The sequence below is a fragment of the Anopheles funestus genome, chromosome 3RL, assembly GCF_943734845.2.
Source record: "Anopheles funestus chromosome 3RL, idAnoFuneDA-416_04, whole genome shotgun sequence".
Lineage (NCBI taxonomy): Eukaryota > Metazoa > Arthropoda > Insecta > Diptera > Culicidae > Anopheles > Anopheles funestus.
Window position 1 is genome coordinate 40206321 of NC_064599.1, and position 71365 is coordinate 40277685.

The 71365-nt window shown below is 40.5% G+C and overlaps 4 protein-coding genes and 3 non-coding genes across 23 annotated transcripts; 4 read left to right on the forward strand and 3 right to left on the reverse strand.

The window, feature by feature from the left end:
• Positions 1-6013: 6013 nt before the first annotated feature.
• LOC125768883 (guanine nucleotide-binding protein G(q) subunit alpha) lies at positions 6014-28715 on the forward strand. 12 transcript variants are annotated; one of them, XM_049437172.1, is made up of 10 exons: positions 6014-6762; positions 10744-10833; positions 11397-12496; positions 15968-16152; positions 16331-16485; positions 17850-17978; positions 18691-18820; positions 18926-19079; positions 19200-19307; positions 20132-20525. In XM_049437172.1, the coding sequence occupies exons 3-10, from the start codon at positions 12379-12381 to the stop codon at positions 20212-20214; spliced, it is 1062 nt and encodes a 353-aa protein (XP_049293129.1). In that variant the 5' UTR covers positions 6014-6762; positions 10744-10833; positions 11397-12378; the 3' UTR covers positions 20215-20525. The 12 variants fall into 12 exon arrangements, with proteins under 12 accessions (XP_049293129.1, XP_049293127.1, XP_049293135.1 ...); XM_049437178.1 differs by lacking the exons at positions 6014-6762; positions 10744-10833; positions 19200-19307; positions 20132-20525 and adding exons at positions 10376-10502; positions 16966-17094; positions 19663-19770; positions 20652-28715; XM_049437171.1 differs by lacking the exon at positions 6014-6762 and adding an exon at positions 10385-10502.
• A 316-nt stretch (positions 28716-29031) lies between these two features.
• On the reverse strand, positions 29032-30114 carry LOC125768911 (ribulose-phosphate 3-epimerase). The gene is made up of 2 exons (XM_049437232.1): positions 29662-30114; positions 29032-29597 (listed from the first exon to the last, which is right to left on the reverse strand). Exons 1-2 carry the CDS (start codon positions 29848-29850, stop codon positions 29100-29102), a joined length of 687 nt encoding a protein of 228 aa, XP_049293189.1. The 5' UTR covers positions 29851-30114; the 3' UTR covers positions 29032-29099.
• Positions 30115-30448: 334 nt separating this feature from the next.
• LOC125768918 (LDLR chaperone boca) lies at positions 30449-31259 on the forward strand. The gene is made up of 2 exons (XM_049437249.1): positions 30449-30688; positions 30765-31259. Exons 1-2 carry the CDS (start codon positions 30533-30535, stop codon positions 31152-31154), a joined length of 546 nt encoding a protein of 181 aa, XP_049293206.1. The 5' UTR covers positions 30449-30532; the 3' UTR covers positions 31155-31259.
• A 234-nt stretch (positions 31260-31493) lies between these two features.
• LOC125768806 (intermembrane lipid transfer protein Vps13) lies at positions 31494-49048 on the forward strand. Of its 6 annotated transcripts, none has more exons than XM_049436927.1 (23): positions 31494-32415; positions 33831-35075; positions 35154-35412; positions 35483-35734; positions 35870-36642; positions 36721-37094; positions 37164-37482; positions 38247-38332; positions 38419-39192; positions 39272-39392; positions 39778-39831; positions 40067-40246; positions 40323-42466; positions 42550-42882; positions 42951-43078; positions 43139-43226; positions 44024-44074; positions 44720-44785; positions 45383-46924; positions 47001-47533; positions 47602-48024; positions 48144-48282; positions 48375-49048. In XM_049436927.1, the coding sequence occupies exons 1-23, from the start codon at positions 32316-32318 to the stop codon at positions 48594-48596; spliced, it is 10206 nt and encodes a 3401-aa protein (XP_049292884.1). In that variant the 5' UTR covers positions 31494-32315; the 3' UTR covers positions 48597-49048. The 6 variants fall into 6 exon arrangements, with proteins under 6 accessions (XP_049292884.1, XP_049292883.1, XP_049292886.1 ...); XM_049436926.1 differs by having other exon boundaries at positions 31495-32415; positions 38220-38332; XM_049436929.1 differs by lacking the exon at positions 39778-39831 and having other exon boundaries at positions 31495-32415; positions 38220-38332.
• Positions 49049-49908: 860 nt separating this feature from the next.
• On the forward strand, positions 49909-49982 carry Trnan-guu (transfer RNA asparagine (anticodon GUU)). The gene has a single exon. It is a non-coding gene; the product is annotated as a tRNA-Asn (tRNA).
• A 901-nt stretch (positions 49983-50883) lies between these two features.
• Positions 50884-50957, reverse strand: Trnan-guu (transfer RNA asparagine (anticodon GUU)). Its single transcript has one exon. It is a non-coding gene; the product is annotated as a tRNA-Asn (tRNA).
• A 1351-nt stretch (positions 50958-52308) lies between these two features.
• Trnam-cau (transfer RNA methionine (anticodon CAU)) lies at positions 52309-52380 on the reverse strand. Its single transcript has one exon. It is a non-coding gene; the product is annotated as a tRNA-Met (tRNA).
• Between the last annotated feature and the right edge of the window lie 18985 nt (positions 52381-71365).

Sequence of the window (71365 nt, forward strand, 5' to 3'; positions counted from 1 at the left end):
GTGATCTAAAATAAGACTTGCAATATTCCCTGTAGAAAAAACCAAAAAAACTCGACGAGCTTACTATAAACAGCTTTTCAGGTTCAATCAAACTGACTTTAAATGCAATTAGCAGATTATGACTGATTGTTCGAGCAATATCGCTTGGACAAATAACCTTAAATATTATAAAAGAATAAATCTATACAAGCATTTTACTACCCGGTCCGTTTACAAAAACTTACGTTCAAAGCATGTGGCTGACACCAGGTGAAATCCACCATGCTGTTGAAACATAATCCTTCTGGTGCTGCGTTGCATTCAAGAAGAAAGGTGAAATCCAGTGATGGCTTCGAGGCTTCAAACACGATACACATTGACCTTTGGTTATCTTTGTATGTCGCGGAGTTTGCCTTAAATTCGGCCGGCAGCAATGCTAGAAATAATCAATTTATTCTATTATTAATTAAAATCTTTTTTTAATTCGCTATTCATCTTATTCATCCAGCTTTGAGAAATACTTACGGCTAAAGCGACCATTTTTTAAATTGCAATATTTATATTGCTCCTGATTTTTTACGCCTTCATGACGCTGTTGCCAAACGGTACGCAACATTGTTTGCTGTTGTTCCATAATATACCCTGACTATTTGCCATGCACTTGCCATTAAGCACAGCTCACACATTCTATTCCAACCACAGGTATTGAGGAAATTTATTACTGCTTGGACGTCAACCGCAGGCTTTAAATAAAAGGTCCAATGTGCGCTGTTTGTCACATTTGTACACCACGATAGCTTTGTTCGACACAGTATATCTGGAGACAGAAATCCTAGGAGAAAATAAAAGTAAATGTTATCTATTAGATAGTCATAACTATTTAGAAAAACATTCTTTTTACAGCCAGTACAACTTAGAGTAGCTCGGTAACAATAATCGAAGAATAAATAACAACAAATCGAAAAATATTATACAGAATACTGTCCTTAATGAAACTTGGTAGCGTTGTAGATCAGTGGCAGTCATCCTCGAATGCGTCCTTTTTACCACTAACTCTGTTACTGGTAAAGAAGGTTTTTTTACTTTTTTCTTCACGCACGCAGAATTACGATCAGGAAAATGCTTGTACTAGTAGAAGAAACAATCGATGTTCTCTTTCGCATGCACGCAAGGCTCACAGCAAGTGGAAACAAAATTTCCACCATGAAAGTAAACTCACTCGGGGCAGTGACAAGGAGCGCAAGGAACGCACAGTTGCGGAAAAAGACGCGTCCGGTGGCTGAATGCGGCGGAGTGTACTGGTAAATCTGAGACGCGCTCTGGTTCTTACTCACAATTCACTGTCACTTACGGTGGACCAGGCGCTCTCTGGCTCTCGCTGAAAATATCCAGAGACTATCATCGCATCGCCTACTGGGACTGGCTTTGGGTCGGTATGCGCGTTTTACATCATTGATTTATTTTATCGGGCGAGGCAGATTTTCATCTCATTCATGTTCTCCCCTGCCTGACTGGACCCGCGCGCACTCTCTTGCTTTTGCTTGCTTGACATGAAGGCACCCCTTTAGTAGTGCCATGTTTCGTGATACATAATTTTTGTCCATCAAAACTTCTCTGTTCTGCTATTATCTGCGATCTGTGTTCTCGCTTTCTGGAAATATCTTTCAACCAGTGGACGGACCTATCATATCTCGTTTTAATAGCCAACCTTTCTCGGGGATTATTTTGGACCTTTTTCGGTGCCTTATGAACAGCGATTAAAAAAAAATGTATTCTCACATTATACCGTTTCACCCAGAGTAATCAATGTTCCGGTGTTGTCATCTCATCTCACTACGCACACACCTCACCACCTAAATTCACGACACGGCGAGTCTCATGTTAGTTCCATGATGTGACTCATTTGGACATGATTCGTACTACATATTTACAGTCGATCATAGTGAAACCGTGGACAAGGTATGACCGTTCCTATTATACCGATACACAACTATTTTTGCCAGTATTTTGTCCACTGCTACTCGGAACAGTAAACGATTTTCGAGGTATATTTTTTTACTTTTCTCACGCTCACTCTCACCTCTCAGCTTCTCTTACTTCCAAAACCAAGATCCGAGGAAATGACAAGCTTATCCCATCGACCTCTATCTACTACTACTACTACACAACTGACTGCATCACCTCTTCACGACTTTTGCACGGTAAAAGACCAAAGATATGCTGCCGTATATTACACACTGCCATTTGTCAGCATGATATGTATATATAGAGAGAAATTTGTTTTTCTTACATTTTGCTACCGCCAACTTGATTGCACTTATTTCGGGCGTTTAATTTGACACCACCATCATCCGAGCAGCGCAGCCTGTAAGACGATCCCTTCTCGATACTCCCTCGATCCCTCCGCGGCCTATTCACGTTCACTTTTGCACACTTTTCATCTCACTTACGTCGCGTAACTGAGAATCATCCTCGCCTCACCACGGCGACAGACTGGAGTCGGCCTAACACAGTGCGGATTTTGCCACCCCGCCCTTGTGTGTATTTTCGCGTAGTTTTTCCTCGCACTTCGGATAAGGCGCCGTTGCACGTTTTCTTTTTCCCCCTCCGATCAGGCGCAACCGTACTGTCCCACACTACCGGATGGAACGGGGACGGGATGATGAGCAGCAGTGGACTGGGTGTACCGTTTGACCGTGGCCGTGCGTGCCTGCCGCACATACAGGGTCGTAAAAACGGATGGATAAAGATGATACCGGGAGCTCGCATTCACGTACACCACGGTAAGAGTGCTGCTGTCGACACACACGGGAATACGCGCACGGTTCTTCAATCGGCCATTAAGATGACGCGGTCGTCGTCTTGTAGGGCCTCGGCAGATCGGCGATTCTATGTTTCTGCACAGCTTCGGGGCGTGAAGGCTCCGCTAACAACCCGCACACGCGAACGCAACTGCTTCCCGGACAGCTCGACCGGATGCACTTTTCCGGCTCGATTTAGTTTGCGAAGGCAGGCCAAATTCGCCACCGTTTTCTTTTACCGTGAAAAGAAAAGACTTTTTCTTAGCTGCTTTTTCTGCGCTCTTCGAGTAGTGATGTTCAGCTCGACAAGAACGTTACAATCCCATCCAACTTCGAAAACGACCAGTATCGAAAATCTTTCCATCCGCTCCGTGTGCGTTATTATTTCCGCTCCACGCTGCCCAAGTTGTTATTTTGCCAGCAGCTCAAACGGAGGTGGAATTTTTATTTTTTTAAATAATAGATATACCCTGTTGAAAAAGGGAGTGTAAATTATTGTTAGCACAAATAAAAATTCACCACAGTTGTGGGAACGTTATAAATACGGGTGTAAATTTTTGGTATTCACACCACACGAGTGGCACAAATTCAAGTTTTCGACTCAACTCTATGGTGAATTGATGTATCAAACGAAATTTTTTCACCACACCTGTGACATCAGCAGTAGCCACAACGCTTCAAATTTAAATTTTCGATTCAAATTTCGATTCAGCCACTGCACTACACCAGTGGCACAAAACGCTTCAAATTCAATTTTTCGACTCACATTTCGACTCACTTTCGGCGGGTCGAAAATTTTGACATCCATACATGGCGAGTCGAAACTGCTGCCGGTTAGCAGTCCTGTTTCGACTCGCCTTTTTGACCGTTTTCATCATGGTGCGTTTCTACGGTCTTCGGAACCTGTACCGTGCGCCGGTAAAGCGCGCAGGATTTTCATTGTGCCTGTAATTCACGGCTCTTCCTGCGGCCAGATGAAGCTGATGATGTAGAGCTCAGTTTATCGTAGCACTTTGATATCACATTCTACAGCTAAGCTTCCTCGGATCAATCCGGATTCAATCCCATCCCGGTGTGCAGAGAGCGAGACGAACGGACCATTTTGGTCCGTTGACGTGTAGTTTCGGTAAAAGTTTAGGAAAAAGTTGATCGCTACGGTTTTTCTCTCCGAAACTTGACTATTTTGAGAGCGGATCTGTGTAAAAAGAAGGGTTCTTTGATTGTATGTGTAAGCCCAGATAACCACACTACGACCACAAAGTCTGATATGGGTCGCAGAATTTTTATTTGCTCTACAGTACGACTTTGTGGTCTTAATAGAGGATTGGTTCGAAATCACGCTATTTTATACCAAAGTGTTGTGGGTGCTCTTGGGGGAAGGGCAGGAAGAGGAGCATAAAATTTGGAATGTTTCAGGAAACTTTCATGATCGATTGAAACTTTCAACATTCGTTCATCTGTCAATGCAATACATCGAAGGCGTCTTCTTTGCTTTGTTTTAATGTACTCCATTCTTATTCATCTGCTTGATGCGGTGCGCTACAGTGTGTTTTATTTTTGATTTTGTGTACTGTTTAAGGGTAGTTTTTGTACTTTAAATGTAAATTTTACATAGAAAAGTACTCAGAGTGCATGAAAGAAGCGAAGTACTGTTAAACAACACTACCAGGCGATGGATTTTTCATTCAGAAAATGCAGCGTCCTTTGACAGCGCCGTCATCGTTTGGCGTAGCAGTGATGGTTGGTATTTTTATTATAATCAATTGATTAAAAAAACCTTTTATCTAAATAATCTATTCTTTCCATACAATAGAATCAACCCATTTTGTGCAGATATGAGGATCAATGTTCCGGATAGTGAACAGTGTCAAGGAACCAAGTCGGCGTGTGTATTTACCCGTGTGTGTGTTGACGACAGCAGTGTTTACTTCGAAGTTACAATATTTTTGTAAACATTGCACGAATGAAATAAAGAAATGAAAATGAATTTCAAAAGCTTTAGTTCCGAAATATTTTATGAAAAATTTCAAAATGACGAAAGAAAAGCTTTCCTACCACAAACGAAATATTTCATTATTATGGTGCATTTGATATAATTATGGCCCGTTTTATGTCATCCACGAAGTCTTAATATTACTGCTGTAAGTGATGCTTTAAGACCGATATCAGACCGTCTTATATAGGTCTTCGAACGGTCGGATATCGGTTTTTGGCTATCTGGGAAGCCGAAAGTGTGTAGCAAGGTGTGTAGCAAGGACTGACTATCCGGCTCCTTCCTCTAGCGTTAAACTCACATTGTGAAGGGCTCAGTGTGCTGAGCGCTAAGTCCAGGACGGACGTGATGTGGGACTTAGAAAATTTTAAATCTGTTTGTGTGTGTATGCTGCGCGGAGTATTGGAAATGTGCACGTTAGCTTTATGCAGTGCAATATTCAAACAAATGTTGCGATTTAATTAGAATTTATATGCCTTTTCAAGCCATTAACGTGTGGTGTTAGTTTTTTCCCTTCGCTCCGTGCTTGTATTCCTATGTGCAGCGAAGGGTCGTGTTTTTGTCATCCTCTTCGGCATCATTCGTACGTGGAACCGAAGTTAACTGCTTGAACCTACACGCACACAACGACAGAAATACGGAGAGCGCGCTCTGCAATGGAATGCTAGGAATGGTCCGTTTCTCTTTTTTGCCCTATGCTAGCACATAGGAAATGTTCCGGAGATGTCTTCCTTCGGACCATTTTTTACATGGCTCTTCGGACCATTTCCCCTCCATTTTTTGGTCCGTTTCTCTCGCTCTCTGCACACCGGGCGAGGTAACGTCACAGGTGTGGTGAAAAAACTTCGTTTGATACATCAATTCACCATAGAGTTGAGTCGAAAAATTGAATTTGTGCCACTCGTGTGGTGTGAATACCAAAAATTTACATCCGTATTTATAACGTTGCCACAATTGTGGTGAATTTTTATTTGTGCTAACAATAATTTACATTCCTTTTTTCAACAGGGTATATCCTTTTTTTTATTCATAAAGAACGGCCTGGCCGTTTGAGCTGCTGGCAAAATAACAACTTGGGCAGCGTGGAGCGGAAATAATAACGCACACGGAGCGGATGGAAAGATTTTCGATACTGGTCGTTTTCGAAGTTGGATGGGATTGTAACGTTCTTGTCGAGCTGAACATCACTACTCGAAGAGCGCAGAAAAAGCAGCTAAGAAAAAGTCTTTTCTTTTCACGGTAAAAGAAAACGGTGGCGAATTTGGCCTGCCTTCGCAAACTAAATCGAACCGGAAAAGTGCATCCGGTCGAGCTGTCCGGGAAGCAGTTGCGTTCGCGTGTGCGTGTTGTTAGCGGAGCCTTCACGCCCCGAAGCTGTGCAGAAACATAGAATCGCCGATCTGCCGAGGCCCTACAAGACGACGACCGCGTCATCTTAATGGCCGATTGAAGAACCGTGCGCGTATTCCCGTGTGTGTCGACAGCAGCACTCTTACCGTGGTGTACGTGAATGCGAGCTCCCGGTATCATCTTTATCCATCCGTTTTTACGACCCTGTGTGTGCGGCAGGCACGCACGGCCACGGTCAAACGGTACACCCAGTCCACTGCTGCTCATCATCCCGTCCCCGTTCCATCCGGTAGTGTGGGACAGTACGGTTGCGCCTGATCGGAGGGGGAAAAAGAAAACGTGCAACGGCGCCTTATCCGAAGTGCGAGGAAAAACTACGCGAAAATACACACAAGGGCGGGGTGGCAAAATCCGCACTGTGTTAGGCCGACTCCAGTCTGTCGCCGTGGTGAGGCGAGGATGATTCTCAGTTACGCGACGTAAGTGAGATGAAAAGTGTGCAAAAGTGAACGTGAATAGGCCGCGGAGGGAGCGAGGGAGTATCGAGAAGGGATCGTCTTACAGGCTGCGCTGCTCGGATGATGGTGGTGTCAAATTAAACGCCCGAAATAAGTGCAATCAAGTTGGCGGTAGCAAAATGTAAGAAAAACAAATTTCTCTCTATATATACATATCATGCTGACAAATGGCAGTGTGCAATATACGGCAGCATATCTTTGGTCTTTTACCGTGCAAAAGTCGTGAAGAGGTGATGCAGTCAGTTGTGTAGTAGTAGTAGTAGATAGAGGTCGATGGGATAAGCTTGTCATTTCCTCGGATCTTGGTTTTGGAAGTGAGAGAAGCTGAGAGGTGAGAGTGAGCGTGAGAAAAGTAAAAAAATGTACCTCGAAAATCGTTTACTGTTCCGAGTAGCAGTGGACAAAATACTGGCAAAAATAGTTGTGTATCGGTATAATAGGAACGGTCATACCTTGTCCACGGTTTCACTATGATCGACTGTAAATATGTAGTACGAATCATGTCCAAATGAGTCACATCATGGAACTAACATGAGACTCGCCGTGTCGTGAATTTAGGTGGTGAGGTGTGTGCGTAGTGAGATGAGATGACAACACCGGAACATTGATTACTCTGGGTGAAACGGTATAATGTGAGAATACATTTTTTTTTAATCGCTGTTCATAAGGCACCGAAAAAGGTCCAAAATGATCCCCGAGAAAGGTTGGCTATTAAAACGTGATATGATAGGTCCTTCCACTGGTTGAAAGATATTTCCAGAAAGCGAGAACACAGATCGCAGATAATAGCAGAACAGAGAAGTTTTGATGGACAAAAATTATGTATCACGAAACATGGCACTACTAAAGGGGTGCCTTCATGTCAAGCAAGCAAAAGCAAGAGAGTGCGCGCGGGTCCAGTCAGGCAGGGGAGAACATGAATGAGATGAAAATCTGCCTCGCCCGATAAAATAAATCAATGATGTAAAACGCGCATACCGACCCAAAGCCAGTCCCAGTAGGCGATGCGATGATAGTCTCTGGATATTTTCAGCGAGAGCCAGAGAGCGCCTGGTCCACCGTAAGTGACAGTGAATTGTGAGTAAGAACCAGAGCGCGTCTCAGATTTACCAGTACACTCCGCCGCATTCAGCCACCGGACGCGTCTTTTTCCGCAACTGTGCGTTCCTTGCGCTCCTTGTCACTGCCCCGAGTGAGTTTACTTTCATGGTGGAAATTTTGTTTCCACTTGCTGTGAGCCTTGCATGGATGCGAAACAGAATATCAACTATGGCAGGCGTTGGTGTACGCTTGTGTTTCGTCCTCAGATACGAATCATTTTCCTGATCGCAATTCCACCTTGATCGAGTAAAGGCTGTTGGAATGGAAACCTTCTTCGTATTTCGTCATTCAAATTTGTTTTCAGATAACAGCTGTACAGTTCATATAAAAGTGATAGAGATCTCCTGGTGGCAACCGTAGTCGTTGATAATATACGAGGGTCATCTGCTTATCTGGTGATCGTTTATACATGTTCATCTTTAACACTGTGTTTTGAAGGCTTAGTTAGTTTAAAATAATATCCATGTGATTGATAATTAAACACAGTCGTCTCAGTGTCGATAATGTTTTGCTAGCATTACGATACAGTTGAACCGCATGTTTTTTTTTATTCAAAATAGATGAATTTGCGATCGTCTATTCCAGTGATCAGCAAACTTCTCGGATATTAACAGAGTGCGTAAAACAGTTAAAAATTATTTGGTTCTTTGTAGCTTAATGTTACGAATTCATAATGCTAATGTTACTAACGAAAAATTGATTAAAAGTTACGTTTCCATTTTACCATTAATGGGGCGGCCCGGTGGTGTATGTGATAAACGGCGCCGGCCCACAGGTTTATATCCCATCCGGACCGTCTCCTTGTAGCATGGACTGACGATAACCGGAACGGTCGGAACTCCATTTAGAAGGATCCCTAGTGCTCAATGATCTCAACGAAAAATTTTAACAATGATTAGAATTCATTCGAGTATTCACATGTCCCAACAATAAGATACAAGTATTACCATTTCTGGTGAAATTTCAGTGAGGTTAACATAAGACGGATCATTTTCGACGAAGAGCTCCCAAATATGATCAATACTGTATCACTTTATTAACCATAATACATTGATCACTAGGTTACTTTTAGAACATTGAAATTATTGAATTGGATGAGATGATCAATTCACCGTACACATCGAATGGGCTGCGAATTGGATGCGCGAACTAAGGCTGATCTGCGTAATAAACGGATCGGTGTTTTTTTGGTGATGCAATCGACCTTCACGCTACAGCTACCAGATCAGTACCAAATCATATCCGGAACGTTTCCACATCCTTTGATTACTCAAATACGAGTAAACGATAAATTCAATTAGTTGGGATTGGGATTGATATTATTGGGATAGATTAAGGATGATAGAGCTAGAACTTTAGAAATGCAAAGATACACTGTTTTGCGCAATTTTCGATAAACAAGCGGCCTTTATGCCGGTTATGCCTGATACTACCGTGCCAGATGCTTTTCCTGATCATACAGGTTTAGCCGGAAAAAATAAAATAAAAGAAAAATAAAATCAGAAGTGAGATTATAAATGCTGCAACTATTCTTGATACCTGCAACAACACGGGCTGTGGGTAATAAATCACTCAGTCGTCTCCATATTATGTCAGATCAATTCGATCGATGCATTTAGAAACCATTCTAATGGATTTGTTTTCCTGCGCTTCCTATGGGAGTCGCTATCGTTCACTAGCGTGTAGGTCACTGTCCATCCACTAGAAGGTCGGCTCGACGGTTCTAACATAACAGCCATCGTGAGCAATCTCGAAGAATGGTAGTTGCGTAAGGTATGGGTAACGTCGCCACATTTAAATCAATACCTTCTAAGGAACTCTGAACGCCATATAAACGTCTAACCCAAAACACGATCATTGCAGAGTGTTTGTCGTGTTGTCAGGCAGGTTCGGTGTCGAATTGTCCACTTTTCAGTCATACGGACAGTGTCTTAATCCACTTTTGAAGGATTTTGATAGAAGGCCAGTCCAAGCTGGTCCCGGTCACGTGCAGGCGTGCCAAGAGTTGTGGAACCAACCATGCACAGGAAGTGTGCATAATTAAATTAAATCTTCTCCTACGACCCAAGCACGGTTGGGTATCCCTAGGAAGGGGCAGGAGTAACTGGCCAAGGTACGAATGGTTGCTGTAACAGGGGGGAGCCAACGTGGTGCTTCTTCTACTGTCCATTGTTAGCCCACTTTCCGGAAGAATCAACCAGGCTATTTGCAACGAAAAAGTGAAAACTCCGGGACTCACGTTTATGACACACACGAAATGAAAAGCCACCCAACGATATGGAAAGGGAGGGAGGTGTATGGTAATATTTTCTTGTGGGGTTTTTTTTTGCTCAGTAAGGGAAGACCCACGAAAGCTTCAATAACTCCCTATTCGCGTCTATATTGACCTTCCTTCGGGCGATACAATTCGTGCTATGGTCGTACCACACACCTCCTTGGGGACGGTTACGATAATGTGTGCCTATGTGAAGGAGGATTGGGAAAAGCTCAACCATAGGTGCCCGTGGTTCTTTCGGAAGACACCCCACAAGGGAAGGACAGTTCATCTAATGTCTGTGGCCGCGTGTGTCGTCAGAGCCCCACGGCACAACCCAATAATCGATGCATAATTTGTAGCAGGAAGCCTATAAAAGAGCATCGCGAATCGCGACTACTTCCAGTATGTACCTGCTTGGTGTCACCGCCGGACCGTGTTCTGTCAGCGATCTTGTTGTGTTCCCATTGTGTTTGGTTTGACGGTGCCCGACGCATTCCGTTAAGGTGTGTGCATGTGTTTGTATGCGTGAATTATGTGTCGCTCAGCATCCATCTCATTAGGTCACACGATAGCTTTTGTAACGATCTTCATCTCACCACCACACACTCTCTCTCTCTCGGCATGATTTTCGTTTGACATTTTGGAAGATTTGCTCCAAAACCAAGATCATACGCTGTATGATCTGTTCAGCGTGCAGCGTGACATTAATGGTGGATCTTTGGACGTGTTTTCCCTATTCCTTAGTTACCAGTTCCAGTGGAGGATGTAAACGTATGCCCAGTGGCAGGTCCCTGAACAGACCTGAGGTTGGATTGTTGTGCCGTGCATTGGAAAGTGAGTGATAGATGCTAGTGCAGCAGACCATTCGATCGGTGGACCCCTAGTAACGTGTGAAGAAAATTTACACACAAACACTACATATTACCTCGCAAGTGGACTTTCTTTCCTTGGTCCTCGAAATTAGCAAAAACGCCTGTTCTTTTTGCGTACAAATCGTGGCCAGTTAAGGATCGTTATCTAGCAAAGCAATTTAGTCTGCAGCAAGCCCCAGCAGCGACGGTTCCCGGGATCCAGCTAGCTCAGTTGCCGTGTCTTGATTTTGCTCGTTCTTAACTTTCGTCGGTTTGGTTTCGTTCTGTTTTCCCCGTTCCGTTAGATTTACTCTCTTTTGATATTACGATTTCATCCCAGTACGATTACGATCACCTGCAGCTCAGTGATACTTCCTTATTGCTGCTCTGTTAACGCGAGTGCCACCACACGCGATAGTTAAAGGCTTGCTTTAAGTTGTACCCAACATTTGTTCCGTTCGTTTTCCATGTTTATTGCTATTATCACGTGACTCATTATCGCCTACTTTTACTTCTTGTTACATTTATTTTCTCTATCCAATATAGTTTTCCGTTGGTTTATCGTTTCCGTTGTCGCGTGAAGCCCGTTTGATGATTCTTCCTCTACACCGGGGCTCTTCCGTTCGCTTGCTGCGGTAGCACACACACACATACAAACGAGCGTGCGCGAACGTTGCGAAGACGAAGGTGATAAAACTAAGCCGGAGCTGGGGATACATGCGATCACACACATATACCCACACAAGCTGCTGAACGGAGGATTTGACCCGACGAACTTCGCCCTTGATTGCACGCTGGCCGTGTGTTCTACATCGATCGGTGCCAAGTGAAATATGTGTGTGCATGTGCGCGATTGATTGTTGTATGTGGAGTGCCTCCAAGAAGTGTGATCGGTGGTTTTGAGCATCCTCGGCATTGTTACTATCGAAAAACCACTTACACACACACACACATACACACGCACACACACGCACCCTTCGACATCGTGTCGACATCTATCGCAATCTACATCTATCTGGTGATAACGGCGTGGATCAACTATCTCATGGGTGCTGATGGTAGTAGTAGTGCGGATAGTGGTATTTTGTGATAATTGAATTAGTGCAATAATAATACAACCGCAGGTAGAGGTGTGAAGACCGCTTATATCGATATATATAGCACGTGCTCCACATATTTAACAAGCGGCAAACAACATCGAAACGACGTGGAAATACAGTGTTAAAGGAGACAACACCACTGAAGCTGAAAGCAAATCCTTTCCAGTGCGATATAGGATCGGAAAAGAAAAGAAAAAAAACCAAGTGATCGCTATTTGTTGCACTGGTGTTGAGTGTTTGTGTGTGTGTGTGTGTACGTGCGTATTGCGTTGATCGGACGCCCGTCGACCATTGTGCAAAGTGTTCGGGAAGCGCTGAAGCACGTTGTTGCCGAGCCAAGTGTGGTGCCGGTTGCTGCAATAGATACAAATAACATACAATCGCGAATATAACGGAAGCCGCCGGAAGCGCGATCCAATCCCGCCAGCATGGAGTGCTGCCTGTCCGAGGAAGCCAAAGAGCAAAAGCGTATCAATCAGGAGATTGAGCGGCAGCTGCGACGGGACAAACGGGATGCGAGGCGGGAGCTGAAGTTGTTACTGCTGGGTAAGTTAATTGTCGCCCTCGGTAACCCTCGGTTAAAGTGCTCTATCTTTTTTCCCCTTTAATCGCAAACGAAACGATTGAAATGATCAAGACACCAGGCGTCTCCATGTGTGACCGCTGGTGCGAAGTAGTTTCATTTTTTTAAGGGTATCAATTTTTCCTTTATAATCGTTTTAGCCAGTTTTACATGATTGTGTATAGGTGCAATAAAATTTAAAATTTGTTAGTTGTATGAACGATTCATAGAAATCAATTCCTTTGCACAATTTGAACCAGTTTCATTTGTTATGTTACAATATATTAGTTTTTTTTTGCACGAACATTAATTCCTATCTACAGTGGTGTGTAGCTGGTGTGTATGTGCGAAACAATTCAATTCTCTTCCCTGACCGCGCGCGCTGTTGTAATAGCAGTGAGAGTGTTGCTGTGAGTTGAATAAACAGCGTTTCTCACCGAGCGCATTCAATTTTCTTCACCTCACTTCTCACTGGGGAAAATCATTCCAGTGTGTGTCTAGGAGAGGTGTTTGTTCAATTAAATGTTTCAAATTATCTCTTCTCAAGGAAGGATGTGCCATGAGGCACACGAATAGTAATTTATTTTTCAAAATTTGTGCTACTTTTACGCCTGCTAATAATGTTCCTTTTGCTTGTTCAAGCACTCATATGCTATGATATTCCGGGTTTTTTTCTTTCTTCTTATATCAACCATTAATTTCCTCCACAAGTTTTAGCGCCTATGAAACAGTTTCTAGGATAAGAGTGAGTGAATGAGCATTTTTGTAATGAATCTCTCATTTCACTTCCGTCCATTCATTTTGGGCATATGATATGGAGGCGCTTGCATGGAAAAGCGTACCAAACGAGACACACACGCGCACGCACGCACAAACTAAACATGAAAATGAAGCAAATAAAGTTGGAGGTGACGCGTGCGGTGTTGTTAGAAGAGCAAATCGCTCACCGGTACGATATGCGCTTGCGCGCCTGCAACGGGCTAGCATACATACATTGCAATTTGGGTTCGTTCTGATGGGTTTCTTCTGCTGTCATTGATTCAAACAGTTCTACTAAAATTTAGCTCATTCTTTCTCTTCTTGGGTGTTCGGTTCGCTCCGGGGCAGAATCGGTGTGTGTATATATTTTAACCAATTTCCACCACTTTGGTGGCTATTCTCTCGTCCCCATTCACGCCAATTGCGGGGGAAAAAAGGAAGTGAGGCGTTTCTCTTTTAATTCTGGTCAATAAGTACTTCTTTCCGGTTTTGACCAAGCCAATGGAATATGCTGATAAAACAATGTTGTAAAGCTAAAGATAAAATTAATAAATCCAACATCCCTTATGATTGTAGCCATTATTCTACTATAGCTCTTATTCACCCCAAGGCTCTTATCCGTAGGTAGAACCATTGGATTGTGGTGTCTAATTAATTCACCTGTCCGTCGTGAACACACACGCACACCCACCTTAAGGACAGCAGCGGAAGAACCTATCGCTAGCTAATTTCATTCAGTCTCCTTCCATGCTATCAATATTTGCGGGTGAATGACGGGATTTCATGAATGACTCTTCGATGGGGCCCGATGTGTGCCACGAGCATCTGACAGGTTTATTTGAGTCTGCTTGTGTGTGTGTAGAGGAAGGTGCAGCAGCTTTTATCCACCTTATTTCCATGGAGAGCATAATGAGTTTTGATTAGTATCGATGTTGCAGGGACAAAATATGACCCGTCTCCGGTATTGGCATACGGTTTTACGACGAGAACTACGTCCCCTGGTTTTTTGCTTCATTTTTCGATTGATTTTTTCAACAAATGCATAAATAAAAGACCGTACCAAACACGGCCGCTGGTAACAAAGTTGTGTCAAGTGTTCCTGAGGAAGAAGCAAAATCACCCTGACCACACTAACGAATTAGGAGAATGAGTCGGATAAGGGTGTCAAGCCTCGATGTGCCGAAGGGTAAAGCGAAAACCTTAAGGTGGTCGCCAACAATAAGAGTGTAAACAAATCATTAGCGTGTAACTAGCTAAATGCACATTACGCTAATCGTGCAGCGTACGTTTAGCGATACGAGCATCGTTGGCCGTCTCTGTTATTAAATATCTCCACACGCGCTGTCCCTTAGCCGGCTGGCCGTACGTTTTCATCGTCAACATATCGTAGCTATTGTCGTTCGTTGCACATGGGCTGCAATGGTCCTAGTCAAAAGTGACACTTCAACTCGGTAGATTTGTGTGTGTATACTGTTGTCGACCAATGTCGATATTATTGATGTGAAAATTTTAGCATTGTACTAGATCGTATCGCTTCTGAGGTGTTTAAAAGCGTTAGTTATTATTCAAGGCTAAAATAGCTTTAACGAGATGCGATACAGTGATAGTTGAAGTTACTTTGGGTATTTACCGGTCAATACATTTAGTTCAAATTATTTTAAACATTTTTGCTACATGCTTTAATCAACGATATTAAAGAAGTTGCCTTTTTCCCTTCAAAATGACAACTAAATGCTGTGCGATCTTGTCGAATAGCACAGGCGGTAACGCTTGGGATTGCAACATGCCTCTGGCATGTCTGGAGATACACGCACGTTGGTTCTTTTTTACGCTTGATGTACGTAGATTTTAAAATTTGATAATCCCATTATTTTATACCACGACATTCTAGTGAATAATGATCTATCTTGGGACTGACCATCCTGCTACGGATAAGTAAAGTACCGGAAAGCAAGAAAAAAGCAAACCAAGACCATTCTGCAGGTTGCAGTGCCATAAAAGAAAAAAGATTCGTTCGAAAAGTTGCCTGAAATGCTTCAATATAAGCAAAGTTGTATGTCAACTGTATAACTTTCGAATATAAACGATATTAACCCGGATTCTCAATAATCGCGGATTCGAGATAAGCCGTACGTATTTGCAATTATATCAACATTTTAACTAGAAGAAGATCTCAAAAGTATCACAGCATTTATAGATCATTGTTAGTGCTCTGCATACTGTACAATGCATTAGGAAAACATGTATAAATTTAGTGCAATAATTAAATTTATTCCATATAATATGGATTCTTGCTTCCTGATTACAATTGCTCAGTTTTCGCTTGAGTTTCGTTACGATATTTTTTGTGGCTAAATGCTAAGATCATCGGTACGACCGTCCCAATACCCAGTGTATTGCTTAGCGTTTGGTGTTCTGTGTTTACTTTTGTTTCACAGGGATCGGAAACCTTTTAAATCATTTGCAGCTGATAAGATGGCAGATGATGACTAGTTGCCTTATGTTTTGTTTCGTGCTTGCGATAGATTCCCAATGACACGTGCTTCATTCCGTTGAGGCCACGATCGTCTTTACGTTTCTGCCATACGATGACGTTCGGTCAAACTCTACCAGCGAACGCTTTGCTCAAGCAGCTAATCAACATACACTGCTGGACGTATTCTGATCGGTTCTATCTTTCTCTTCTTTATTCGCAGGTACTGGTGAATCGGGTAAATCAACATTCATCAAGCAGATGCGTATTATTCACGGTAGCGGCTACTCGGACGAGGACAAGCGGGGCTTCATCAAACTAGTATACCAAAACATTTTCATGGCGATGCAGTCAATGATACGAGCGATGGATCTGCTGAAGATACTTTACAGTGATCCGGCAAATATCGTAAGTACATACGGTGGTGCTACGCGGGCACGGTTGAGTGGCACAAACTTGATCATCCGCAACGCCTACCACCCCGGTATATCTTAATTCGCAAAAAAAACGGCGTAGATCCGGTTTCGTACGGTGTCTGCCTGTGATGCAATAGTAATCACTACCATTTCACTGTCTTTCATTGTAGGAGCATGCCGAGCTAATACGAAGCGTAGACTTCGAAACAGTGACCACATTCGAACCGCCATACGTTCAAGCAATCAAAGACTTATGGGCCGATGCGGGCATCCAGGAATGTTACGACCGAAGGAGAGAGTATCAGCTAACAGATTCCGCCAAATAGTATGTGACGTTGTCAATCATTGAACTTCGCTACGCCAGTGAAAAGAGTTTTAGTTCTGTTGTCCTTTTTCCGTTGACACTGTTTATTAATAATGACACAACTTTACGTAATGCAGAGACCATTCATTGTGAACAATCTGCCAAAAAAGTTATTTTTTGTTACACTTTTAAAACAGCATCTATAATTTTTGTTTTCAATAATCTTATTTAAGTTATTGATATTTATAACACGATTTGTTGTTTTCTATTGTAAAACATTTGGCAATGGAAAACATTTTTTGTGATATTTATTTCTGAATTGGGTTTCCAGTTGTTTGTGTTAGTAAAATTAGGCACACGTTTCCGTTTTGATCAATATTGATTAGAAACAATGAAAACAATACACAAAAAAACACACAAGCGATGCCATAACACTCCAATTAAAACCCTTTTTTGCCATTTTACTGATCCTCCTTTTGTCATCCTCCTTTCACCGTCCAGTTACCTTATGGAGATCGATCGTGTCGCGGCAACAAACTATCTTCCAACGGAGCAGGACATTCTGAGAGTGCGTGTACCCACGACCGGCATTATCGAGTATCCCTTCGATCTGGAAGAGATCCGGTTTAGGTAGAGTTTTGATGGATTAGAAAAAACTTTTTAATTGCAAAAAAGTTTTCATCTCTCGCAAAATTGTTACTTTCTCTGTCTATCTGTCGTTTTGCGTCTTTATATTTTTTTTCTGCAATTTTGTGTATTTTGTTAATTTTGCATGCGCAGTGAAGTTCGGTCTATTGCGGTCGGTTGGGTTATGATATTTGTTGTTGTTATTGTTTTAAATAATCACACCCCTTATTTCTTAACACTTTTTTGCAATGGCCGGTTTATACGGTTGGTTTCTGTTTGCTTCCTTAACTATGTTAAATGTTAATATTTGTGATGCGGAAAAATAGCATCAACCATACGACACTCTCCGTTGGACACGTGTCAGCGTTCTCACTGAAGTTAGTTAAACGGTTACGCTTTTACATAATCCGCTTGCAGGGTTTAATAACTTATTATTTTCACCGCATAAGTGAGATGCAACTTTAAAAATATTTTGATGTAATGAGATATCAGGTAACACGTTTTTTTTTTGTATCAGTCAATCATCCGGGTGTAGTGTTATTTCTCGATTTGTGGAATGTATGTGTACGATCTGATCGTTTTGAAAAACAGATCAAAAACATATTTACATTGGTTGTTTAAAAAAACCACTATTGTTTTGAAGAAAACACACTGAATGCAAGTTCCAATTCCCAAGAACAGAACTAATCTTTGCCTGTTTGAGTATGTGAATTTATATATATTTATCATTCTAATTCCGTTGCCCGTTCTTCATCTAGCTACTTAAGTGATTTGGCACGTATCGAACAAGAAGATTTTCTCCCAACTGAACAAGATATTCTAAGAGCTAGGGCACCGACAACGGGCATTTTAGAGTATCCATTCGATTTGGATAGCATCATCTTTAGGTATGCAAAATTAATTATACGTCCGTTTCCTATGCTCACCTCAAAATGCTGTCGATATGTAACGATCGGCAGTGTGTGTGTGTGTACTGTAAAATCGCTAGAATGTGTACTGTTACGGGAAAATGGTGAAAAACAAAAAAAAAGCAGTTGAACATTTTGTAAGCTAAGCAAATGGTACGTTTTCCATTCCGGTGGTGCGATTAGTTCTAAAGTGTGCATATTTTTTCCTTTTCAAATTATCTACTCATATATTTATGAACAATGTTTCTGGGTTGATGTATTGGATGCATAATTCAGATTCGGCTCCGTTAGATAGCGGGTATTCCCTCATGTAAATACTTAAACATATAGCGCTAACCAATTGCTTTGGTCATTCATTATATTATCTATGCTTCATTCATTTGTTGGGACGGTTAAAATGTTGCGTATCATCTGATCATCCCTCATCAAACACTTATCAGTCGTGAAAATCATATTAATGTGTACATTGTACGTTGTATGAGATAATTGGGGTGCTTTGGGTAAACAAATAGCATGCTTTTAATAATTGTGTGTGTACTGTGCTTGTTTATTAACACCTCGTTATCGAATATGCTTCATATATTACGGAAAGTGATTATCTACCAAAAGATAGACCGTTCATGTTAATAATGTTTTATTCTCTTCGTGCGCGTGTGTACGTGGCGTTCTTTTTAACGGTTAATCCCTGCAGGATGGTAGACGTCGGCGGACAAAGATCTGAAAGAAGGAAATGGATTCACTGTTTTGAGAATGTAACATCAATCATCTTCTTGGTTGCACTGTCGGAGTACGATCAGATTCTGTTCGAATCGGAAAATGAGGTAAGCTTAATTTACTTATTTTAATCACGTTGTATTACATTACTGTTCACGCAATATATTTCCTAACGGAAACTATCCTCTCTCTCACTCTCTTAAAAAACACAGAATCGAATGGAAGAATCGAAAGCTTTATTTAAGACCATTATTACGTATCCATGGTTCCAACATTCGTCGGTAATTCTGTTCTTGAACAAAAAGGATTTGCTGGAGGAGAAGATCATGTATTCGCATTTGGTAGATTACTTCCCCGAGTACGATGGTAAGTTGAGACGATCGCTAATGTTACAGCGTTAAGCGATGTGCAGACAGCAGATCTTAATTTCCCATATTACGTTAATTACTATTTTTATTAACTCTTCAACAACCACGCACAAAAAAGGACCGAAGCTAGACGATGTGAAAGCGCGCGAGTTTATTTTAAAAGTTTACCTGCGCGAAAATCCAGATCCAGATCGAATGTGTTACTCCCATTTCACTTGCGCCACAGGTCAAGAAATTATTATTATTATTATTTTATTGTGTTGATTGATCAAGCGTAGCATTCATCGCTAGAGCGAGAAAGGACTATTAGAACTCAGTGGGTCTGACCGGTGCCCGTTTAATGCCCTAGATATTGTTGGTGTATTTTGTGTGTGGTATGTGGCTCGTGGCTCATAGGCTCTTCATCCGTCTTATTAAATAGTTCCTTTTGTGTTGATATATTTAAAACAAAAAAAAATGGCGTAATTTTTAATAGCTAAATTCCAGGTTATTACCTATTTGGGAGCGATCGATCGTTTGCTAGAGTTATCGAATGTCTCACACTCATATATTCGTTCCGCCTATCTTTCACGTATATACAGGACCACAAAGAGATGCAATAGCTGCCAGAGAATTTATACTTCGCATGTTTGTAGACTTAAATCCCGATTCGGAGAAAATAATTTATTCACATTTCACTTGTGCGACAGGTAAGTTCCCCCTTTTGCACCGCTCACCCTTCAACAATCCACGCTCTATTCTATAACAATTAATATCGATTTGTTACTTGCTGCTTATGTGATTAGATATGGTTTGACTTTCGTTTGGTAAATCCGGTTCTTATGTGAGTTGTATATATTGTAGTTTGATTTCAATGAGTAAAACCAAACTTTTTTTCTTACAATTTTATATAATTTACTGAATTGTTTATTTATTTTGTTCTTACCTTTATTTAATGCTTACCAATTTGAACCGATTTTTTATCTGGATTTACTTCGTTCGTACATTCTCACACCTATGACAACCTGTGACATCATGCGACTCGAACATGCGCTGTGTGTACTAAAACAGATACGGAAAACATCAAGCTTGTGTTTTGCGCCGTAAAGGATACGATCATGCAAACTGCTCTGAAGGAATTCAATTTAGCTTAACCGCCGGAAGGAACACGTTAAGATTGCAACCCCTTTTCCCGGGAGCGTAAAGTTGATTTGTTTCGCAAAACACACACAACTGTGTGGCTAGTAAATTTCGTTTTCGCCTCGATGTCGAAGCCAGATACATGGCCCGTTAAAGCTTTCCCACTAGTAATCAAATGCAATTCGAAAATTATAGTAAATCAAACCTATTATAATATACTTCCGCACGTCGCATGTCGAACGCTCTTTATTGAGCTTTATGGTTCTTTAAAAATCGCATTAAGAATAAAGGGTTCGATTGTTGGTTAAACCAAAATTCACTTAAATATGAGTTATTTTCTTTCTTCTTTCTTTCCCTACCAATTACCTTAATTTCCTTTACCCACACCAAAGTGCGTAGTTTATGGCTAATATGTACATTCTTCTTCCCTCTGTACCCTTCATCGCTTCAGATACCGAAAATATCCGGTTTGTGTTCGCCGCAGTCAAGGACACGATACTTCAGTCTAACCTAAAGGAGTACAATCTGGTCTGAACTCGGAGAGGCAACAGTGCTTGCTTGCCATTGGCACCTGCGTTTTGGTACCGACTACAACAGAAGCATAATGGTGAACGATCGCTGGCGATGATCTCGTTAACGTCAAAGGTGTGGTATCCCTTCATCATTATTCGCCTTTGGTGCCATTGTACTGGAACTCTATCATCATTGTTACCAACAAACCAACAATTACTACATCTATGCCCGGAAGTTTCAAAACAGCCAGCTAAATTCGTCACGCAAGCGGCAGCAACTTCATTCATCACGGACGATAGGGTTGGATCAAAGAACCGGGCAGCAGTTTCCTTGCATCATTCTTCGTCATCGTCATTATCATCATTACGATCGCGATCATCGTCATTTCGTCAATCACGCGTACATGTGCGTTGCAATAGGGACAGCACGGACACGTGGGTGTTCAGTGCTACTGGAACACTATACACATGGCACTGATAATGCTGCGAAAGTGCCGATTGTCCTGTCCAACCGGAAACCGTCACCGTTTTTTATTGATTGACCCCATTAGCTGAATGTTTGATCTGTCAAATCTTGCGAGCAAAAGCAGAGGACGTGTGTGCGAATGTGGGTATTATGTTCACTTCCGGTTATTAGCGAAGGAACATTGAATCGTATATCGTTGCTTCGATGTTTGCTTTTACTGCTTGTGTAAAATTCGAGTGAAACTCACGCTGTACGTAACCCGGCACACATGATCACACATCAACATATACATTTAAAAAAAATATTTTTAATTATTCTGTGTAAAGCGCGACAAAAATAAACCTTGACTGTTGAGTGTATATTATTACGTGATCTGCAAGAATGGAAACACACCAGTAAATTTATGTTACAACCACAATTACGTTCATGCACCCCGAGAACACTACGAGTCGCCGTAGTCCCCGTGAATGCAACGAACACATTACAGCGTAATAATAGAATGGAGGACCTATACAACAAAAGCAAACATTTTCATTTGGACTACCGTTATCAAAGATTGTAGCGTAATGATGATTATCCTTATTGTTAGTGTACTATATGTATAGATTCGCTGTATATTGTTGTTTGCAACTTACTTTCGCTTATTTAATTCCGACACGATGCAAGCTCGCATTCATAATTCACTCGAAGAAGCCATCTCCTTGCCACAGTAGGACAATATTTCGATGTGCATTTTAAAAGCAATTCGTGATTCAATTGTTTTACCCGCCCAATTGTAAATCACCAGTTGATAGTTCCTGCTGGGCCCGAAGAAAAAAAACAAGGTGTGTTAAGAAATGCCTTTTCCGCGTCAGAATTAATTTCGATTAAAAATATATATATTTTTTGCTGTTTGTTGTGTCGATGAATGGAAATAGTTGAATCACTGCTGGTGGTGTGTTCCGTTTATAATTGTTATTACTTATATTTTCTTAATAACGCAAACGCATTTAATTAAAATTGAAAGCTTAAATTATGAGACAATATAAGTTCGGTTCTGTTAGGTTTTTTTCCCCTGTTTTGTCAGACGCTAATTAATATACAAAATATTCGCTTAATAATTTCACAGTGCAACTGTTTAAAGGTTGCTGTTTCGTTACGATATTTATTCCCTTTGTGTTACATAAAAAAGGCGTTACATGTCTGGTGAATACGATTCGTATACTCTTCCATTTAAGCGGGAAGAAGTTCTATGTTGTATTTTTTGTTGTTATAGTTTACATATTCGCACACCAATCGCACGTATATCCGAATCGCTAAATCAATCTGTGTTCGCAGTAATGATAATCACACATACACACACACACACACACAGTCAAATAGAAGAAATGTCCCAAGGAATATACAAAACTAAACCGTAAATCATGTAACAATCGAAGCAGTTTGTCGAATAGTTTTACACGGAAGAGTATCGCCTTTGCTTAAGTTATTGCATTTAGGTGTTCGTTGAGTGAGAAAGTGGTCGCGAGATGGACAGATTTTTACGTGCATGAATATTAAGGTAATATACATTGGACTGTGAATTATGAAAGAGAAAGAGAGAAAGAGAAAAAAAAGTAAAGTAAATAGTAAGCAATCATTTAACTCAGACAGGACAACACAAAGGCGCATCCACGGACAGCCATAATAGTGAATAAGGGGCTGATTTATGTTGAAGGATCGGCGGCAGAGCAATGATTCTTGCGCGCCCTGTGAACGAATTAAAATTAATAACCGACGAGATTCGCTTTTCATATCATGATTTTGTGTCAAAATTGATACCCGCAACTAGTTGAATGTGATTATTACCAACAGAGAGATGGTGGCGGTGTTTAAATGGGTTTTTGCTATTATTATATGTATGTTCCCAAATTCTGGCCAATCAAACCAAAAAGAGAAGTAACAAACCGTAAGGAGAAAATCACAGCAAGTGTCAAATAGGAAAAACTAAAACAAGTAACTTAAACTGTGCGAAATCACACACACTCACACACCACAGGGCTGCTCTTACGTACGGATGTTACCGATTTCCATCTCATTGATGTGATAAAGCACACAACCAAACATTGCATCATTATTTCGAAACATTTCCCATCTAGCATCTGTCGATCAATTCGCTTTCACTTGATGATCATTCGTCGATCAATTGTATGCACTTGTGTATTCGGGACCTTCGGGGTAGAATGTATTTGTTTGCGTTCCTTTTTTTGTTTTATTTTACATTTTACTTTACTGAATCGTTTTTAGTTTAAGAGTTTGAGCTTGTTCAGTTTTCCTTCTCCTCCTGTGAGGTAATAGACGGTTGCTACACGTACAGCGATGAGATGTAACAGAAATCAGTGGGGAAACCGAACAAAAAGAAACCTCCCGTTCAGAGAATATAGCTCACACAACAACTAATGTATGTGGTAAATGTACAACAAAATCCAACTAACCCTTAAGTTAACTTACGCGTGTTGCAGGTTAGATCTTATAACCGTGTCCGGTAATAGCCGTCTTCATCTTCTAACGGGCTGTCAAAACTGTCCAATAAATAATTTAGAACCCGCCCAACATGCGGTTTCCTGCGGAACAACCGATTAATTTTATTTTAATTCCTTCCGTTATGTATAGGTAGTCTGTGAAACACCCGAACGCACGTCAAGGTACGCTTTCAAAATAGAAATTACCCACGTCACTGTGTGATGGTTATTTGTTAACCAATAGAAGAACTGTTTGCAGCACTTTAGCGCAATTACATATTGCTTTAGCCTAATTGGCCATATCGTACAACAGCTAATGGTTTTTACGGCTTGATATTGTCCTTTGTTGTTTAATACCTTCCAAAACGCTTGTTTGTAAACTTAAAATCTCCGTCAATATCTTTAGATTATCTCTTTCAATTGTTCTGTACATCTCATATACAGCATAGGTCAATCGATTTACGAAGAACATTGTGCAAGAAACGCATGTCACGCTTGAAATCTCCTTTATACATCACACAAAAAAATGGGAAAAGCAAGAAAAGCACACACAATTTCGGAATAAAAGGTGTCAGCATCACGAATTGATTTTCTCGTGGCTTAAAGCAAACTAATGTTTGCTACATTTTAGGATCAAACGCATGAACGATATGAAAATGTAACGACACTCTTGCATATGAAATGTGGTTGCGTCGTACTGTGTTGCGAAGCTCAACAAACACTTTGGAAACCAGTAACCCAAAATGGAGAACCAAATAATCTTTAGATAGTTAGAAAATGGATATGTTCATTTAATTTCCATTGGGGTAAGCCAAAATTTCTCCCACAAGGTGTGGTTATTTATGTGTATATTTATGGAGGATTTTTCTTCTAAGCAAAACAGCTCTGAACTTTTGTGCGTACTAAGGATTAAAATAATGAAGCATCCTCTCTTCGGTGATGTTTGATATCTTTGCTGTTATTAAAGCAGCTATTCAATTGAGTATTAACATTTCAACTAACCCGAAAACGGTCAAATTTGCTTTACCATTGCCTAGAAGACACAATCAAAAGCCAGAAACAATTGGAATGTGCCAAGCAAACGAAAAAAAAAATGGAAACAAAACAAACTAAAACTCCTCGTTTCATCGAATGGTGAGATGCAACACCTTCTTGTGGCATGAATCTGAGCATCGAACATTTCGTACATTTTTGTTCTTCTTTTCATCATTTTCGGTCATTCATTATCGTTAGAGATGCCTTTCGGCTACACAGCTTTGCAGGAGCTGTGCATGCAACCACATGTATGTGTGGTGTAAACTTTGCTTTATCTCAATTAAGCATAATAACTACGTTTAGCATTAATAACACTTCTCCTTCCTCATCATCATCTATCTTTCGCTAATGCACTCTCTTCCCTCTAAAAGCGCTCATTCATTGCATACTTTTGTGCCATTTTCAATCTATTTTTATGAACAATATCGCATCACTTTATGCGGCAGCAGTGTGGTAAAAGATCGTGAACATTAAACATAACAACAAACAAACAAAGAAAACAAAAAAAAAGCAAACACATGTGATTCAACTTAATTTTGCGGTCCTTTCTCGCAAAAAAAAAAACTTCGAAACTCTAGCCGGACAGTAATCCCTTACGTCCTTTCTGACACGTGCGAAGAAGGACACGAATCACTAAATGCGGGTAAAAAGCAAGTGAGATTAAAAAATCACAAGCGAAACAGAAATTTAAGGGGGAAAAAAAACGGACAGGTGAATATTTAGTGAATATTCCCGCGCTTAAGCAAGAACCACACAAAAATCGAACGTGAAATATGTGCGCAATCGGTCACATTCAGTGTAATGGGCAAGCTCGTGAGATTTGTCGTCGGATTTACGGACATCACATTTGTCGAAATCATTCGCATGCGCATCATGTACATGTGCCCGCATCTCTCTACACGCGGTAGAAGGTAATGGACAAGAGTGACAGTGAAAGAGAGGAAGAGAGAGAGAGAAAAAGGGGCAAGGGAGGGAGAAAGAGAAGGAAAGAGAGATATAACATCACGGCATGCCAAACGGATGCACTGTAGATATATGTGCATAAAGTGTGGGGGAAGTGTTGAAATTTGGAGGACGATAATGCATTCAGCAGGGGATAGACACGGCATTCAAAATCGTATCTTCTAAAAGAAACTTACATATATCTCGAACAAAAATAAAAGAAACCAAAAGTAATATGTAATGTAATAAGGGGACAAGTGGCAAAACTTTGTTGCACATAAGAAAACAAGAAAGGATGATAAACGAAAAAAAAAGATGTAACGATGTTACATCAAAATAACGCAACCAGTGAGACGTAAAACAATGAACGTAATGGCAAAAATGAACGGAGACGAAAAACTATACATATATATACATACAGCATCCTTTAGCAAAAGTGCAATAAGGGACAAAAGAAGGAAAAACAAAATTGGAACAAAAACAAACAAACATAATTACAACAACAACAAAAAAACAGTTCACAGGAGTACGTGTAGGCGTGACCAAAGTTTTTAGACAGCGGAAAAGCAGCAACAACGGTAGAAAAAATGTGTAATAAAACAGCAACAACAAAACTATAGTAGCTAACAGTAGAAAACTCCCCTAATCGAATTCTCCCCTAAGCTTATTCTGGTGGCTGGTAGTATGTATTTGGTCGATTGCCATCCTTATTGGAAGTAAGATGACAATCGGACAAATGAAACGAAACAAGAAAAAAAAATGCACACACAGACGGGATGCGTTGTGCAGTGTCGCGGTGAGTTAAATGGGTCTTTCTTTGATTGGCAAGGCAGAGACACGGGTTATGCTGGTCGTCCGTTAGAATCATACAAGAAGAAAGAGAGAGAGAGAGAGTGAGATAGAGGGGTTAAATAGAAGGCAGCAAGGACATTTTTTAACGACCAGTAGCGTGCTAATATTCGAGGAAATTCTTCCTGAGCGATAATCAATTCGCCCAATTGATTACCGTTCAGTGTACTGTACGAATAGAATCGATTTGAAAGGCAAAAAAGCGCTCCAACATGTGTGTGTGTGTGTGATCACCTCACGAACGAGCAGCATAGCAAACTGTATATCCCAACCACACCAGTGCCAACAAGAGAGCAGGACCACTTTCTCGCACCGCGTCAAAAAAAGGAAAGGGAACCATCTTTATGTCCCTTGTATTTTGAACCTTCTTCTATCGAACGATTTATACCAGTGTAATCATTTTCCGATCGTGAACGGATTTACCGACTGAAACGAAGATCGCATTGCTAAAACACTACCAAATGTTTGTACTTTACGACAGCTAACTTGCTGTACTCTACTGGTAATGTATTTATTTCGCTTCGTTTACAAAGCACACGCTTTAGTGGTGTATTTTTAGTTAACGGTTTTCCCCAGAAAAAAAGAAGAGTTCAAAAATGTTGTAAAATGGTTCACTTTCACGAATGTTGCAAAACGCGATCGCATCCGATATAAATGCCAACCATCCCGATTATAGTGAAGCCAGCAAAAACCGAGAGGCGGAGGAAGCAGATTATTCAAAACAACAACAAAAAACACACAAACACACACGCCGGTCCGTTGGACTTGTTTTGGTAGTAAAAATCAAACCGGAAGGGGTAAAGGATTTTTACAACGGGGCAGTAAATGTGAGAATATGCGGTGTGCAGGAGAAACAAATTTAATAGTACCCCGAACGAGAGCAATCGACGCACGGATACTGCTCTAATCTCATTCCAATCGGTGAAGATATAAGTGAAACTAACCGTATGCACATAATGAATTCTTCCGATTAGCAAGAGAAGTAACATGAATCAAGTATCCCTTAATCACATTCATGAAATGAAAGCCAGAAGAAGTAAGAGGAAATACACAAAAAAAAACGAACAGAAAACACACAACACGCGCGCGCTCGCGCGCACATTCATAATAATCTAATGGTATAAAAAGTATAATACAAAAATGAAATTATATATTTATGTTTTTAATTATACATTTCAACGGCAAACTTTTCGAAACCCCGGTGCTCTGTGCGATGTGACCCGGTTGATAAGAAAAGATAAAAAAAACACACACACACATACACACAGAAATAGAAGCAGAAAAGTGCTGCGTACGAAGCATAGGAAAAAATACGATAAATGTACACTGGCCCCCGCTCCCACACTGTAGTATACATACGGCTCCAAGGAGTGGAAATAATGGTGGAAAAAGCGAGACGTTTCAAATGATTCAAAACCACAATCCATCATGCCCGTATATATATAGGAATCAGCCTGGGTGGGTATCGGATCTTGCTCCCTCCTCATAAGTAGAGCATATTTAGGCATGAAACCATTGTTTTCATACGTTCACGCAATCACACAGTCTCACATAAGTTTCGCATCATAAGTCGCGATAGTCGTGCTGGATAGATTCTTACTATAAAACAGCAAGCAGGTAAAGTAAAGAGCCGCACTGCACGTGCAAAGAATTATAGTAAACTTGAAATGGAATTCAAAAGGCAGAATGAAACTAACCCTAACACCTGGTTATTGATTTGATGGAAAATGAATTATAAAACCTGCAGATTATAACTTGCGCAAGCAAGAATTGAGGATGCGTAAAGAAAAGAAAGAGAGAGATATATCCAGGGGAGGACAAACAGTTAATAGTGCGTGTGAGGACGAAATGAAACGAATAGGTAAAAAAAATCCAGTGCTTAAGTGTATTTTAAGGCAAGCGCGCGAGTACACGGGCCTGGGCCTCGAATAACAACCTAGAACGGGTCGCGCATCTGGCTGCAGCTAGAGATGACGAATGCTACTACTATTTACTACTACTACTACTACTACTCCTACTCTACTGCGCTGCGGTGTATGAGAGATGCGCGCGAACGCGAACCCAATGTGTGTGTGTGTGTGCGTGCGTGTGTGTGTCCTGTATCGACGATAGTGCGGTAAAACAGCCGAGGAGGAGCACAGGCGAAAAGAAAGAGCGGATTGTGAGAGCTGCTAGGGCAGAACAAGAAAAACAGTAAATAAAAAGTAATTATAAATAATATGATAATATAATTGTGTAAACTAATGGCTGGAATTTATAAGAAACTAAATATATAATAAAATAATAGAAAAAATAATAAACAATCACCTTCTGTTGCTTGGTGTTGGGTTTGGTTGGTTGGGCTTTTTTCGTCTAGGACTGATCAGAAACAAAAGATATTTGTGCATGTGTGCATTTTATTTTACAAACCTGGTAAGATTCTTTATTGAGACAAAATTGTTATGATATTTTACCAAATGTAGGTACTTTTATTCGAATATTTTTTTTTATATATTTAAAATATATATATGTATCGCTACACAAACACAACAAACAGCAAAATAAGCATACTGTAATGGGTTATGAACCGTTCATAGCTTTATATTTTTCGCTGAATGTTTTTGCTTGTAATGGAATCAACATTTTGCTCCCTGATTAATAGCACTTTGCACAGAATTCCTCAAATCTCGTATAACCGTCGCCTGATCATCGGCCCGAATGATCGCGGTACCGGCAACGATCATGTTAGCGCCCGCTTTCGAACATTGCTCGATCGTACCGAGTCCAACGCCTCCGTCCACCTCGATATCCAGCGAAGGATAATGTTCCCTCAACCACTGCACCTTTGGCATCATGTCAGCCATAAACTTCTGTCCACCGAAACCGGGCTCCACCGTCATTACCAGCACCATGTCCGCGGCATCGATGTACTTCTGAACCATTTCCACTGCCGTTCCCGGTTTGATGGCTAAACCAACCTTCATGCCAGCCTCGCGCACCTTCCTACAGACGTCCGTTACCGTATCGAGGACCGGTTCGATGTGAAACGTGTACTGCTGAACGCCGGCATCAGCCATCGGTTCGATCCATTGCTGGGGGTTCTGTACCATCATGTGCGTTTCGAAGAATGCATCCTATAAAGCAAAGTGTGTGTTTTAATGAGCGCTGAAGATTGGATGAATTGGGTCGGTGAGTTACCTTAATTTTGTTCCGCAAACACTTGACAACGGGATGGCCAAAGGTAAGATTCGGTACGAATGTCCCATCCATCACGTCTAGATGCAGATAGTCTGCCCCATTCTCGAGCAACTTTTGCGATTCCTCGTGCAGTTGAGAAAGATCTGCATTAAGAATTGAAGGACCAATGCGTGCACTTAGCGGAGCCATTTTAGTGAAAGTTTATGTTCCGATGTAACAGAAAGCGAACTGCTTGACGCGTGCTGATCTTGCAAGTGACTTGTGGTCCGTTATCGCTGCAAGGTCAAACAACGTGCCTTTTGTAGGGGCTCTGGAATCAAAGCGCAGCCTGCAGAAAAGTATTGACATTTTATCTGTTTTATTGAACCATTTGTTTATCTAATAAGATTTAAGAAAAGTTCAGTAGAGCAATAGGAACGTTTAATATAGAATTTATTCACACCATTACGGAGAAATACATCGGTATGATTGCACTTATCTTTTGAATTACAATCGATTGCGTTAAATTTTGTTCTTCATGCTCCGGCAAACTACAACCCTGGGCCGGTTGACATTTCACGCTGCCGCGTACAACACAAATGAATAAACAATTATTCGCGTTGGAGGTGGTCTCGTGCTACGGCATTGGAAACCGGATATACTGCAACTTATTATTTATTTGCACATTTTACAAATATCCATCAAGGAAATAGTAAAACAAAACTAACAAAATTTTGAAAACCCACGCTGACGTACGGTCGTTGGAAGCTGTGGCTTCTACTGTAATTATTAGCAAATGTCAAATAGTATACGTCACTTCAATCGAAGCAAAAAAAAAGTTCGCTTACATTCCGACAACAAACCGCTGTATTCGGATTTTTTTCCTACCAAAATGAAGAAGTTACTCGTGTTTATTGTGCTGTGCATTTTAATAAACAACTTAACCGATGCAAAGAAGTATAAAGAAGATGAAAAACCATCTTGGGCCAAGAAAGATATACGCGACTTCAACGACGCTGATATGGAACGCTTGCTGGAGCAGTGGGAGGTTAGCTCCTGCCGGCTAACGAACGATCGTTGTAGCGGTTGTAGGAGTAATATTAATGTACGTGTTCTATTTGCAGGAGGATGATGATCCACTAGAGCCAGATGAGTTGCCGGAACATTTGCGGCCACCACCATCTATCGATATGGCCAGCGTGGACTCGTCGAATCCCGAAAACATTCTGAAACTTTCGAAGAAAGGGCGCACGCTGATGACGTTCGTATCGGTGAACGGAAATCCAACGCGTGAAGAAACAGAAGAAATTACAAAGCTATGGCAGACGAGCCTGTGGAACAATCATATACAGGCCGAACGTTACCTGATCGATGATAATCGAGCGATTTTCATGTTCAAAGACGGCGCCCAAGCATGGGAGGCAAAAGACTTCCTGGTGGAACAGGAACGATGCCTGCACGTATCGATAGAAAACAAGGAGTACAAGGGCAATTACAACAGAGACGAGTTGTGAGGCAATAGGGAAGATGATCTAATGTTGAACTGATAACACTATAAACTCATTTGGTTTTGGAAAGACTGAAAATAAAGTTGCATGAAAAGAAATGTGTATTGAAAATTGTTGCAATAATTTCATTTGCATTCCCAAGTATTGCCGTAAACAAATAGTGGTGGCGCCTGCCTGACAACGTAACTGTCAACCGAGATGACATCGACGTGAAAAAAAAACAAAAAGCACATGCCGCGGCTGGTTTGTTTACCAAAAAGCCATCAGCTGATTGGCCGAGACAACTATCAACAAACGCGCTCGCTCGCAGTTCGGAGAAGTTCGGTTTCTCCGAAACTGTACCTGTGTTTGACAGTGGCAGATGCTGTCATTGTGACGAAAGAACAGAAGGCTAGAAACACATGTGCAGTGTGGAAGTACGCACCCGCGAGTGCGTTTGTTCCGTGTAAAATTCGGAACAGATACTGAAGTAACCTCCTCCCCCCCAACTCTACGTTTTGTTGAAGAATCTTCATGTGACTCACGCGGGGTATTAATTTAGTGATAAAGGAAGTGAAGGGTCAAACGAGCAACCGAACCGGACACGCGATCATCATCTTGTGGCGGAACAAAGGAAAAACACCACGGTGCGCCACGGAACACCCGTACCACCGTCGTACCAGGCGAACAGGTCTTGGAAAACTGTGCAAAACGTTAGAACGTGCAAAAAAAAGACAGCTACTAAGTGGTGGTGTAAGTGCCAGTGATGTCATCGCTGTTCAGTGTGCAACATTCGTGCTCAGTTAGCGTGTGCAGCGTTGATATGTAGAAAAAGGTGACAAATACTTGTTTGTGCGTTCAACCATTGCGACGCCCTCGGTACTCTCCCGCCGGAGATAGCGGTGACACAACGGGTTCGTGTCCCGTGGATCATGATAACAGTGTGGTAAAGCGTGAAATACGACCCAATTGGAAAACGGAGTCGGACTAACGCTTGTGTGCGTCGCATTTTAATGGTTGGTTCATTTCTAATGCGTAAAATATGACGCGAAGCGGTACGACATGTAGTGTACTGTTGTAAACTCAAAAGAAACACTACAGCGAAAAACAAACCGATCAACACAGGTGTGTGACGGAATCGATACAACCATTGTAGCCCCGTAGATTAATAGAAACGACGAAAGAAAAATGGTGTTCGAAAGCATCGTCGCCGACGTGCTGAACCGATTCGTCGGTGAGTACGTCGAAAACTTGGACAAGAAGCAGCTGAAAATCGGCATCTGGGGAGGTAAGTACTACTGGTTGGGGAGGGAAGATCAAAGGGTCTATCACCATCAATGGGGCAACGAATGCAGATGGGTATGCTGCGCGTACAATAAACCGCGTAAACTCTGCAATGTCGTCGTATGACACTGACATCTTTTGGGTGTTGTTTTTTTGCTTCGATCATTTTTTCTCAACGGTTGCTACAATCATCTGTTCACTACAAGCAACCGTGTTGTGCCGAACGCGTTTTGGTGGGGTGCAGAGAAGAAGGGATGCGACGTGATTAGCATGCCTTGTTTTGTATTGGCTTCTGATTACGTTAATGGTGTATTTAGCTTTTTTTTGTTTGTTTTGAGTGAAAAATATGAAAAATCGATTAGCTCCGTTGAGTTTGTTCGTCGCTGCAAAAGAGAAAAAGGACCACTGCTGGGATGGAATCTGTACGGCTTCGGCGTAAACGAAAGTGATAGTTATTTGAGGTCGTTGATATACTCCGGTTTCAAATGATGAATCCTTATGCGGCTTTAAACTGTGGGATAGCGGAGGTTCATAAATAAGGTCAAAAAGTAATCAAATTTGTTGTTTGCTTGCTAATTAAAATGCATTTATATTTGCATTGTTTTATTAGAAAGCAAGATATTAGTCAAGATTGTTTATTTTTTATTACAGTTTTAAAAAACGTTTCTGTGTTAAAAATGTTTAAATATGGTAACATATTAATTGAAATAAATAATGGATTTTTATTATAGAAACCAATATGGTAATGGTGTAAAAATTTTCATTCTAAAACTAATTGCCGTTAAATCTTGTAAAGTACAATCTAGCTACTTGAATCGCGACCGATTGTAAGTGTTCAATAATCCATTTTCCACCATATGGATAACAGCGAATGCACGTGTCATTCTTCATTTTCCTACTGGTCATTTTTCTCAGAGCTGTGCCCTTAAAACTGATAAGATTAATTCCTGCCATTATCTAAATATGCGTTTATTTAGCTTGTTATTGCTGACGTATTTAACAAAAGATACGTACTGCAAAATCAAATCCAGCTTGAAAGCATGATGCCTGATAATATTGGATAAAGATGTTTGTTTTATTAGCTGTGCTGAAGCCCCCCGAAGCTGACGTCATTTTATAACGAATTCCATCAAACCACTGCACAAACCAGACGGTGTAATAAATGGTCACTGCTGTGTGATTCAATATTATATAAATAGACACACGTTGGATCGTAATCCACCTTTCAAAGTTGCCTAATATTTACTTGAAAGAGTTGGAAATCCTAATCATCTGCCGCAAGAACGGATGGAAACGGGGATGGGTGATGTTCATGTGGAGTCTAACTTAACTGCAATTTTTTATTTTTTAACCCCCATAAAACCCATTTTTTTGGTGTCTCATTTGCATCGTTTCGTTTTTTCCCCAACTTTTTTTTAGGTGATGTCGTGCTCAACAATCTCATTCTGAAGCAGAGTGCTCTCAAAGAGCTCGACTTGCCAGTGACGACTTTGTACGGACATCTGGGAAAGCTGGTGCTGAAAATTCCCTGGAAAAATCTGTACAGTGCGCCGGTGGAAGCGATCGTAGATAAGCTGTATGTGCTGGCCGTGCCCAACACCGACGTACGGTACAGCGACGAAAAGGAGCAGCGAAATGCGTTCGAAACGAAAAAAGCTGAGCTCGCCCGCATTGAGCAGGCGAAGAAAAACGAGGAAGAAAAGGACAAGGTGGGCCCGGTGGCGGACAAATCGTTCGCAGAAAAGTTAACCACCCAGATCGTGAACAATGTGCAGATCAAAATATCGGACATACATATTCGGTACGAGGATACGACCACCACCGGACATCCGTTCGCGTTCGGCGTGACGCTAAGCAATCTGAGCGTACACACTACGGACGAGAACTGGGTGCAAACGTTGGTGTCGGAATCGGTGACGAAGATATACAAGATGGCCCAGCTGGAAATGCTTTCGGTGTACATGAACTGCAACACGCAACTATTCCAGTATTCCGACCCGTCCGAGTATCGAACCCTGTTCGAAGCGTCGATTGCATCTAAAACGCGACAACCGGTCGATTATCACTATATTTTCGGTCCGATCAGTTCCGGCGCTTGCCTCGAAATGACACCGAATCCTGAGCTGGGCGAATCACCATTCTCGTCGCCTAAAATCAAACTAAAACTATGCATGGAAACACTTGCAATCGGTATCACTCGAGTACAGTTCCAAAACACGATGCAGCTGGTGGAAGCATTCGGGCGGATGATGCGTGCCATGCCCTACCGGAAGTATCGCCCGTACGGATTCGGGTACAAGGGTAACTTTAAGGAATGGTGGCACTTTGCGTATACCTGCATCTTGGAGACGGAAGTGCGTCGTCGCAGACGGAACTGGTCGTGGGAGAATATGATACGGCACCGTCAAAATTTGCGACGCTACGAAGAAGCGTACCGGCAGCAACTGACGGCAAAGAAAGTAACACCGGAGATGGTGAGCCGCAGCGAGGAGTACGAGAAAATACTCGATCTGCATAACATCGTCGTCATTCGGCAGAAGGTTGCACTGGAAGTGGAAAAGGAAGGCAAACGCCAGGCGGAGGAACAAAAGTCGGCCGGATGGTTTAGTTCGTGGTGGGGCGGAGGAGCCAAAAAGGAGGAAGATTCTGCTGGGGGTGACATTAGTATGTATAATCTTGCTTGGCCGGAAAAAAACACACACAAACATCAACATAACACTTATTTGCTTTTTTGCTTTGCAGAGAAACAGTTTGAAGCGGCTATGACACCGGCCGAAAAGGCGAAGCTTTTCCAGGCCATTGGTTATCAGGAGAATGACGCACCTACGGAGCTGCCGGAGCATTACGTGGCTCAGATATTAGAGTTCGAGTTAAACTCATTGGAAGTTTCGATCAAATCGGAACTATCCGATAAGCAACCCGTACTGAACCGTGTAATGTTGCTGGAGTTGAAGAATGTTATTTGTGGTGTGCAACAACGTCCGTCAGCGGGTGCCATGAAGTAAGCAGATTGTGCGAAGATCTGCTTCGCAAACGGGGACTTTAACGTTTTGTCTTTGCCGTACTTTCAGAGCATCACTTGACATGCAGGAACTTACCATTTCTGGCCTCCGACAGGGCGAGATACTTCCCATTATGGTCAAATCTCAACTCGATGGATCCAAGACGCTGCTGGACGTGTCGTTTGAAACGAATCCAGAGGATAAACTTTGCGATCAGCGAGTCGTGGTCACTTCCAGGCCGCTACAGATTGTGTACGACGCTGAGACCATAATACAGATAGCGAAAGTTTTTCAAACGCCGCGTACGGCAACGATTTCGCAGTAAGTTTTTGTGTGTTCAGAAAATTCGTCTGAGATCTAGCAATGATTTTAATTGACATGACTATCGAGTTAAACAGTTTCTCAAACATTATTATGGAATGTTTTACTTTTACTAAAAACATTTCTACTTCGTAGGCTAACTGATGCTGCAGCAGAAAAGTTGGTTAACATCAAAGAACGTTCAGCAACTGGTCTGCAGTATGCGATTGCAAAACATCCTCGTCTGGAACTGAACATTGACATCATGCCTAGCTACATTATCGTACCTCATGGGGGCCTTTTCTCCAGCCGCGAATCGGTATTGGTGCTCAGCTTGGGTAAGCTTCTAGTCCAAACCGAACCACGACCAATCAACCAAAGAGACGTACACACGATGCACGGTGAAGGCATAGGCCAGGAAGAAATTTTGTCGGAAATCATTCGCCAAAGTTACGATAAGTTTGTACTAGAGGTACGTGACGTCCAAGCGATCGTTGCCACATTCGACGAGGATTGGCAGGGTACGCTACGGGTGAACACTGTAACGGAAATGCATCTCCTAGAGCCTACATCGTTCCGCATTTCGGCACATCTCTGCGTGATCGATGACGATCCGCGACTCCCGAAATGTAAAATATTCGGTGTACTCCCGTCGGTCAATGTTTGCGTGACTGAGCAACGTGTACTGGAGGTGTTGTCGATTGTAAGCAGCATTCCATTGCCAGAAAGCGACGAACAAATACAACCAGCACCGATTGCAAAGGACTCGAATGTGTTCAGTTCCAGTTTATCGCTGCTTAAATATCTAGATGAAAAGCAGGTGAAATTGCCAAAAATTCATCGTTCGCCTGAGGCACTCAATCCGACCGATTCAGTCGATGGTGACGTTGTGCAGTTTACCGATATGGAAATCAAATTCGAGCTGCACGGTAAGTTACTGTAGGATAAGTGTCGCACGACAATTTAAGTAATAACTTGTGTGTGTGTTTTTGTCTATTGATTATCAGAATGTTCGCTAACTATTTACAAAATGAACGGCGGTGGAACCGGTAGCAGCTCTTCCGATGTTTTTGCTACACCAACAGAGGAATTTTCGCAATCACCTGTCGAGCAGGATTTTCATCCGCAGAAAAGTGTGGCCTTCAGCATGCCGTACACTTCTGACAGTACAAATCAGCGGAAAATAATTGCCTTCAAGGTAAAGCAATTGGAAATGACGATGGTGCAAAGGACGTACGATCTGAAGGTTGCCCTGAAGCTTGGCGCAATAACGCTCGATCAGTTCCGTTGGCGTAACGAGCAGGAACGGGTACTGAATGTCATTCAAACGCCCAAGTATGATAATAACGATGACTATCTCTTCATCGTAAACTATAACAATGTAAGCATGCACGAAGAGCTTCTATCCACATTCTGTTATCTAATCGAATCGAATTTATTGTTCATCTAGTGCAAGAAAAATAGTCCCGAATTTGCGACCAAGTACGAATCGGTAGAGCAGGAAGTGGCAATCGATTTCTCTACCCTGCTGTTGCTACTACACGAAGATGCACTCAATGAGTTGATCCAACTGGCGAACGATTTTCAGGTACGGATGGAAGCGGTGGCGAAAAAGCAAGAATCGGATGCAAACGAACAGCAACCGAAAGATCATTTTGCTACGATACACGAAGAAGAGAGTGCCGCGACGGCTTTGTTGAATGCGGCTCGCGAAAGATTACCGACGATATTGGAAGATGATGGTGTAGTTACGACCAGCTCTAACAAAGGTAAAAAAATGGTTATAAAGTGATAGATTTTGCTTCGATTAACATTACGTTCATAAACGATTTCCAATGATCGATTCAGTCGGTTTCGTATTGCTTGCTTTGAACATTAACAAATTTGCTTTGTACCAGACGTAGATTTTTACTATTGATAAACATGCGTTGCGTAAATAGTCAGTTCCGTGTAATATCGTAAATCGATATTAGTAACATTATACGTAGCAAAAAAAGTTCAAAGCATGAATCGTTTCATAACAACAAAATAGAATGATACTTTTTTATTTTGCATAACAAAACCAAAAACAAACTCTTGCATTGTAGTGTGGTAGACAGTTTTATTTTATGTGTTCTTTTTTTCTTTTCTTTTTCTAAAATTGCTACTGTTTCGGTTTCTGTTGATGTGATGTGTTGTGAATATCGATCATACCGATGCACTGAAACAATCCAATCCTGACAACGGTGCTTGCCTCCGTTCCTTCCGTTCGACGCTCAACGCATGCATGCCTCACAATTAACGGTTTCCTGTATATGTACGTGTGTATGTGTGTGTGTATGTGTATTGTGTAATGATTTACACGATATGTAACAACAATCACACCATCTGGCTACAACAACGTCCTGCTCAAACATTCCCGGACACGACACAACATCTTCACCTTGATATGTATACAAATGATCACAACATAAACGAACCCCCTTTTAATGTTTGTGAATTTTCCGTTGGATATTACTGATACTAGTTTCCCGTAAACGTCAATCAATTGTAGATAGCATCAAGGTCAGAGTGGTAGCAAAACTGGAGGATGTCACAGTGGAGTTGCAAAACGACAAACGATCGCTGGCGGTGCTGGAGGTATGTAAAATTTGCATTAAAATACGATGTAAATCGTTTGTTTCCGATGCGAAGTTCGTAATCATTCTGTTTTACTTTCTTTTTAGGTAAAAAATCTCACCAGTAGTGTAATTATGAAGACTTCGTACACAGAAATAAAGTTACGGCTAGAGGACATAGTTATCACCGACACTAATCCTGGCACCATACACAGCAAGATAGTGTCCATCATCGGTGATGATGCGCTGCAGGTGCAGGTGATTTTGTTCGATCTCGGCGCTACTTCAGACTACAACTCGGACAATATGCGCATCGAAGTGGTGATGGGATGTGCACGTATCGTGTTCCTCAACTGGTTTGTTACCTCCGTGCTGGCGTTCCTAGACAATTTTCAGGCAGCTCAACAACGCATCAAGGACGCTAGTGCTGCTGCAGCCGAAGCTGCAAAGAACAATGTGGTCGAAGCGTACACGCAGGCTACACGTATGAAGCTAAATATTAAGGTGAAAGCTCCGATCATTATCATACCGGTTGACTCGAAGAGTTTAAAAGCGGTCGCAATGGATTTCGGTCATCTTAGCATTACGAATAATTTTCGTGATATTCCGACCGACAATCAGCACGGTCCGGCAGTGATCGATGAGATGAAAATCGAACTGAAAGATATGAAGCTAGCAAAGGTGGAGGTTTCCCATGCGGAATCTAGTGCGGAATCGTTTTCGCGGTACGGTTCAGAGGATGTTTGCTACGGGCTCGTACCAGACCAGGGAGCCGTCCTTAGTCCGACTAGCTTCACGTTGATCATGAAGCGAAACCTATCTTCTGGTTGGTATCGCGATCATCCGGATATGGATATATCAGGTCGTTTGAAAGCCGTTGAGGTATGTGATCGAATTCGCTTTTGGGAAGGTATGCGATTATTTAATAATATTTTTCTTCTCATACGTGTGTTTCCTTCAGCTGAACTTCATAGCCACCGATTACAGTGTAATCATGCAGATCCTGTCAAAGAATATGACGGAGGGTCAGGATGAGTTTAAAAAGCCTGCAAAAATTGAGAAATCACCCACTAGTCCGCAAGGTACGTTGACTGTTGTTGAAAGATATCGTTTTATTGTTTGTCCTGTAGTAACATGCTTACATTTCAACAAGAAAGCATTTGTTTGAGACTTACATAGAACGTATACATTTGTGCTATACAGTTGTTTAGTATTTTCCGCTCTTCATTTTCTTGTTTTCTCTCATTACTGCAGCACGGTTTGCGTAATCATTCATTGTTTATTCTTCATTATTTACTCTTTATCATTTTGCTTTCTTTTCTTCTCTTTTTTCTATGTTTGCTTTTATTGTATACGCATTTGCTATGCATTGTGCGATGATCGATGCCATTAACTTGTTGCATATTGCATCTATGCTTTCTGTTTGTTGCTGTCGTGTGAATGTGAAACTGTAAACGATACAAGTAGTATGCTACAGTAATGCTGTTACTACAACTGCCGAAGTAAATCTGTCGCCTGATGGTAAGCTACGTGAATAATGTGTTTCTTTTTGTTTATTTAATAACATTGGCATTTCTTTAATGTGAAAAGCTCAATCCGGTGCATGTTTTATTCTTAATCTCGTGGTAGTCCTGTTGGTTAAAACACGCAAAATTCAAAATTTAACATTTTTATGCAAAATGTTCTGTTCTAATGTTTCGGTTCAAAGTATATTTTTTATGTTACTTATTGTATGGCATATTTTTACTCACTTCAGCGAAATCTAATTGGTCGAGTGTGGCTAAGAAGGCAACGGCAAAACCATTCGGCTTGGATGTGATGCAATTGAAGTCGGCTGAAAACAAATCATCAGACAAACCAACGGAATCGGCCAAAGTGGACACGTTTCTTAAATTTAGCTTTCAAGTGGACAGCATCAACATAAAACTTTTCACCGGTAAATCAAACTAATATCGTCAATACTGCTTTACTCAAATGTTACTGATGCTCATGGTGTGCTAAAATATTTTCAGCTCCTGGAGAGGGTCTTGCTGGGTTTGAAGTGTTTTACCTGTCACTGCAGGGCAGAAAGCTTACGGACGGTAGCTTAAACACCGCAATAGTACTTTGCGATATAAGGCTTGACGATATTCGACCAAATCGCGAAAATATGCTCACACGGTTAATGGAACGCCGATCACAAGATGCGTCATTGGATATATCGAGCGTGAAGCAATACGAGGAGGAACCGGAATCATCGTTAATAACGCCTTTGCGATCTATGATAAACATCACCTTCAACATGAAGGAAAGTGATATGTTTGCGGACGTGAAGGTGTCCAGCTTTAATTTGATCTTATCGGTCGACTTCTTGTTGAAGTTGCAGCAATTCCTGCAGCCAGAAGAACTGGCCGAACAAAAGGCACTACAAGCAGCGGAAGTGGAGCAAACAGAACGCATGCGGCGTGCTAGTACATCCGCTGGCGCTGCCAATCAACAGCAGGAGGCCGGGCAAATTACGCTTATTCTCAAGATCGAGCAACCGGATATAATATTGGTGGAGAAAATGGATGATATAAATTGTTATGCATTGATTTTGAACAATGAAATTGCACTAAATGTTCGTCTTATTGGTGAGCGACAAATCATCAAGGGTGAACTAAAGGATCTCTGTTTGTACTATGCAGAATTTAATCCTGAACGTCGAAACTCTACAAAACATTACGTTGTCCGTCCGTGTTCGATTAGCTTAAACGGTTCGACACCCGAAGGTCTCGGGCTGCATCTAAGCATCAACTCTACTGAAATTGAACTCTCAGTGTCACCGGCGGTGATCGAACTGATGAACAATGCTCTGCAAACGCTAACCGCAAAGGAGCAGTCAAAATTAAATGAATCGGCAACGGCTTCCGATTATGAGGAATTGTGGCACGTAAAAGAGTTCGATCCGGATCAGTATTGGTTTATCCAGCCGGAAATGGCGGAAGATGCGTTGAGTTTAGAGTCAATGCGAACGATCGAGATCAAAGAGGAAAAGTGCATGATCGACATACCGTGCATTTCGCTGATTGTTGAAACAGGGCTCGGTACAAACACGATTCCGATGCTTTACATCAACACTAGCTTGGAAGGTTCGGTAGCTAACTGGAGCTCGGAAATGAAAATAAATAGCTCTCTGCGGTTGAGTATGTCGTACTACAATCAGGCACTCGCTCTTTGGGAGTACGTTATTGAGCCGAACGTAATGGAACAACCGAATGGGCAGATCACAAATATTCCCTGGGAGTTGACGTTTGATTTGGAAGTGGATCATCACGAAGATCGCGCACGAGAACCGACGACACGAATTCATATAGCCTCAAGGGACAGTCTGGAAATGACGGTTACGAAAACATGTCTAGATGTGGTGCAGAATCTCGGTAAAGCTTTTTCGGAAGCTATTAAACGAGATGGAATAATCAAATCGGAAATACAAGCCCCGTACGTTGTGCGTAATGACACCGGTCAGGATGTGAAGGTGAATTTGGCTGCCAGTGATTTTAACATTCACCGTTCCCATCTAAGCTCAGCACACCTAGACGAACTGATTGCGTTCGAGCATTCGGTCGATGAAGAACAGTCGGTTAGCAGTTGCATCGTAATGCCGAACGGACGATTACAATTGCAACCGAAACAGCACAGCTCCGAAAGAAGTACAATCCTCACGGTGCTGGACGATAAGGACACTAGCAAACGTATGTTCGTAAAGGTAATCGTAGGCGATACGGATAAGGAACTGACACTGCCGGTGTATAAATCCGACAAACGATACTTCCCGCTGTTCCGCAGCACAGGCCAGGAAGCATGGGGCATCATTTCAGAGGTGAAAATCGAACACGGTTGTACAGTGCTGGTACTTCGTAGCATTGTGCAAGTGTACAATCACTTTACCGTCCCAATAGATGTGTTTCAGTACATCGATCATGAAAAGTATCTTATCGGTGAGGTACGTGCTGGCGGGTATCTGAATGTACCACTCTACTACTTGTACAACGACTCCAGGGAGTTGCACTTTTCGATGAAAGGTTACCACTCATCAGCACAAGGAATCAGTTGGAAAGAGTCGCCCAATAGTTTTGAGCTAATGAAGGCACTCCAGTGTGATCCCATAAAAACATTCGAACCGTTTTATATTAATGTAAGTACCTCCAACCATACACAACAGGTTCGTGACTTTGAGCGATTGTTATGATTACTATTTTTTTGCTCCACACTGTGCAGGCTGTTCGGCAACGTCAGGACGTATTTTATATGATATCATCTAACCATACAATGTTAAGTGCATGTTACGAAATTCATCTACGGCCACCGTTCATGTTACGGAACGCTTTGCCGATCGGGCTTACCATTTCCGTGGCCGGATGCTCCGTGCGTCGTGAATTGGATACTGGTTTGGTAACCAGCAATGAAAGCCTTTCGAACGCTTCGACCGTCGCAGGAGAAGATTACTTAGATTATGGAGAGAAATTACTACGCCCAGGAGAGTTATTGCATCTGCCGACAGTGAAAACGTCTGCCCGATCTACAACGGAAACTTCGTACATTGTGGCAAGAGTGAGTTTTTCATTGTGCAATTGTAGTTTATAACTATAATGGTCATCTTTCGTTCGTATCGGTTTTAGCTTGTTGGCTATCTAGACAAAGACTGGTCGTGCACTACGGATATACCCGCTCAACCGCCGGAATTTGGAGTATGGACATTCAATGCATACGATTCTGTTGAGGTTATGTCACTACAACTCGGAGTAAAGTAAGTTTTTTTTGTAAATGAAATGTGCACCATAAAAAAACGATCCTCTCTAATTTTTAGGTATGAAAATCGTGCCGATGGTTTAACCTTGATCGTGTACTGTCCATTCTGGATGCTAAACAAGACAGGACTAATGCTGAGCTATCGGGTAAGATACGAATTACAGAGTTCTATATCTTTTGAAATCTTTAACTGTACAATTTTATAATTTCTATGCACCAAAGAACTCTTTTCGTCAGTTTTGTATTTGCTAGGGTACGTTGTTGTAAAAGCTTTCACACAATATTTCTCAATATTTAAGATTCCTCTATGGTCTTACATGCACAAGTTATGCAAATGGTTACCAGTTTATTCGTTTTATTAAATCTTGAATTGTTTTATCAATTTAGAATCAACTACACTCCACCACAAGAAAACCACATTGATCACAAACTTACTTCATAACACGACAAAAACATTCAAGAGAGAATTGCTAGGTTGATATTTTAAATCAAATTGTTTCTTATTTCTGTATAACTTCTTTATCTATTCTATAGTTTTCTATTCTTTTTGCTATCGTCATGGGTTTCTTAAATACTACGATATCTTATTCACACTCGTTCTATTTCTATTTCTTCAAACATTTTCGCGGTAAATGGTAAACATGTTCACGTTCATTTCTGTTTCGTTTCATCTCAACTTTACTGTTACTTGTCCGTCTATCCGTTTGAATTCCGTTTCCATGTGCGTGCTCGTTTGAAACATTTGGTCCTTTGCCTGTGTTATGTGTCCTCGGCGCCTGTGCTTGGTGATGTGTCAATTACCAAAAAAAAAACCTTCGCCTGTCCCACGAATCCCCCGTCGATGCTGGTCGATGTTGTGTCGAAAATGTGTTGAACTGTACGAAAACGAAATATCGTTCGCCTGTCTGTATGTGTGTTTTTGCGTGTCTTCACGTCGATACAGAAATCCAGCAAAACGGAGAAGAAAGAATTAGCCGGTAAAACCAATTACAAGGTATCACATTCAGCTTTAAATCATTACTCAAATTCGTTTTCTTCATAATCTTTTACTGCTCCGTGGTATAGGATAGCTTTTTGCATACCGATTTGTTGATTGTTTGTTTACCAGCGTTTTTTTTTCTTAAATATTATTATTCCCTTTTTATTGTGTTAATAGGTCGTTCTCGTTCTAAAAAAGAAAACTATAATCGGAATACATTGTAAGAGGAATGAGGAAATAATTTTGTGTGTCAGGATTAACTATCGTGTTACTTCTTGTACAAATTCCAATCGAGCCATGGAACCGAAAGCGACTGGACCAATTCTTTGCTTCATTAACGATTTAAAATGTGTTTGACGATTGTATAAAATGTACCGCTTGGTTTAAAGCTGTAAGCAATGTAGAATTAGTTTTTTCCACAGTTGAATTTTTCCCAATTACTATGCTTTAAATGTTTAGTTTTTGCCCATTATACTCGCTTTCCTCTCTAGAGCTTTTCTAGATTATTAGCTTCCTGGTGTTATTTATATTATTAGTAGTGTACATTATTTTTTCAGGATGTTTTTCAACAAAAAAAAAATTAATACACTATCGAACGCCTTAATACTACTTAATAATACTACTTTTAAAAGTATTTTAACCACTTACAATTGCTTGCAGCTTCCATCGAAATATTTGTGTCCGATGCTTTGGAAATTATTAAACAGTTGTGTGTCCAAGGAAGAAGTAGGTTTTATTGTGTTTATTTTCTACATTAGAAAGCACAACCATTTTCAAAAGAGCATATACATCATAATGTACATTTGCAATAACAAACGAATAAGCATTAGAACTCAACAGTAAATGGCGAATTTTATGCCCATATCATGGATACAAATCATGCGGCTCATTGGAGTTAAGATTTAGTAAGGCACGAAATTAGTAGTATAATGTTGAATGGTGGCGGTTAACATGAGTGTGAAATTGGTGAATAGTGAAGTGTGCATTTCTGTTGTCGAATCCTTATTCTTACTAAGTCATATTTATCTAAATTGGTATCATTATTTCTCTAGACGAAAGGATTACTTCTGTGTATTTCTGTGTTTTGTAATACTACTCGCCCACCGCAATCTGAAGGCATCGTTGAATGCATGCATCGCTAGAGCACTTCGGTTATTAACTTCATTATTTATCTTGTTCCGTGTTGATGTTTTACGTTGATGTTAATTTTGTTGTCACTCGGTACCGAACCGGTATGCTAAGGGTGTTTGTTTATGTTTACTATAAGCGAACGTGTAAAGTGTTACATTCATCAGTGACTTGTTTTGTCATCCCCTGCTCTAGGCAAACGATGAGAATACCAATATTCTCTACCATCCACCAGAATACGAGGGTCCAATACTGTTTTCCTTCCGCGAAAAGGTATTCTTTGGAAAAAAGAAGGCCGCCATTCGGGTTGACACCGGAGATTGGAGCGATAAATTTTCGCTAGATGTGGCCGGTTCCAGCGGTGTTGTGTTATGCCAAGCCAATAACATGACGTACCAGATTGGAGTGAACAACACGCTGACGCACAATTCACTCACGAAGCAGATTGTCTTCATGCCGTACTTTGTGCTGATCAATCGAGCCAACTTTGATGTAGAAGTGCAGGAGCATCTGCGACCAGGTGATCCGTGGACGAAGGTGGGCGTGAATGATTGCGTCCCGCTATGGCCAAAAACGGAGGACAATCGCATGCTGAAGGTGAAGAGCTGCGATCTGCCAGAGGTGACGGCTCCGTTCAAGTACACCGAAGTGCAGTGTACGCTGTTACAGTTTCGCAACCGATACGGTGGCATCAACGTAGACGTGCACGTTACCGAAGGTGCGATATACATCACCTTCACCGGTTACTATCCTGGTGATGCACCGGCCTTGCTAATGAACCATACGTGTGAACCATTCGCTTTTAAGGAGAAGGGCGATGTAAACGGCAAAATACTGATGCCATCACAAAAGGTGCTCCATACGTGGATTGACCCGGCTGGTGAACGCAAAATTGTGTGGGAAAGTGGACCGAAGGCGCAACCGATCGAGAACGATCTGCGGCGGGACGGTATCAGTGAGTTTAAATCGCCCACGGACAGCGTTATCTATTGGGTTTCGTTTTTGAACGGTACACAGCGCGTGCTGCTCATCACGGACAACTGCAACATCGCGTACGGAGTTCACAGTGCTAGCCGGCTTGATCAGGTGACGCAGGAAGTGAAGCTGGAAATACACGGAATCGGTTTATCGCTGGTCAACAATGCTAAACCGACTGACCTGATGTACATCGGTATCGCGAGTTCCGGCGTGATTTGGGAGGAACGTAAACGGTCCGGCCGGTTCCGCCAGATGAAGATCCAGGAAACGATCAACATGGAAAATCAGTATCAACAGTACCTGCGGGACCAGGAGGTAGGAACGGTGGCAAACAAGCGTTACCTTCTTGACAGTGAATCGCGCCAACAAATCGACTTCCAGAACATGATTATACACAAATCTACCGAGCGGTCGATCAAGCGAACGTTCTATCCCGGACTTTGGGTGGAGATAAAATCATCCAGTCACCAGTTACAGTTCCACGCGAAGATTAACCGCATCCAGATCGACAATCAGCTGGTGGATTGCATATTTCCTGTCGTGCTGGCACCAGTTCCGCCACCGAAGAGTGTGGCGGCAACGACCGAATTCAAACCGTTTGTCGAAATGAGCATGGTGCAGCGTATCATTCCACACTCGAACATTAAGCAGTTTAAGTATCTGCGCGTACTCATACAAGAATTTCACGTGAAGGTTGATCTACTGTTTATAAATGAAATCTGTGAAATGATCAGTACCGAGATCACCGAATCGGAAGCGGTAAGATTTTATAATTTTCTCCACTCGATTGAGAGTCTCAATTATAGTAAGTTGTCCTTGTTTCATCCCCACGCAGAAACGATTATTTGCCGAGGATCTGAAGCTCCAAACACAACCACTTCATGCGCACGTTGCCATCCAATCGCAGCAGGAAGTAAAGAACTTCTACGACAACCTACACTTGGGTCCGCTCAAAATACACGTCAGTTTCTCCATGGCTGGTTCCGAATCGAAAGCCCTGCCAGGAATATTGTCGACGATTCTGCAGGGCGTTGGTGTAACGCTGACCGACATTAACGATGTTGTGTTTCGGTTAGCGTTCTTTGAACGTGAATATCAGTTCTTAACCCAGCGTCAGCTCGTATCAGAGTGCGTTGCCCACTATAGTGGACAGGCAGTGAAGCAGCTGTACGTGTTAGTGCTTGGATTGGACGTCATCGGCAATCCATATGGTCTAGTGGTTGGGTTTACCAAAGGTGTGGAAGATCTGTTCTACGAACCGTTCCAGGGTGCCATACAGGGCCCGGGAGAGTTTGCCGAGGGTCTAGTTCTCGGAGTAAAGTCTTTGTTTGGTCATACGGTTGGCGGAGCGGCTGGAGCCGTTTCTAAGTACGTATTTAATTTCTCGATAGGAGCATAATAAGCCTTGGATTCTAATATTGTCTTTATTTTCACAGAATAACCGGTGCCATGGGCAAAGGTTTGGCTGCATTGACGTTCGATGACGACTTCCAGAAGAAGCGTCGCGATGCGATGAACAAAAAACCGGCCAGTCTGCAGGAGGGGATCGCACGCAGCGGCAAGGGCCTTGTGATGGGCGTGTTCGATGGAGTCACGGGCGTGTTTACCAAACCGATCAGTGGCGCTAAAGAGGAGGGTGTAGAAGGATTCTTTAAGGGTCTAGGCAAAGGGGCTGTTGGCTTAGTGGCCCGTCCAATTGCCGGAGTGACAGATTTTGCCAGCGGAAGTTTCGATGCCGTCAAGCGCGCTACGGAGCTATCCGATGAGGCCATTCGACTGCGACCTCCACGCTATCTTCATAAGGATGGTATCGTGCGGCCGTACAACCGGAAAGAAGCGGAAGGTTGTAAACTGTTAAGGTAAGGCAGGCAATACTTCAAGTAGGATATTGAAAGGGAGTGGCTGCATTGACGCTTGGATTTAGCAGTGATGTCGTGTGCGTTTGCTTTACATTTTGCTATTTTGTGCTTCCAAACAGGGAAATTGATAAAGGGAAGTTTGCTGGCACGGACGCATACGCTTATTATGAGGTGATTATTGACAATAAGGACGTCGTCGTGTTGACGGACAGTCGCATTATTTATGCTACTAAGAGTGAAATGTTTGGTGGATGGCAGGTAGGCTTCTGGCATTGATCTTGTTCGTGCATACTGTACCGAAATGTTCATACGATTATAAATCTGAATTTTCTTGTTTTTTTTCATACCAGTCCGAGTGGACTCACAAATGGACGGAAGTCATGAGCATCTCAACTTTAAACGATGGCGTCGAGCTGCTGTTACACAATCGGGATGGAAAGAAAACATTGAAGAAAATGTTCGGTTCGTCAGGACCTACCAAAAAGATTCTCCTCATATCAGTGGCTGGCCGGCGAGTTCGACTCGCTGAAGAAATGCAGCAATTGTTGGCGAAGGTCCAGCAACATAATTAGTAGCGTGTGAATCACAAATGCGAGCATCCTCGGAAAATGGATCTGTTTGCAACTACGTCACTTAATTCCGCTAGAGCTAGCAATTTTTATTCTCATTTTCATGTTGGAAGTGATTCACTGTTTTCCTATACATCGATCAGTTAACAAACTAGAATTTAGCATTTGTGTAATGAATCGAGAAATAACAAGCAAAATCAATCTAAAGTACAAACATATTTTCTTCTATTACAACGCTTTTTAAAAGTCTACAGTATGTTGCGTTGTCGCTAAGCGCGCTATAGGGGCTGCAGTACAATCGAGCAATATTGTTATGTGTATTTATGTACTTTCATGAATATTTCGTTATATTTTCTCTATTGGCCTTTTCATGTATAACAAAGAAACAATATATCGGGAACCAAGTATAATATACAAATCTTTATTTGTGAATAAATGAATGAACTATGACAAGAAAGTGAAAGAGAGTGTGATATATATACAGGATGAGTTGAAAAAACTGCAACAAAGTAACGGTTTTTTTTATAAAATTTGTTATTTAGTATACATATTTATATACATTAATTAAACGAAATAATGAGAAAACAAGGAAAGTTTGCTGAACAAATAATGTGCAAGCATTAGAGGTGTGCTTAAAGAATCAGAACCGTACGGTTCGTTCAGTTCATTGCAAAGAACGAACGACCGAAGTTCATTTCATTACGGTACTACAGTTCTTCAATTCACAGTAGGTCGTTCAATGAATGAGTGACCTACCCGTCGAATTTAACAACGTCCTGTACTGCTAGGTCGTGAATGAATCGCGATTCACGTTCAGTGAATCGAATTAAAAAAAACTGGTTCGCTCACCCTCATGAGAAAGCACCGAATTGCCCAAGCCTAGTACGCATACATGCACAAACATACATTTACATTTGGACAAAACTACATCAAGGACGTTTATATCAATCGCATCATCATTATTGTGAATGATATAATTTGAAAACAGTTTGCACACAGCCACGCGTTTACTGGCTCTTATATTTCCCAGAGTAGGAAAGCGCAGCACATTAAAGGACGGGACGACGAGTTCAGAAACATGATTTATTTTACCGTATCAGCCCACCTGATACATATATACCCACTTTGCTGTATATATATAAATGTTAGTAAACAATGTGTGATAAAACAACTGATTTCGCTTAAAGAAAGAAACTTTAATTGGTAGTTTCGGAAAGAAACTTGCTGCTGTGGCATTACTATTGAATTTGGATAATTTCATTCGCAGTTTGTGTCAAAAGTAACTGTACAGGTTTAAACAAGCCTCTTGTATGTTGCCTTCGTGGCGCAATCGGTTAGCGCGTTCGGCTGTTAACCGAAAGGTTGGTGGTTCGAGTCCACCCGGGGGCGCTTGATATTTCTTTTGTACACAGGTACAGGAAGGACAAAACAGATATAGAACAGTCGCGGCTGGCTACACATATACAGGGTTTTTCTATTCAGTTTAGACTAGCCGCACACTTTTTCCTACTCGGCGCACTTGATTATTAGCAAGTAGCATGTTTGTTTGCCTACCTGCGTTAAAAGTCAAGTGCGCAGAGCAGGAAAAAGTGTGCGGCTAGTCTAAACTGAATAGAAAAACCCTGTATGGTATATGAGTGTGGTTTATATGCAAATTTACTTTAACACAATTACCCTTTTCTTCCCGTGGTTTATATGAAAATTTACTTTAACATAATTCCCCTTTTCTGGTAGCATGACTTACCTACCTTACTAATGCACCAACAACAGCAAAGTTGGATATTTGATGATTATGTAGTAAATCTGTATCTTCTAATCTGTATTTAAAATTCACAAAAAACCATTATTTTTTTTATTGCATGCTTTAGTTAAAATTTACCCTAAGCAGTTTATAATGTCGTGTTACATTTCACTGAATCGTTCTTGCGTTTAATTCTCTTCACTTTCACTTAAACTCTGTCTTTTTAAGCTAAATTGTTAGGTTTCGTTATTCTTAGCACTGTTTTGAAAAGTGTGTCCTCGGAACATAGCTTCCTTCGGAACGTTAAACTGAGTGATGTTTTGGCAAAAACTACAAGCAGGTAAAGACCAATTCGTCAAATGTTGAAAGAAATGTCGAGAAAAGAAGAGTTTTGTAGCAAATAAAATTAGATCGTTGTAAATTATTTTAAACACCAGTGTTTGGTGTGTAGTGAATCGTTTGCACGATAAAATGCAGAGGCAAATATTTTAATGTAGATGGTGATCAATAGATTGAGCAATTCTATACAGTACAAACAAAAAACATCGCCGCCCCCGGGTGGACTCGAACCACCAACCTTTCGGTTAACAGCCGAACGCGCTAACCGATTGCGCCACGAAGGCGAACTTGCGTAGTTGCCGGTAAAGTATGTACAAATATAAACGTGGCCGTGTTGTTAACGCAATATAGTCATCTCATAACGAGTACACCTGTTTGCTTAACAAGCGAATCTAATTTGTTGTTCGATGCTGAAATTGCAAAAGCTATTCAGATTAATTCTACCAAAGAATAAACCGTTAATGGTTTTGTGACGAAGGCCAAGTTTGTAGTTTGCGATTGGAGATTGAAGCTAGAGCTTCCAACGAAGTAGTAGATGGAATACCCATCCTCCGAAGAAATCATCTGTCTGTCAGATAAATGCTATTTCCCATTTTCGATCTCCATCGAAACGTAAACAAAAACTAATGGTTCATTTCACAGTTAAGAAAAAGGAATAATAAAACGATAAGCAATAAATTAACCGAGAAAATTGTTAACTTATTCATGTCATCAACCGCAGCTAATCGACTGCAGTTATCAACCTGAGGTGTTAATGTTATCAACCTGATCATAAAATCATGCGCACTTTGTGGAAGCATTATTTCTATAAGGCAAATGGTTTTAAATTTGAACTTTTATTTTATTTTTTTTCATTTCATTACTTGAAATCGTTTCGTGTTTTATTATTTAATTGATTTCATTTACATGTGTGTGATTCGTGCATTTTTTAAGAGAGTTTTATAATTTACGAATGTTAAATATTTCAGAAGAAAGAATGAGAACTGAGTGTTGGGAACTATTTTATGATCTCTTGCCAAAGGCCGAGACTCCTGTGTGATTGTGCTGCTTAGGTTAACATGCAAGTCAACTGATAAGGCCAATCTGTATGGCCAATCATTTTCAATATATTTACAAACACTTATAAGTTAATAAGTTAACTAATAAGTAAAACAATTCACTTGAAAAAAAATTATAAGATAATATAAACAATTCACTTAAATAGTAATAACGTGCTAGGAAAGGAGCGTTCAACATTCTTTTGGTTAGTATAGAAAATAAATTATAGAACACGGTTGAGATATGTCATTGAAAATAACTTACCTGAGAGATGAATAAAAAAGGGGTCAAAAGAAAACATAAGTTTAGGGATACTTTTAACACTAGAACTACCGGACCAGTCATTTTGACTGGAACGCTTCATTTTCATCACATAATTTTTTAGGGTTAAACAATTCTAAGGTAGTTCAAACATGAGTTTCACATATATATTCTATAGTACGATCTGCAATAAACAATAAAATATACTCCAACTCTTCGAAATTGTTTAAAAATTAACCACAAACGAAAAACGCTTAAAACGCTTGGTAGTTCTAGTGTTAAATGTGTTCATATTATTGTATTGTCGCTCGTTCAAAAATGAAAAAGTAATCTGATTAGCAGAACGTAGTTTCGATCTACGGACCTCTGGGTTATGGGCCCAGCACGCTTCCACTGCGCCACTCTGCTCGTCGAAAAGTGCGTGCTAAAAGCAGCATATTAATTTCACACCTCAAAGTAAGGTTGAACGCTGTTTGTGCGCTGTGTTTCAAGCATAGCAAGAATCCATTCATATGCTGGCTGAAATAATTTCATGCAAGATATGTCTTGAAAAAATTGTTAGCAACATATGGTCATACGCTGTCATACAGTCCAGTGTTCACAAAGCGTAGCAAGCGTATAACAGCAAATGGGATATTGATTTTTCACCGCGTTACAAAAACAGTTCAAACTATATTAACAATACGTATTAGAAAATTTTAATTTATTTTAGAAAAATAATGCGTATTGTTTGTGTTTGTAGAATAGATTTTTTCAGCCATTGTTCGTTTCAAGCTAGCAAAAATATATCTTCTTTTAAAATTGTATTGTTTTACAGATCAGGTTTTCGTATTTAAATTCTCAATTATTTTACAATAACTATTCAAAATTATAAAATATAAAGAAACAGAAAATATACTGAATAAATAATACAGACGAGTAGCAATATGTTATTACATAAAGAAAGTGGAAATAAATTAGGCATGGCAGTCCTTCAAGGATAGGATGAACAAAAATACTGTATCTGTTTAAATCTGTATAAACGAAACGTTCTGCTTAATAGAAACAAATGATATAAAAACATCCAACGTGATGTAATAATAAAGTGGCGGAAAAAAGGATATTTCCCTTAGCAGAACGTAGTTTCGATCTACGGACCTCTCTCTGGGTTATGGGCCCAGCACGCTTCCACTGCGCCACTCTGCTTGATGTGGCCGTGGGATAATACTGTACAAGATAAAGTATGAGCTGGATATGACTGAAGCTTGTGTTAAGCTTGAACTAATACTAGCTTGAATACGTTAGCAATATAACCTCGTTGTTCTTGATTTAACAAAATTAAAACTCATTGGTGCTTCAACATTTATTAAATTTTTTAAATCAGCTTTTACGATTTGTGATTCCCTACACGCTTTGCGCAAAACGATGATGGGCTTTTTTGATTATTGACGTCACCAATCTTAATATAAGCGTATGCTTTGATGAAGGGCATATTTTATTATGCATTTTGCCAAGAAGAACTTGGCCATCGTTGTAGCCTTTTATCAATTGATCGCTTACGGCAATCCATTAATTAAGGAAATTATCGTGCAACGTGTAAATATTTCTTAAACTATTTTTGGTTCGTTCGAACGGAGCAGTGGAATCGACGCAAGGAGGTCGCTTGGCTTTCATCGATCGGATCGGCAATCATTTAATGATCGTAGTTTTAATGTTTCACCGCTTTTTCACTTTATCGTTTTACCGCAACTTCTGGTGGTTGCATTTCGGTAAAAAGCAACCCAATGGTAGAAGGAGGAACTCATGGACGAATGCAAAAGCCAGATTGGCACATATTTTCTTACCCGATAATTATATCGGGCTGTTAATGTAGTGTTTGAGTAATGAATATTTACGTTTCGCGAACGGTGCTTTTGAGTGTTATTTAGGAATTTTAAATTGAGTAAATTAATGATCATTATTAACTTTTCGACCGTTTACGAGATGCAATTTGCAAGAGTTTAGTGTAATTGATGTTGAACAAAACGGTTTATTGTAATTAATTTCTAATAGAAAATTGCCTTTTTTATTGATTTTATTGATTGATTGTATGATTTTAAATCGATGTTTTATTTAACATAGTTTGGTTAAAGTGGAACCAAATGTCTAAGAACTTCATCTCATTATTTAAAGTACAATTAGATAGAAGATTAAAGAAAAGAAAAAATCTTACATCTTGTTAGTGTAAATACTCCATCCGATCAATGTCAATGTGGTCTGCTCTGGAACGAGAGCATGAAATGCGTGGTTCACGTTCCTGCTGGCTTAACGGTGAATATTACAGCACTGTCGCACTGTTACACGATCAATCGACCATTCTGAGGTAATAGTATGCAGCCAATGCCAAATGCAATAATCATATCTATCCTGCCACCATCAATGTCTCGGCCCCACCTGTGTGTATGTGTGCCTTTCCCGATCTGGCTGATCGGTGCAGTTGGGCACAACCGTGTCCAAGTGGCCACATTCCCGTTCTGCACCGTCTCAATACTGACGTAGGTCAACCGGTACGGTGTGGAAGTAAGCTGAGTGCTTGGTGAACGCTTGCAAAAGCGAACAGTCGGGCGGGTGCTGTGTGAGGTTTGTGTTGGGCGGATCCGCCACGATGGAAATAAGGTATCAATTAAGGTGAGTGATTTTGTTCTTGTGATTTAATAGCCCCCAATCGGTGCGAGGACATAAAGGTGGCATAAAGAACAGAGCAGGGAAAAACGAGTGTCGAGCGGAGGAAAACCAGTTCGCTTTTGGAAAACGAAGGAAGGTCTCCGGGGCACACACGGGGCTAAGGGCAGCTGTTGTAAGCAAAGGAGTTTACGCGGAGGCGTACGACATCGACCATTCAGGGCTGGCATATTACAGCATAGATGGGTGCTGGCTAACTTTGGCCGTTGGCAAGCGTTCACTTTCGCTTTCAGCGTGCCTATGGATATGTGTTTTTTTTGTTTTAGAGGAACCGGTTACTGGGAAACGGTTTACCCGGGGTGATTCCGTACAGAACGGAAGCAACAAGTCTTCTAAAGGGTCAAAATGGTGATGATGAACAGGTTTGAATGATAGCTGCAGGCAGCAGCCACTAATGATCATTCAATTAGCGAAAATTTTATCCACGGCCTGTGATGGCTGTAATATCGTTTAATATTAACCAATCGGCTCGTTCGCAAATGTTAATGCTTTTGCTAAATTGTAAACCAGCACCGCTCATGTATAGGAGAGCCGAGAGAAGCCGGGCAGAACGATTTATTAGCACCGTCGAGCTTAGCATTTGTCATGTCCGACATTAAACGATGCCTGCCCAGTGTTCCGGTCAGCGTGGAAAAGGGTAAACACAAATGTTCAACCTGCTTGCAAGATTGCCCCCGAGCAGAGAAGTATTCCTATTTGTCAGCGCTCCTCAGCGCATTAATTTCTCCCCACCGGCTGACCTTTTGCGGGTGCGGGATGGAATTTCGTTCCTTACCGAGGTAGTAGTAAATACAGCATTGTTTTTAAGGATAGATAAAAAAACTCTACGACGACATCTGGATAAGTTATGCGGACATGCAGAACAAGCTCAATCGTGTAGAATGGTGTTGTAAGTTGTTGTACGTTTAAATCGAATTTTTTTCCTCATAGCAACTAGTATTAATGAGTTGCTTAGAAAGCTAATATATTTGTAGATATGATTTATTCGGGAATTTAAATTGTATTTTTTACAATTTTTGTTTTACTTCAAAATTTGTAACAGAATCTGGGACTTAGAAAAGAAATAAATGGAAAAGAAAATATTTGCATTTATTTAGAATGTATCTATTGCTCCCTTCTCCCCTAGAGAGTAATCTTTCAAATTTAGAATAAATATATCTACCAAATTGCTATAAAAGATGTTTAAAAAAATCAATTATTTAAAGAAACCACAGGACTTTCTTTTGTATGACATCGTTTCAGGTGATGTGGTGATACTTCAATGAGTTTTCTTCCTCATTGTGGTGATTTTATTGCAAAAATGGATTTGCTGGGATCAGTTTAATATGCTACACTATGAGTTTCTTCTGTCGAAAGAAACAACAGCCTTTAAAACATAATTAAAAAAAAAACTTCTCATGATAATCAACACGCAGGTAAACAAGTGAAGTGAAAAATATAAGCAAAAAATACCTTAATATTGACAAGAAATAACTAAACAACTGATGGTTAAAACAGTTAAAATAATCTAAACAAATGTAGAAATTATTTTTCAAATAGTCGATTCGAATACTAAATTAACACTTGCTATATATTAAAGTATGTAGAAACGTAGTTAAACGGTCGGTAAAATTATATTAAATAAATAAATGAAAAAATTCAATAATACAAAAAATACCGCGAATTATTTGTACCATGCCTCTCAGTCGATTGATATTAGTTTGACACTTTTGGATTCGTCCTCGTCGTTTACCAAACAGAAGACAAATTAACACATGCATTAAATAAATTGATTAAGAAAAACGAATGCATTAAATTCGCAGAATCGCTAAGATTCTTCATACGAGTTCTCTGAAATTTGATAGTATATTCAGCATCCTTTCGACTTATGTTTCCATTCCTTTTGTGCACAAACCGATTTTGAAAAGGTTGTCAGGTAATTTAAAAATGCTTCTTCACAAGCAGTCATGTAATTTTTCTTTTGGAAGCTTTGTTCAAAAGGTAGGGAACACATCGAAGCGATGATTCCGGTAATGCAATTCGTATCCCATATTCTGGCGAGGTCTTCTGGAGAAAGGCCGTACGGAGAAAGGCCAGCATGTTAAACAGAAGCCCTGTTATGGGCGACCGAAGACAGATGTCACCGTAATGTGCAGTAGTATCGGAAGATAGAGATTGAGGGTGATCTCTTTATTATTCCTGGAGGTTGATACATTTGATCATACACAGTGAAGAAATGCTTGGACACGATGGACTTTGCTCAGCGAAAGTGTTAGCCGACACAAATGGGAAAATTTCTTTAGAACTGGTTGAAGATAACGTTGGGAATCAATCTTCCCAATGGCGCTCCAATGCATCTGACAGAATTTTTTAGGGTCCTCAACCGACAGACGTAATCCAACATTCGGAAGTCTTCCAATCATAATCTGTCCAAGCGCGAACATTTTTGCGAATTTCGCAAAATACTGGATTACCGTTCTCAGGCAAGGATAGGTTGTCAAAATGGAGCCTGCATATATTTGGGAGTTGCCAATACAATATATGTGTTGTGTCCAATATGTGTTGTTTATTAATGGCGGGAATTCAGTGAAAATTCAGTCCTCTCCGAGTTTTTTTTCCAGCGCAAGTTGTTGTAGTGGTGTAAAAAATCCTTCAGAATCATCCCAGAGAAAGGATCGTGCGCCACAAACCGATGCAACAAACCATAGTTTGGGCAAAAGAAACATATTTAAAAGGACCTTTTGCACCAAATTTAGGTCTCTGTCTCTGCATAGGATGAACCCGGATCAGATGACGCAAATGCTGCTTTCAGTTGCTCGAGTTTGGAAAGGGATGTTGTCACCACCGAGATGTCGGCATACACGTGGACCAGGTCGTCCTGATCACAATAAATACCTTCTAATTTGGTGATCAGATTTAGATGTAGGACAAACAGGTGCATGGATAAGGGATTGCCCTGTCTGACGGAACAGTGGATAGGAAAGGAAGCAGTATAATGTCAATTTACAGGGATGCGCGTTGCGGATTGTTCACCAATCGTACGCAATAGTCACACTAGTCCTGGATTAAAGCCTACAGAAGACATTTATCTTTAAAAATGGATGCTAATACTATGATACATTGTTCTATTAGATACAAGCTTCGTTCTTCTTTGAAAGATATTCATTAAATTAATTTACAAAAAAGTATAACAACATTGTATTCTCTCTTACTATTTTCTTTTTTTTTATCAATTAATTAATCATTTATCGATGTATGGATATTTTTACAATAATCCGGATTGCTTGATTAATGTAAATTAAATAATACTGATTATATAGAAAGCTTTTTAGCCAAACCGGAAGCTACTCACACGTGTCAAATGGTAAGACGAGCAGAAAATCAATTTATCATTTATCACACATTTACATTTATCTTAAAACAAGCCAAATTCCATAAACAATTATGGAATTCCCATAATGCTGAAGCTGATCTGAAGCTTCAAAGGCTTGTTTTAAGATAAATGTTTCTGTAATTCCATACAAACTGTTATCAATCAGCGCATCTTGAATAGAAAATATAGAAATAAAAACTGCATAGCCACATTATTTATAAACAAAAATCTAATATGAATATCCAATCCTAATAAAATGCTCACCTAAACTTTCGAATTCTCGGACGCTCAAAAAAAAATTTTTTTTCTTATGTATCTTATTTTCTTATTTTTTTCTTATTTATTTAAAATCAACCACTTCATTCTAATTCGACCTCAGCATACATTACATCCTCATCGTATTGGGACTAAGCATGAGACAACTTTCATGCCGTACCGAAACGAAGACGAGTGTAACGTGCGCATTCCGCAACGGTGATCGTTTGACAACCTGCTGAACACAGTCTCATGCAGTTTGCCTCCCGGTGCGATGGGCCCCGATCGATGGATCGATGGAATTCATCGATCGGATTCGTTGCACTTTGGTCATTGATCGATCGATTCAGCTGCGGTCAGTTTGGCAGCAGCTAAACACCGACCGCTAGACAACCGATTGACGCGGTTTCGTGGCCATTCCGCACACCCACACACTTGTGGCGGAGTGGAAGAAAAAGTTGGAAAAGAAAAGCCAAACACTTGCGCCCGGCACCGCCACTTTCCCAACAGGTATGCAAGAGGCTTGACCTACAGCGCCACGATCTTCGGGCGCGCTGCGTATGTTACGCAGTGTGCGGATTCGTAAAAATGTATCACAATTTCTAATTAATCACGGTGGCTGCTTTGCTGATGGCCGTGTTGTGTTTTTGCTTCTACTGCATCTTGCGTACCATACCAACACCCAACTCCCCCCCTCCCCCGGATTAGCTGCAGCTGTTGTTTGCTACAGTTTTGTTGCTGTTATTTTCGATCCTTTCCTCGTGGTTCTCTGCTTGTGCTTCTTGTGTGCAATTTCATTCCGCTTCATACACTAATGGGCCGTCCGTCCGTTATACTTCTTTCAACATTTTGCCATTTGGTTGTTTTGTTTTCTTCTTTAATTCGCTGCATGGCTTTGTTTTTTTTTTGTTTGTTTGCCCAACACTCTTCCTCATGCAAACGCACCTTTATGTACCCGATCACTTGCACTTGCGCGGGAAGCAATGCGTACTCGCGCACATTGCGGCCATTAGATCGCGCGTGGTGTAGTATCTGCAGTATGGCCGTATGTTGGTGTGCCAGTGGATGAACCATGAAACCGTTGCCACTTATCTGGTTTAAAGAAAATTTCGTTAGATTTCACTTTTATTTGAAACCGAATTTAGAAAACACACACAACATCTTTTGCGCAGGGAAAGAAAGAGAGCAAACTATCTGTGGCGGATGACTGATGCGCGATGGCGTGTCTGTTGAGTAGGAGCATAGATTGTCGGTAGCATTTAACACCTAGTGCTGATACCGTCTAGTGACATCCAGATGCGTATCGGTTCAAATTAGTTTCTTTACATGCCGGTATGGAAAAAGACGGATTTCTTTCGTGTGATAACACTATTAACACACACACCAAGCGCTAATCGGTCCAATTAATCCGGAGCGTTTAGCTGCAAATCGGTGCGATGAAGAGCAAAATGAATAAAATGTAGGGAAGCAACAATATGCACACTAACAGCGGGGAAATTACATACTAATTCGTGTAGTGAAATGGGCGCAATCTATTTGGCGTAAACCACCGTAATAAGGTGGTGTGCTGCACATTTTATGATCGCATAATATTTTATTGTCCTAAAGTCTGGTAGCTGTTAGCTTAGTATTATAATGTGCAATCTTCCCTTTTATCAAATGGATGGACCACTTAGCCACGTTTTATTTCTTCCCGTTATCTTACGCAGATAATTCACAATCGGGCTCAAATGCTTGCAAAATTGGTGCACTCTATTGTTAGTAATTTTTATAGCTTGACAGGAGATTTTATTCTTTACGACGCTCATTTTACTTTTTTATGATTTTTTACGTTTACTGACAGTTAATTAAAAACCGCAACAATTTTACATAAAGCATACAAGTTTCACTTGTTTTGCCCATTCATTGATCCACCGAAGAGTGATGAGCTTTTGACAACCAATAATGGTCAGTACATCATTAGCAGCTGCAGCAACATGATTGCGTGCGTTAATACATTTTTTATCAGTTTCTCTCATTGATGTTTGCACGAAAAACGAAAGAAAAAATAAACAGTTTCATCTTTTAGAGTAAAGTGCAGTAAGGAATTATTAATAGGAATAATTTGTATTTTTTTCTTTTACTAGCTATTCTTTTACTAGGTGGCTCAAAAACGTTTATATAATTTGTGTTTTAGTTATTCTTAACAGTCCTTTTATTAATTTACAAGAAATAAATAATAAATTGTTGACGGTTATCCTCATCTTATCATCTTCCTTTACCAGGCTGTCTTCGATAATATATGCAACGGGAACAAAATAGAGTTACCACTTTTCGAATTTCGGACAGGACATTTTTAAAAACTAACGTAAATCGACTACGTAAATCTACGACTGATTATTGGCACATTTTTATTGCGTTTACGAAAACATATATATTTATTTATTCTTTACTATTCATACATATATGTTAATTCAACTTTTCATTTATTTTTGCATATTTGTAAAAAGATTTTAGAGACATATACTAAATTTTAATAAATATCATAATTTGCACGTGTTCCCACCATATGTTTAAAAAAAACTGCTTAAATATAGTTATTTATTTTGAATGAATTGGAAAATTATTTTTGTTTTGCTATTTTAAGTTTTTTAATTTTGCAGAACTTGTTTATGGTTTAAATATTTATGGTTTAAATATAATTCTAGTTTGAGGTTTAACTGAAGATTTGATTGAAATATTCAATCAAAATTGAGATGAAAAGGGTACGTATTTTTTTGCGTTCGGTTAGAACGGTCTGGCCTTATCAAGACTTGTTTTACCACGTAACAGGATAGTCAGTTTTTGGATTTGAAACCCGGTCCTGCCGTGTGGATCGGCGCCGTTTATCATATACACCACCGGGCCCGCCCCTAAAAGGGTACGCAACTAATTAAAATGCATTTCCAACTCTTTTTTTTTATTAAAAACTATTCTAAACAGTCTCCAACGCAATACGTGATACTTGAATTGACTACGTTACGTTAAGAACGCGTTTTATACTTAACTGTACTTTTGCTTTTCACCATCTTTATCTCTAAATGAATCTAAACGTCGATAAAAAATAGGTACACTATTTAAAACTTCTCAACCTGCCATACATAAATACAAAAATTCAATACAAAAGATGGAGACTTGATCCGTTGATAAATATCTGCAAATGTGAATCGTTTCACAGTTACTGCAACAATTAGTACTGCCATAAAGGTTGCACTTTACAAAATGGCGCACAAAGAGAACAGGGTGGCAAGGGCTAACATTTTATTTCTTTTAGTCCGTATACATCCTTCCAGGTGTAGTACAGCGAACCGTTGGATGACGCGCAATGCAACAGTAACAGAACATCAACTGGTTGCTATCGTTGCTATACCAGCGCGTCCACTAGCGATGTCTAGTGAACAAAAATGTCAAGGCGTTCCGGGGCTTCCAGTTCCTTGTTTTGAATTGTTTTGCTCGCGGGATTGCAAAAGGCATTTTACATCGTACAGCAAATTTTAAACGGTGTCGAGGGGGGCATGAATTCTTTTAGTTGATTGAAATCTTTTCGTGGAAAGAAAACAATACGATTAAAGGTTTTTATTCTTTTTAACCAAGATTTTTTTTTTTGAAAATTTTATTGAAAAATTAAAGACTATAGAAAGTTTCTTTGTTTATGGATACACTTTACGCTATCATGAAATTATATGAAGAGGTATTCAATTATCATTAGGAAAAGTTGTTTTAAGGTTGTTTTTAATAGTCGTAAAAACTTTCAATCATGTTCATGTAATTCTTGGCATTATAAATTCAACTTATACTTTTCTTCGCAGAAATCTTTGCCAAATATTCAAGCAGCAACAAAACAAAAAATTATGCTCTTAATTAAAATATTCCTCTCCTTAAAAATGCATGCTAATGCTGCTCTTCCTGTTGATCCTGTTGCTCGGAGAAGTCCCAACGGGTAGTGCAGCAACAGGAAAAGAAAAAGCTCCCTCATCCACCGGGTATACATGGTGGCGTGACATTTGCCAGGGATCGAAACGAACGCAGCCGTAACTGGCAACGTCTCGTCCAGTACGACTTTGAAACCAGACGCACGACGGCAGGAACCCATCACGGGAGTATCGATGGTCGTATTTCTTTAGCTTATGCGTGACCTTGACATTCAGGTGTGGTTCGAGCGTGCGTTTTAGAAACGGAACAAAAAGGCATTCGAAAACTAATGGGCCGTAGCTGGCGATGAATCGTAACATAGCAGATGCATATGTTGGCTTACGAAAGCCGATGGAGAAGATCGCGCACTGAAACCGAATGCGTGCGGCTGGCATCAGATTTGATTGTACAGAAACCGGCTCATACTACGCTGTAACATGTTATAACGTCGAGTTGTTATTTATTGCGAATGCACGGATGAAAACTTCCTTTATGGTAAAGGAAATTGAAACGAACGAAAAGTAGAGAATATATTTGCGAAAAGAGAGAGAGAGAGAGAGAGAGGAAAAGAAAGAAAAAGAGAGGAAGACAGACGACAAACAAAATAAGCCTAACGACCAAAATGGTTAACGTCTAATATCAGTAAAAATATCGGAATGCTAAAAATAGTGAAAAACGATACGGCAGAAGCAGATAAATGCAGAAAAGGAATGCAAAATTTGAAATCAACTAATTAAAATTTGAGATGCAAAAGAGAACGAAAACTAAATTCTTGTAAACATCTTCAAAACAGAGAAAGAAGTGAGAGCACAAGCGACCGACAAGTTATGTCATCTAAATGGAAAGATCCGAATCTTTGTTTTATTTTTTAATTTAGTTTCATTCACAACAAGTTACAGATGCGCATTTTAGAGATGTGTTTTTTTCATTTCAACATTTTATTTAGAGTCTTTGTTTGTGTTGTTTCGTATCGTTTGTTTGTTTTTTATCTAAGCAATACATTATTTTCGTAAAATTTTATTTGTTTTGGGGAAATATATCCTTCCTCCAACCGTGAAAGATCGCCTTTTTACGGGTGTTATTGGCCGCATTTGAATGTTTTAAAGATTTGATAATTTATACAGCTTGAAAATCCTTACCTTATCATCGAACGCTTCTGATGCAAACGAAGTTTGCACGAATTCAACTTCTTGTATTTTTTACAACTCGCTTCACTGATCAAAACAGTTCTAAACACACATAAGTGGGATACAAAAACAGGAGATTATGAAAATGTAACGATCTAAGGATGTGTGCTGTGTGGGCGCTAGAGGCTACCCCGAACACCAATCGTTCCATTCACTAGTTCGTGATTGAGAGTGCAAAGCTCCCACTACAAGACGTAATATTTACGGACGGCATGCTGAGAAACTAGATTGCGAGTCACAGCCTCACAGGTGCGGTTAATTGATGCTGCAAAGGCCTCTGTTACTAACCAACAGGCTGTCTCACGCAAGAATTTCATCGATCGTAGCACCGTGTTTGGCACGACTCGGGCACTCAAAATAGGAGTTAGTTTTGGTTGGAATACCCCCATATTCCTTAGCACCTGTTCTATTTCGCCCATCCTCCGCCCCCCGCGGTTCAGCTCTCCTATTACCGGGGATCTCTACCAAGCAGCTTCACTCACTCACCACACCATCGCCGTTGTTGATCGCGATGGTGATCGCGGTTTTACTAACACTCCTGTGTGGGGTTCCGCTGCACGAAGAGTAGCGTTTAGTACCTGCTATTATATCATTTGTTTGGTGTGCGTGCGCGTTCCTATGGCTGTTTTGACATCCACTCTCCTAAGGCCAAAGCGAATGGATGCAAAGGCGCGCGCGCGTTCACGTTGGGCGACCTTGCCGAAGGCAATTTTTCAACCTCATTTCGCGCTCCAAAGTTGATTTAGATCCGTTCAATTTTCTTTTGAGCCCGCGCGAACGTACGGTCGGGCGAATGTTTTGTTTGTTTGTAGAATTTTGTCCTTCCACATCCAAACAACAATCGGCTAAGGGCGAGGGAGGAAAATGATTGGCGGCAAGCGTAAGCAAAGCTTAGAGTCCGACTGCTGTATGGAAGGAGCAAAGCATTGAAAATATTTAATTTCAAGCCTGCGCTCGGTACGCACACAACGGTTTTATATGAGGTGGCGCGGTCGCATTTGCACCATTGAGAAAGGTTTGGGGACTTCAATTGCACCTTTCCGTGGGGTTTAGTAAGAATGTATGTGTTTTAGAGAGCGAGAGAGAAGCCTTATAAAACATTATACAAGCGTTAAAGCCATTAGATGAAAGTTTACCACCGCAAATGAAGGAAGTTCCGGTGCGGTTGATTGAGGCGCCTAGTGGAATTAGTGAATCTGGGGAATTATTGTTGAGGAAGGTTTTTTCTTCACAGATGTAAAGCTATGCCATTAACTTTATCATGTGTTCGTATGTGTGCATCCGATAATCAGCAATATGTAATGTAAACTGTGTAAAATGTTTATGTTAGTGCGTTGGTTTTAGTTATTTTATAGCTTTTTACTTGAGAATCAACAATAAATGGAGATATATTTCCCAGTGATTGAACGACATGTCGTTCTCCTAACTGTGAAAAGGCATCTTAGTCCATGGTGTACTGGGACGATTCAAATGTCGTTGGCCATATAGCTTTTTCATCAAATTCTTCTCATTGCTAGAGCTAGTTATCCAAGCACCATTTTTTATCATTTTATTGTCTAAATATGTATCTATTGATTGGACGAATAATGACCTAATTGAGTCCTGTTCGCCATAGAATCAGCTTACCAAATTTAAATTTTTCAAAGGCAACCAACATGATAATCACATGCATGTCCATGTCCTTCGCACAGTGGTTCAGATGAGATTTGATCAATGGCATTCGAAGATTTAGACATATCGGTGAGGTGCGAGGAATTGCTCAGTGTAATGCTGTGTAATAAATGATATTCTTAATAATCCTGGGCATGATGACAATCATGAATAACACATACTGTGCTGTTCCTTTTTTGTATTTAGTGTTAGTGTATTTTGTAACTTCTTTCAAATTGACACACATTTCTTAATCATTGATACACCATTAATGGAATTTTGTTTCCATCAAACCTTTTGTTTCAATCAGAACGATAGGAACCTTCATCTTGAAGGTGAATTCAATCATTCGTTGCGGTTATGTAATTAATAGGATTTGCAAAACCAGTTCCTGTTTCACAGACTAGGAATGCAACCCAATCCAGGTTGAGTGGCGTTGTAGAATCACACCTTTCGATTAGATCTAGTTTTATTTTTTGGATAGATTTCTTGATCCTATTAAAGCTGGTGGAAGTCGTTGCTTTGTTGGCTTCTTAGTTATAGATTCCTGCCCTAAAGGGATCGAAAGTAAGTAAGCACATAAGTTTAAATGAATCCATTGCTTGTCTTGTCTATCGGCTGCGCTATCTGGCTTTTTATCCTTGAGCCATGAATATGAGTGGTGGCCTTATTCCAAGTACGATATCACAGCACAGCACGAATATACGGAATATAGTATATTCACCTTGATCACCTCAAAGATGTTCCAAACAACTAGAATGTATTTTCTTATAAAAATCGCACAGAATTTAGTATACTATTCCACTTTGTACATTCTATTTATGAAGTATTTGTTCTATGTTCCTTTTAATTCCATTACAAGCATAATGTTAAAAAATGCTTTAAAGGTATGTTTCAATTCCATTACAAAATAAAAGTTTAAATAATGCTTTAAAGCTAACACCATCAAACGAAAGCGTCACATAGATTGGGTAAATATTAGACGAAGTTAAGGTCAACGCGGATTTAGAAGAAGATAAAATGTGTAGTTAATCACTGGCCACTTTTATCCCTAACACTCATTAGCTCTTGATAGTAAGAAAATAAAATACGAATATAGACACGTACCTCAAGGCAACTCATCAAAGATATCACATTTTCGTTGTCTGTAACGGTGTCCCTGGTCAACTTTGGTGCCAATCAATAGAGCTCTAGCGTGATTTGGTGGTACTAGGAATCGTACCACAAAAAAAGAAAAAATCTTCTTTTTAAACTGAAATGGCTCGTTAGTTAATTTATCACATTTAACAACACGAATCGTACAACACCATCTGATCAGTATCGGTGATTGTGTAGTGTCATGCGTGTTCCAAAAATAGTCGATGATTCAAAGCGCAAGATATCCTCCGAAACTGGCAATGATGCAATGATGCTACTGCTAGACATTATGGGACAGATCTTCCTTTTCCTTTTCTGCTGCTGGTATTGATGCTGCTTAAGCAGTCAAGTGAAAGGATGAGCGCCATGTGTGAAGGTACCTAAGTGCACAACGAAGGGCACACAATAATATTGGACGTTAATTTGTTAGCGAAAATGTCAATAGCAAAAGCTTGCAGCTGATGGCAATGTTTTACAAAATAGCAAACGTGAGCGACATTACACAAATCATCTTCAAGTGCAAATCGTCACGAATGGTGCATTTCGCACGATTTCAATGTTATTTGTTTTCTGATGTATTTAGAAAGAGGTAGAATTTACTATTTCCGTAAGTGTACTTTAAGGGGATGTTATTTTAGTTATTAATTGATTATTGCTTTGGAAATTCGGTGGTGTAGATGGTAGCAACGTCTCTGTTCACATGGTCGGATTTGTATCAATTCTGCATCTGGTTGTACCTCGGTTAGGTGAATTGATCATTCACTTCAAAGCATTCTATAAATGGGTGGCTAGGAAGAAAAAAGAATCCGTTTTTGCAGGATTGATTTAAAAAAAAGTTTCCTGAAACATCAGATAACTATTGGGTGTACCAGTAAGTTCCCAACGTTTTTTTTCAATAATCAAAAGATTTAAAAAAAATTCTCTTGAAACATCAGATAACTATTGTGGTTAGTATCATATTTTTGCCATTTTTCTTTTAAAAAAATCTTTAAAATGAATTGGTTGGCTTCGATATCAGTCTCCTCTGATGGTTTAATCATTTCTTAATAATGTTAAGCGAAGCAGTTCTTAATATACGATGTCGTTTTTCTCCCACCATATGCAGAGCAAAAAGATCTAGGAATGAGTTCTTACACCAAGCTTGGTTTATGCTTTTTTGCATTTAGGATTAACGTTAATTCTGCCCCATATGCTTCCTGGAGTGAAATACATGCATCGGTTGCATTTCTTTTCCCATTAAAAAATATAAGTAAAGCTGAACATTTTGACCTGCCTTTGGAGGTATATACGTTGGTTTAAACATAACTAGAAGACATGTTTTTTACCAAAAATATTGCCATAATTTTTGGTCAAATGGATGGACAGATGTCCATCGAATAAATATGACTCATGAGTAAACTTTTGTCAAATGGTGGGAACTTATTTACTTGTGGACCCTGAGCACTATAGTGTTTCAAAAGGATAACCAATGTGCCTGGAGTTTATGGCAACGAACTTAATGTTTCACTAGGCCCATTTTTAATTTGATAAACCTTTAGCATTTTGTTTTACTCTTAAATCTTTCCTCGTCTTAATGAAACCACAGTCAATGGGAAAGATTCAACCCAATGTTGACCCAATACAGGTGTAGAATTGGATCGAAATAAATTCCACCAAACCAAACAAACGGCGACGCAAGAATACTTAATCGGGGTTTCTTCGCCGTGTTCGATGCGCATGCACCAACACCCGATAGAGGCCTGTCGTAGAGAAGAAACGAGCGGATGGTGTGTATGTGTGTGTGTGTGTGTGTGTGAGAGTGGGCGCAGTGCGCAAGGTTACGCGACATTGCGCATGGTTTGAGGCGATGTAATTATTATGCATTACCCAGAGGCGTACGCAAAAGTTATGTCAAGGTTGTAAACAACTCTTTCGCACGGCTCGCGACGGCTAAGCACGAGTGACGAGAAGAGTTACCTTTATGCTCTGGGGTGCATTGTGTATGCGGCACAATACGAGTGGGCGTACGCAAATTTGTCTTTCTTCAGACGGTGCAGTTTTGTTTTTGTTTATTTTTGGTTGCCATTTTTTTCTTTTTGTATCTTTGTGGTACCGCTGACCAATATTGGTTTAAAATTTCGCGCAAAAATGTAAACTATTTTTATCGCTTTACCGGCAGATATAGCTTTAGTTGGCGTTATCAATGCATACCTTAGCATTGATTTTGACTGCACGCGCACAAAAATGGTACGGAAATGAACGAGCATGGCATTTCCAGCAAGCATTAGTCGATCCATTTTGTGCTTACTTCTTTAGGGTGATGTTTTGTAATAGGATATCTCTCACGGTTTGCCGTTTGTGTGGTGCGCTTCGTTGCGTCCGTGGACGCTTGTCTGAATGACTGATTGACTTACCTCGCGCGGTGCGTCGCGGTGCATGGACACGGTGCACCGATGCATATTCCCGTTAGCCGCACAATAATGCACACACCGTGTGTGCCGTGGACACACTTTAGCGTTATTAATGCATCTTCTCGACATAACTACTTTCGCTTTCGCACACCTGTTTGTAATTTGATCTCGTATCAGCAGGGACGTATCATCGTAAGCGCTAACCTGCATAGCTAGTCTCCGAGCATTCCCGGTTCGTCCATTTGCGCTGAAACCTGCTGGAAGATGCTGGTTGAATTGTGCAGCTCGTGGGATGCAGTCTGATTTATTTATGTGCTCACAGAATGACAACGTCGGGCGATGATGATGGGTTAGCAGCCTTGTTTTGACACTCAATCAACTATTTACCCAGAGCAGTTGCAATTTATCAGCGAGACTGCGAGGTGCAGTTGGGTGTATGATACTTTGGTTTGGTATCGCAAACTACGCCTCATGACAAATTGGGTGTTGAATAACGTATCACTCATTGCATCCAGAGGGCGGCGGCGTTTGCTGATGAGAACAATTATGACTTTCGTTTTAATGCGAAAGGTAGGTTTAAGTATCAATCTTCATTTGTTTCCCCTTTTTCGAAAGCAATTAGTACGTGATGGTGTATTAATTTGCTAAACGAGATGTTGAAGCTTTTATGCGTTAAATAAAGGCTTGTCGCAAAATGTATCTCGCGAGCCCTAAAATAGGTCGCGAGCCGTATGTGACCTTTTCATGCTTCTATGGACGCGTTGAGTTGAAAATTAGTTACCAAATTTGTACATGCTGCATTGTTGCTATTTGTCCCAAATAGTAGCTGCATTAGAATCATTTTTATGGTTAACGAAAATATGTTGCATTGAGTTTAAACATTGTTAACGTAACTTAAGTAAAGACCTGCATTTAACTTTAATTTAATAATTTAAGTAATTAATGAATGAATGAATTAATTAATTAATTTATTTATATTTCATTATTACGGCATTTAGACGTATTGCCAGCCTCAAAAGTCTGAAGTGTACAATTCTCACAAGTCATTTCCTCCTTGTATTTTGCCTTATCCCGGGCATACTCAGTTGAACTGCAATTGAATTTTTCTGGTAATTTTGTAAATAACTGTAATTTTTCCAGGTAATTTTGTAAATAGTGAAGGAGAATTTTAACAATATATTATGTTTACATTGAATTTTTCACACATAATTTAACTACTTAATTTGGTTCTTTAATTAGTTTTATGGGGCCGATGGTGTATGCTATAAACGGCGCTGCTTCCACACGACAGGACCGCGTTTCAAATAATATCTGGACCGTCCCGTATCACGGACTGACTATACGGCTACGTCATAAAAATAATTCTAACACGCCAGAAATGGCTGGCATGAGCTAAAGGTCATTAAGCCAAGAAGATCAAGAAGATTGATTTCTTAATTATTTCTTATTCCTTAATTTTTTATCTTTTTATTCATAAGGAACGGCCGTATTGCTATTCCTTAATTAAACTTATCATACTACAATATTTTAAATATAAACACGTCACAAAAACGTCATTAGGAAACATAATAACGAATGATCGCATTCCCTATCTACGTAAATCGCAGACGTTCGCTGAAAGTGGCTTGTGATGTGTGTGAATTTAAAATAAAATTTGATGAAAATGTAGCTATGAATGAATAAATAAATTTATTAGTTTTGTTTCGAAAAGCTCGCGAAGTCGAAATGCAGAAAATGGTATAATTCTTTCGAAAATGTGTGATAATTCAAGAAAGGAAACAACAGAACTTAATTATATCATGTCGGATGTAAATTAAAAAAAAATATAAAGTTTGATTTGTACCATCAACTCAACTGTTAAGAATTAACAGCATGCACAAAAATGATTATTAGTAACTGACGAACAACCAAAGGAAACAGTTAACTATTTAGGTGAATATGAAATAAAACAATAATTTAAACATTCGAATCTTATGCAACTAATACATACGCTGAAATAGCTAAATTATATTCTCTTCACTACCAACCACTCAAGGGGAGCTTTTTGAACAAGAAGGGGTAGGTCATGTATTCAGCAAAATAAAATTACTTTCTACAGAGTATATTTTAGTTTTAAATTTATACGATCACTTAATCGGGCACTATCTGGGCATGCGAAAAAAAACACAAACAATCACAACAGTTCCTCGACCTAGCGGCGATGCAGTAACAGGCCCCGGTGCATATGTGCCTTGTCCATCGATTGATCAGCGGGAGCATACGGCGGGATCTTGAAACGTCAAACCCGTCAGGGTCAGTCGGTCAGGGTGTTTCTGTTCCGTGGGGCCGCGTTGATTGGATTTTGGGTGAAAGCTCCCAAGTGACAGGTGACATGTGCAACATACATATCACCCAGAAAGGTGGGTCGTTCCTGCCCGTGTAACGTGAAAACGCTGGAAGGACGCATATCTTCGAGGCACAACGGGACACGCAAAGAACCACCAAAGTGAATGTTGTTTTTCGGGCCCTCGGCCAGCGTACATGTAGACCGCAAAAAAACAAGCACACACATACAGAACTGCAGCAGCAAAAAATCCACCTTTGATATCAAAACAACGACGACGCAGCCGGTTCAGAACGACGCCTGGTTTCGAAGGGCTGCGAAACGCGCGAGTCCCCCTGGTCATATGATCGCACGATGGAACGCAGCCAGTCGCCCCCGAAACCGACCCCAGTTTGCTTATCGAATGCGGTTCGCAGCCTGTTGCCAACGGCCATCCATAGCCGCGAAGGCAAGCAAGCAAATGCACATT

What these genes read in the sequence shown, in the direction of transcription:
- LOC125768806 (XM_049436926.1), top strand. Translation starts at nt 32,316, where the DNA reads ATGGTGTTCGAAAGCATCGTCGCCGACGTGCTGAACCGATTCGTCGGT. An exon ending in CGTACGGCAACGATTTCGCA is followed by an intron (nt 35,735 to 35,869) that starts GTAAGTTTTTGT and finishes TCTACTTCGTAG; the next exon opens with GCTAACTGATGCTGCAGCAG. An exon ending in CCGGTAAAACCAATTACAAG is followed by an intron (nt 44,075 to 44,719) that starts GTATCACATTCA and finishes AATTGCTTGCAG; the next exon opens with CTTCCATCGAAATATTTGTG.
- LOC125768883 (XM_049437178.1), top strand. Translation starts at nt 12,379, where the DNA reads ATGGAGTGCTGCCTGTCCGAGGAAGCCAAAGAGCAAAAGCGTATCAAT. An exon ending in CTGGAAGAGATCCGGTTTAG is followed by an intron (nt 17,095 to 17,849) that starts GTAGAGTTTTGA and finishes TTCTTCATCTAG; the next exon opens with CTACTTAAGTGATTTGGCAC. An exon ending in TTACTTCCCCGAGTACGATG is followed by an intron (nt 19,080 to 19,662) that starts GTAAGTTGAGAC and finishes ACGTATATACAG; the next exon opens with GACCACAAAGAGATGCAATA.
- LOC125768911 (XM_049437232.1), bottom strand. Translation starts at nt 29,850, where the DNA reads ATGGCTCCGCTAAGTGCACGCATTGGTCCTTCAATTCTTAATGCAGAT. An exon ending in GTTTGCGGAACAAAATTAAG is followed by an intron (nt 29,598 to 29,661) that starts GTAACTCACCGA and finishes TTTGCTTTATAG; the next exon opens with GATGCATTCTTCGAAACGCA.
- LOC125768918 (XM_049437249.1), top strand. Translation starts at nt 30,533, where the DNA reads ATGAAGAAGTTACTCGTGTTTATTGTGCTGTGCATTTTAATAAACAAC. An exon ending in GCTTGCTGGAGCAGTGGGAG is followed by an intron (nt 30,689 to 30,764) that starts GTTAGCTCCTGC and finishes TTCTATTTGCAG; the next exon opens with GAGGATGATGATCCACTAGA.